Genomic DNA, 72,089 nt, shown 5'->3' with positions numbered 1-72,089 from the left:
AATCCATAACTTATTGGGCATCCTTTCAGATATTTTCTTGCCAGATTCGTCAATGCTTTCAACAATAACAGAGCTTCTAATGCACTGTCTTCACTGGAGAGTTATATTCAGAGATGTATCTGCCTTTAAAATAGCACATGTTGAGCTATATAGCATAGTCAAACAACAGCACAGGAAATATTTTATGAGATTTTGTATTATGTTGTAAATTGTTTCATATGACATAATTTTTATGTCATAAAAATGTTTTATAAAATTTGACAAATTTCAGTTCCATTAGTCATCAATCCTGGATTTTGGGTGCATTCTGTAAGTTAGCCCATATGAAGTACCTTGATTTAAAAAAAAAAACCTTTGCCCTATAATGCACTGTTTCACCCAGTTAAAGGTTACAGTTATAATTTTAATAGTAAATTGATAATGCAATAATCCATTAATTCCACCAGTTTATATAAAGGGAAGGAAAAAATACACTGTTAAAACTGCATGTTGTAGTTCCTTTTAAGCTATAGTATAATAACAAAAAGTAAATGTCATTTATAAACATTATGATGAAGTTACTTTGTGTTTAAACATTTTAACTGAAAATGTTAATATGACTCAGTTGATCAGGCTATTTGTATCTCTAAGTTTTTAACGAGAAATGATTACTTATTTCTTTATGGCATGTCATTAAATATTCATTCAATATGCTAACTTAGCCAAAATGTATTCTTGTATTTATGAAGCCACTTATGCCAGAGAGAGGCAGAATAGGAATTCGACTAAAGCATTTTTCAAGTTTAAGATAAGGCAGTAAGATATTCACAAAAATAAAGTCCCTCAGCCACAAAAGAAAAAAAAACTTACTTTCCATGTAACAGTGGATCAAAAGGAGGATGCTGAGCTCCATACACATGTTGAATACTAAAAAGAAAAATAAAGAAATAACATTCAATTCAATTACAGCAAGCTTCTAATACTTGGAAGTAAGTCCACAAAATGTGAATGGGGCATATTCAATAATTACTTTCTATAGAAGGTTTCATAATACAGAGTTCATAATTATATCCATCACAGCATACATGAAAGGATCCTAACAACTTACAAAATATGGAGATGCTTAAAGGTCATTACTGGAGCTTTACAGTAATCTCAATCTCATTCCCAACTCCAAGATGAAAACAAAGAGTTGGAAACATGACACAACTGCTTCCTTCCTTACAGACTGACAAAGCAGCAACTTTGGAATTTTGAGCCTGACTACTATGAGTGCAGAAATTGGGACAATACTAAATGGCAACAAAGAATTCAGGCATCCAATAACCCTATGCTGCTACTGTATCTAATGAACAGTTTTCTGCATTCCAGATCTGGTAGAAGTAGCAATAACACTTAGACTTGTGTACCACTTCACAGTGCTTTACAGCTCTAAGTGGTTTACAGAATCAGCATATTGCCCACAACAATCTAGATCCTCATTTTACTGACCTCAGAAGGATGGAAGGCTGAGTCAACCTTGAGGCGGTGAGAATCGAACTCCTGGATACTTACTGAAAAGACGAGGAGGAGAGGAACAAAAACTACTTGACTATCTCACCTTCCATGGAAGCACTTATCACCATCCAGTTCTTAATGGAGGAACAAAATCTACTGGCGAAATTGTTGACTTGGTTAAAAAGACCATCTAAAAGCGATACAGGCTGATTTTTATAACTACACTACAGGATACTAATACACACAAAAGGCTAACATTAGGCTGGCCACAACCTTTGGAAAGCCTTAAAAATCTAGTTGTATTACTTGTCATGGGAGTCAGAAAGTTAATCTAAGCCCATGAAATGTCATTCTTTAATATCATTCTTGTATTATTTGCAGTAGCCCGTAGGTAAATGTATATAATTTATTGACACAGATATTGTTTTCTCATGCATATTTTGTTATTGTTTTTATGAACCGTTAGCTGCCCAGAGTCACAATGGCAAGATTTAATAGAAGGGGCTCTTCTTGCTTTTGAAAATACATTGTTTGGAATTCTTAAGAATTATGTGAAAATGGAAAGTGAACACAGATGAAAAGGAAATTTGAAGGAAAACAATCATTTCCATATGTGAATAAATACTTTACAATCCACTCCATTGGCTAGAATCAATGGCCTGTATACATTACAGGAAGGGATATGCTGTACTCGTTAATGGAACAATAATCTATTTACTTTTTTGATGTCAGAAATAGTTAACAAAGCTTTTATTTATAGTATACTAAAGTAGGCAAAAGAGGTTTTGTTGTTACAGATGAACCTCATATTTATTAAAATGTTTTCAGGCACAATAAAGTTGCTGAAGTTATTCTGGCAGATATTATCATCATTTAATGGAGGACATTTAATGAAGGACATTCAACTAGTCTGGAAAATATCACACTAAAATCAAGGTTCAACTTTTATCTTCCACATCCAAATCCATTCTTCATCCTGTCAATCAATTTGTCATAATAAAATTTATATTCTACCTGACATAACATTCTTCCTATCCAAAATAAAGAACCATGTGAAGCAAATCATCCAGATTTATAGTAATCCAATGAACTGCTACTATTCCAAATTTATATTTTGAACAAAGCTTATGCCTCTCAAAATATTAACTGTAATTAATATGAAAAAATACTTTATTCAACCAAAATCTCTTTCCATCAAAGATTTAACTCCTAGAATGTTTTCCTGAGAGCAATTGGTTATGCAATACCAACTACTGTGACAAGGTTGAATATATATGTATTAGATTGTATGATTATTTTATTGAGATATGTGCATAATTATGAAACACTTGTGCATACACATTAATTTCTTAACAGCAACCTATGTTTACAGGTTTGAAAACTGTAAGACGTAGGTCTATACAATCACCACCAGTGATTTGAAAAAGCTCTTTGATGGATTTAATATTTCATCCATTAATACTGGCCTAGATCTCCTTCCAATAATGGCATGATGATGATGATGATGGCATGGGTGAAGAAACTATCTTTGTGTCTAGTTGTTTTAGCATGCAATTGTATAGGGTTTCCTGCCTGATCAGGGGGTTGGACTAGTAGACCTCCAAGGTCCCTTCCAACTCTATTATTATTATTATTATTATTATTATTATTATTATTATTATTATTATTATTATTATTATTATTATTATTATCATCATTATTATTATTATTATAATAACAGCTTCTTGAGAGGAGAAGTTGAAACAGTTTATGTCCAGGATGCGAGGGGTCTGTAGATATTTTTTCAGCCCTCTTTCTGGCCCGTGCAGTATACAGGTCCTCAATGGAAGGCAGGATGGTAGCAATTGTTTTTTCTGCAGTCCTAACCATCCATTGAAGTCTGTTTACTTGCGTTGCCAAACCAGACCACTATTGAGCTACAAATTACAGACTCAGTAATTCCTCTGTAGAACCGTTATCAGCAGATCCTTGAACAATCTGAGCTTCCTGAGTTGACGCAGGAAGAACATTCTTTGTTGTGCCTTTTTAATGATGGTTCTAATGTTAGCTGTCCATTTCAAGTCCTGAGAGTTTATAGAACCCAGAAACTTGAAAGGCTGTGTTGTTAGTAACACAACTGTTAAGTGATTCTGGCTTCCCATTGACCCTGCTTGTCAGAAGGACACAAAAGGGACCACATCCCCAGGACACTACAACTGTCATATCTATCAGCAGAAAAGGATAACAACTCCAAGCACTGAGACTGAGAGATGCCTTGCCTCCGAATGGGTGCGTTAAACGTTATTTAAGTGATACTTTACTCTGACTTAAAGGCGGCGGTTCAGCCCAGGAAGATCATAAAGTGTCACCTCTGCTAGCGGCTGCTTCTATCGCCCTCCCAGGTCCTAGTTTCTCGCGGCGAAACATCGGCAAAGTACTTCGAGCAAACTCAGCACCATAGTAGGGGCCAGGGCCAGAAGAACAGCCGCCGCCGCCCTCGCCCCGACTTCTGCCAACCCCCACAACCATCCGTTTCCAAAGCCATCGCTTCGTATCCTGCGGAACCGAACGCCTCGTGAAACGGGAAGGCAGAAAAGGTAGAGGCGACACCATCGCGCTTCTGCTCCAAATGAAACGTACTTTTTCAGCCCGTAGAGCCCGGCCACTTTACACGCGCCGCTTAGCCACCCCGCAACTTTTCGCCTGCTTACCTGCCCGGCACCCGAGACACATTCCGCTTCCAAAACTGCTTCTTCCCCCCGTCGCTCGCCATCTTCCCGTCACCTCATAGCGCTTCTTCTCCACAGCGGGAGCGGCGAATGGGCGCAGGATACAATGCCCGACCTCGACCGGCGGGTCCCGATCTCTTCTCCAACCGAGGCCAAAAGGTCCGGGGCTCACTCCATCCCAGCCCCTTTTCCTTTCCTCAGAGACCTGCGCGCTGCCATCTTGATACCCCAGAGCAATCCCTCTCGCTATTGGCTCCAAGCATCACCTGTCCCTTTCGCCCTATCACAAGTGAACATACTTCCGTGTGGGCTCAAGGCAGCCCAATTAATATCAGCGAATCCTATTGGAGGACAGTTGGAATTTCAATCAATGGGAGTTTCCCTTGGAGGCTTGGGACATAAGGGAGGGTTTTCTCGGTCGCCGATTGGCTGTTTTGGCATTCTTTTCCCGCCCCCACGTCGACCGCTTGTCACAAGTGCTGGCTTTGGAGTAGAACAGCCACACAAGCACAACAATAAGAATTATCATCACCGCCCGGTTATTAGTGGCATCGTAAACTGGCCTGACGTCAAAACATTAAACACAGAAGCCTATATTTAAATAGGGTTGGTCTCACATCGCCTTGATTCATTAAATTTCTGAGCCTGAGCTGCATAAATAACTTATCTTTATTTTGGGCATATCAATAAAAAGTAACAATATAAGAACTACAATAAAAAGTAACAATATAAGAACTACAATAATTTCGATTGTGGCAATAAAACCTATGAGGTATTAAAAGAATATCTAAAGGCAAGCATCAATAACATGATGCAATAATATTAAAACACTGTGATGCTTATGCAAGGAGTCATAATATTAAAATGAGATTCTTAACCAGGAGGTGAAAATAAAGTAGGACATGCAATGTATAGCATTTCTTTAAAGCAGGGGTAGTCAACCTTGGCTCTTTTATGACTCGTGGACTTCAACTCCCAGAATTCCTGAGCCAGCTTAGCTGGCTCAGGAATTCTGGGAATTGAAGTCCACGAGTCATAAAAGAGCCAAGGTTGACTACCCCTGCTTTAAAACAAGCATGTCAAACTGCCTGTCTATGGGCCGGATGCGTCACGCCAAAACCGCGCCCACCCCACTGCTGGCAATGGGGAAAATGTCACGATATCTCGTGCGACATCACGTGACATCGTGAGTTTGACATGCCTGCAGTTTAAAGTATGGTCCTAGGCACCCCAAGAGTCCCCCAAGATGATCTCTGGATCCTCCAAATGAAGGCAGTCTATGTAGAAAAATAATACAATATTAAAATCCCATCAAGTAATCTTGAGAAATGGTAGTACAGGTAGTCCTTAAATTACAACCATTCTTTTGGCAACCTTTTGAAGTCACAGAGGCTCTGAAAAAAAGTGACAACAATCCTAGTGCTTAAGACCATCACGGCATCCTCATGGTCATGTAATCAATGCTTGGTAATTGACATGTACAGTATTTATGACAGTTACAGTGCGGGGGTCATGTGATTGCCATTTGCAACTTTCCCAATTGGCTTCTGACAGGCAAAATCTGGGGGAAGCCAGATTTGCTTAACGACCACATGATTCACTTAAGAACTGCAGTGATTCACTTAACATTTCTGACAAAAAAAAAAGCAATAAATTTGAGTGTGATTAACTTAACCGCCTTGCTTAGCAATGGAAATTTTGGTTCCAGTTGTAGTCAAGAGCTACCTGTAGTGTATGCATCAATTTTAATTTTTAATATAAATTATCTTTCTATATAAATAAAAATGTAAATGTTCATTTGTTCAAAATCTTAAATCTCCAAAAGTTCTTCACTGATTGCTTTGAAATTTTGACACAACGTTGCATTCGAATATGCGCGTGTTTTTATATACCTATATTATATAGATGTCACACCTGTGACAGGTAAAAACATGCTTTTTAAAAAAACAGCGCCATCTGTTGAACGTAAAAGCAACACACGCTAGATAATGGAACAACAAAAAATATTGTATACCCACAAGCATTGTGAAATTAAACATATTAGAAACGTGCACTTTCTCTTTTCTTTCTTTTCCATTTAACCAGACTGAGCTACAGCAACGCGTGGCCGGGTACAGCTAGTTTATAAATATAACCCAACAAAAGGTCCTTTGGAATCCGCAAGAAGCACTGGAATAGTATAATTCAACTTTATTCAAATTTAATTCCAATTTAACGCAAAGATGTAAAAGTACAGGAAAAGTTGTTTTTTTTTAATCTATTAGATTATAATCAGAGATAAGATACAACTGAAAGATACACTGTAAAATGTACAATTAACAATCTTGGTTCATTTGGGTTAACAGTAGGCTAACAAAGTAGCCGCACAGAACTTTGTGACTGCATCAGAAGCATGCTGGTTTGTACGTAGTTAATCATCCATAGATGCCCTGATACTGGGTCAAGGTTGTGTGTGTAGAAGAATGACACTTTGGCTCCCTCAGAGAGGGTACGCAATCTGGGTGTCCTCCTGGATCCACGGCTGACACTGGAAGACCAGTTGACGGCTGTGGCCAGGGGGGCGTTTTACCGGGTACGCCTGGTACACCAGTTGCGGCCTTTTCTGGACCGGGATGCCTTGCGCACAGTTACCCATGCTCTTGTCACCTCCCGCCTGGACTACTGTANGCCGCGCCCTCAAGACATGGCTGTTTCAGCAGGCAGGACTGGCCTAGGGATATTTTATTATTGGATTTTTAATCAACTTTTAAAAATAAGAAAGGCCTATTTAAATATATTTTTTAATTTGTTTTAATTTTGTATATTGTATCAATTGTTCTGTTTTTTAATTGGCTGTAAGCCGCCCTGAGTCCACCAGGAGAAGGGCAGGATATAAATGCAATAAACTTAAACTTAAACTTAAACTTAATAGATAGATAATTTTTTACAGTTAATGACTATTTCATAAAACACATCGCATGAACTAATATTAATAGATTGATTAAGTAGGTGTATCAAACTGCTACATATCTTGCATATAACTTGACAAAGTTTAGACACACTTAAACAGAATGCTTTTGAGTCTGAAAATAAAGTTGATTAAAATGATTGGGGAATTTGATTAGATTCAGGGTTAATAGCTCATAGCAGGTATCAGCATAAAATGAATCAGAATAAGATAGATCTGATTATTTAAATTACTCCCTCTCTGCATGGACATAATCCAGATTCAAAATTCTCTCAACTCAAATGTATTGGTTTGTATCAGAGAGGATAGGTTCAGCATGCAGCTCATCAAATCTCCCTAGATATTTCTTTTTTATAGGTGTAACATCCTCCTGAACGCAGATACAAAGAGTAAAATTGTTCAGTTGTCATGACAACAGTATAGAAACGCTGCTGCCTTCTTCCAGGACGTTTTGTTTTTCCTTCCCACTCTTCAGCTTGCCGATTACCTGATGGTCTCCCATCCAAGTACTAATCAGACCTGACCCAGCTTAGCTTCTTGAACATAGACAAGGTCAGCTAATTTAATATTTGTACAAAAATACGAAGATTTATAAAGAAAAAGCAGGAAATTCTTATTCTTTGTTCTTAGCTGGCTTTTACAAAAGAGAAAATGCAGATTGATTTTCCTCCCTCCCCCCAACACATACTTGTCTGGATTTCACTGGAAAAAAGTAGAAATTTGTCCTAAGCAGAGCTCCACAATGTTTACTTGGAATCCATCTAAAGCCACTGACAAATCAGAAATTACATCCAAATATTTGGCACTGCAACAGCACAAGAGCATGGCCTGAAAAAGGATACTCAAATGGGGACAGAAACCAAGATGGAACAATTAAGGAGGCAGAAACAGATATACTCTAGTCCTAATAATAGTTGCCAAATGCATTTAGCACACACAGGACTACTAGATAGCAACTGATCACTTACCTGCCTCCCAGCTTTCCATGGCATAGCCACTGCAGTTATTAGACTGGATGGCTAAGCATCTAATTCAAGGTCTGTCATAAAGAGAATAGTGAATCCTCCTAATAGGGCTCATCACTGGGATTGGACAAGTAAATATCTGGTTGGAGGCAACCTAAAACTTCTAAAAAATTAGATCTCATCTATTTGCACATAAAAAAAATCTCAGATGCAGTTATTTGGAGGAACCACTATGATACAAAAATTGATTCAGGTTATATGTCCTCACTGTGGATTCTGCCTGAAACCACAATCAAAAAGCATCGCACCTGTCAAGGGCTATAATAATCACAGATCTAATTGTTTCTACTTCCCCTATGACACAAAAATCTGGATCTAAGGTGCAGATAATTTTTCACAGGATTCATTTGAACCTACTGTAAAAGCTACATGGAATTAGCTGTAATAGACATGAATCTTCCAGTGAACAGTTTGTGAGCCACGTGATTTTGAACTTCACTGGGTCAATGCTTTCAAGGATTTTGAGAAATGGAAAATGCAACTCATTGTCATACATTGAAGACTGTACTACACTGTTGTCCGCTGCCCAAAACCTACTGCATTACTCAGTGCTTTTTTTGTCATAGAACACACGGAACGGCATTATGGCAGCTTTTTTTGAACGGAAGAACCGGTTCCTTCTAAGCTGCCAGCACGAATACAGGTAATCCCCTGCAGGCTCCATTACACTCGTAACTCGAGGACTACCTGTAAAGCTCTGGCTCGGTGAAAGGAAGCTGCCTGGGGAAATTGGGGGCGTCGAAGGTCAACCCGGAAACACTTCTATGGCCCTGAAAGCAGACCCTCTTCTCTGCCTTGGTTCATGGGGCTCCGCCCTCCACCACTGTCTGTCCTCACCCCTGTGTTGGCCACCAGGGACCAGGACTGACTCCTGGAGCGAATCTCTTCGAGGGACAGGCGCACTCCCAAAGCAGCAGCACTACCGCTACCTTGGTCACTCTGGTCCAGAGGAAGCCTTTGTGTCATCAGTGGCGGAGGAGGACGAGGTGGCAGAAGACATGCCAGCTCCAAACAAGTGCCCTCTCAAAAGCCGAAACAATGGTGTCCGTCAGCTGATGCTGCTCACGTGATCTGCGCCTCAGAAGCTCCTTAAAGTGGTTTCCTCTCTCCCCCCCCCCCCGCTCCGTAAAGACTGGAGCCGGAGCTGTGCGTGAATTCCGGCACCTTCTTTTTTTTTTCTTTTTTTTTTACAAAAAAAGCCCTGGCGTTACTTGTTTATATCAGGGAATCATCACAGTATTTGCCAGAAGTCATCAATTTGACATTAGCTCTTTGATACATTTCTAAAGAGCCAGGGACAATATATCTGAATTTTGCACAACTTATGTTAATTGTAACATCTTATTCCTCCGTCCTTCAGACAGGATGTTCAGTTATAAGCTCAGCATGTTGTTTACTGATCCTTCATGTTAGCAGATTTGCATAGATTATACATGAGAAGAATTGCCTCTAGTAACTGAAGCTGGCACCTAAATCCGTGTGAGTGACAAGATCATGAAAATATTGTTGCAGAGTCCTATTCAGATAAATTGAAACTTAATTCAGGGAGTGTCACTGTTTGTAAAAAAAAAAGAAAAGAAAAAGAAAATCGTACCTTATTTGACAGTCCACAGAGATGATAAAAGAATAATACATAAAATATTCATTTAGTTTTCACAAGTTTGATCAAATACAGCATGCTTTGATTTATAATATCATGGATATAAGCAGGCTGTCATTTTATACTATTAACATGTAAACTCCAAGGTGGGTGGAGTATGTTGCTCTCCTGTTGAAGCTCTCTAATCATAAGTCATGACACACTAATTATAAGAACAAATGTATTTGGAATAGTTGGCAGGCATAATTTAGACAGAGAGGCACAGTGGTATTTCCCTTCTCTGTACAAAATACGTTTTGATTTTCCCACACCTTGTATTTGTTAAATTGCCTAAGAACATTCCAGTTTTTGTTTCAAAGCCACATTACATTGCAATATAAAATCAGGATCTTTTATTTGAATAAATCTGTAAATCCTTGTTTAGGGCTATATCCCTTGATGGATTTATGAGATAGGGTCCACAGTTTTGATTGGTCTTTCACATCAATCTTTGATTGGAGAGGGATATGTTTAGGAACATTCAAAGGTGCAACTTCCCAATAATTTTACAGAGGTACTCTGATAAAATTATGCTTAATACATATGTAGAAGGCAGGGTTCTGCTCTAAAATTCCTGTTGTTTTCCTGTCACCGTCATTTCTCCATTGTCCCTAAATAGCTTTTCAGGTAAAGCAAAAGTGATACAGCTAAGATTCAGTACACCTTCGCATGGGTCTAAATTTTACCCTAAAATATAAAAGACATCCATAGATAATAAGTTATTCACAATAATGCAGTATTTTTCAGGCACAGATATATTAATGTATGTGGTATATTATAATTATTGACTGTTCATGGAACAAATATAAAAGTCTTTAGACTGGGTATTTTGTAATGATTTGTGACTCAGGATTAAACTGTGCAGTTTTTGGTGCTCTCTGAGCTTGGTTGTTTTCTTACAGACATTTCATTACCAAACTAGGTAACTTCATCAATGCATCATCAGAGTGAACAGGGGCCCTATTGTAAAATTCCATTTGTGTCTGATAAATTATACCAGCAGTATGTTGAATACTTTGAAGAGTTCAAGAGTTTATGGATAATTATTACCATTATTTCTTCAAAGATCAAACTGCCAACTCCATAGAGACTCAGGACAGGTTGCAAGATTTAAAATGCACATGTTGTAACATATGCATATAATCAATAAAATATCTATACCTGTATTAGAAATGTAAAATTTCTATCAACTGATATTAATGGAGGGCAGGAATTATACAACTTTTCCCCACAATTGCAGAGGGCCTATATCAAGATGGTTCAATACAACACAACCCTGTGAAGTGGTGGTCACATTATGCAGTGTTTCTCCAATCTAACAAGCTCCAGAGTGTTGCTCTATAACCCAACCTGCATAGTCATATTTTTCTTACTGGAGGAAAATGAGATTTATAATAATCTCATTATTTATAATCTCATTTTCAATTCATTTCAATTTGAATTTCAATTGATAAATCAATTGTCAATTGTAGTCATTTGAAGGTATATAGAGTGTAGATGAAGAATATGCTGTGTGCAGTTTTCCAGATGTTGCTAAACCATAGCTCCAAGCAGCTGTTAGCATATCCACTGGTGAAAGAGGAAGGCAGATTAGTTCAGCAGTGTTAAGGCCATTGTGCACCCATCAGTAAAATAAACTGTACTTTCATTTCACAGAGGACAACAATAAGTCCCCCAAATTGTCTTTTTTACCCTACCAGAGAGGAATAGGCATTCACCATGAGTTTATTGAAATATTTTCAATAAGGTTGGCTTATGTGGCAGATGTATAGACATTTCTCCATAGAAAACATGATATGAAAAAGTTCTGCAAAGTTAATTGAAAAAATTATTATTATTATTATTATTATTATTATTATTATTATTATTATTATTGTTGTTGGTGGTGTTATTATTGATCATCGCACAGTCAGCCAGATGTTCAGACTGGATTTGGCATTTTTGTCTACCTATCGAGTCCTTACCAAGGACCTGGGATAGGCAGATGTGGATGTTTGATGGAATTACAGATATTGTCGCAGGATGATATTATTATTATTATTATTATTATTATTATTATTATTATTATTATTATTATTATTATTATTATTATTATTATTATTATTATTATTATTATTATATGTAGCCAGGGCCACCCATGCTTAGTTCCAAAAGTAAACCAAAAGTAAATAGATGCTGCCATCAGCTGACAAAACTTGCACTTATGCTAAGTGTCCTTAACTGGGAGACAACTGAACATACCAGAACTGAGGACTACACTTGAGAGTTGTAAAATAGTCTCAGAAGCAGCCAGTGGTAAACTACATCACTGTCAAGAAATTTCTTTTTAGTTAGAATTTAGATCCCTCCAGTGATGGGATTCAAATATGTGAACAACTGGTTCTCTGTGTGGATGCCGCTTCCAGAAGTCCATTCTGGGCCTGGACAACAAAAAATTAGCTACTGGTTCTGCCGAACTGGTGCAAACTGGCTGAATCCCACCACTGGATCCCTCTTTAATGATCTTCTATCATTTGCTTCTTGTTCTGCCCTCAGGTATTTTGGAGAATAAGTCAATCCTAACCCTCTATGACAGCCCTTCAAGTACTGGAAGACTGCTATCATGTCATCCCTAAACATTCTCTTCATTAGGCTAAACATTCTCTTCATTAGGCTAAACATACCTGGTAGCCCTAGACATTCATCCTTTAATATTTGCTAAATTTGCTATTTGCTATTACTGTTCTGCCATTGGGGCAGAAATCTAACATGCCCCTCTATAGGAGACCTTAATCTCTGCAGATACATTATCAAATCTAGAAATTAAATAGTGTGCATTATCATCTGTATCATACACATTAAAAATAGAATGGGTCACCTGGTTGCAGTCCAAATTTAATCCCCCCACTTTTTATCCCTATTTTTATTTTCTGTGAGTGAAAATATAAATATAAATAAGCATAGCTAGAACAACAGGAAGCAAAATCAGTTAATGCTGGAGGAGTTAGAGGAAGAGATCCTGTATGCTACTATTTTTTTTCACGTGACAAAACAGTCTGAGATTCCTTCAAACGCTGAACAGTCTTTCAGTTGTACAATGTAGAATAATGTCCAAATTGTAGGCAGACAATGGAAAACAAGAAGCAAGTGTTTCCAATCATGTATAGTTATTAAAAACACAAAAAGTAACAATCAGATTGTGTTGTAGGATTCATTAGTAATCATCGTTTTAAACAATTTAGCAAGTGTTTTAATATACTAGGAAGATGTGAGAGGAGTTTAAAAGGCATTGTCATGGTATACCCCTTTTTTAAAAACAGTAATCTTGCAATCTAAAGGCTATACAGAAGCTGTTCTGTAATCTAGGGAGTAAGTTTTCCTGGTAAGGGAAATGAAATAACACCCATAAAATTCTGATTATGTCAGGTTTTCATGCCATGCAACATGCTAAGAGATTTCTTTTAAAATGGCAACAAGGCCACCATCTATTTAAAAAGCTTGCCAAGGGACAAAATTAGCCTTCTGTTCTACCGAAACATCCAAACAGATTAAAGCCTCAGAAAAGATCTGCAGATATCCTCTCCACATATTAAGGAAGAACTGGATTGATTATTAAGGTTTTTTTTTAAACTAGAGTTACATGAAGTTAGGTAAAGGACCATGACCTAATCCTGATAGCATAAAGATTGTAAGATATAAAACTGGAATACAAAAACCTATTCAGTAATATTAGGCCACAAAATAGAGAAAAACTCAAGAAACAGAAGAGCAAAATGTTAAACTTACCATATCATGGGTATTCATCACGGATTCTTTCATTGGTCATTTAACCTAATCAGGCTAATTCCTTTTGGACGGCTTCTGTATGTTATTCTTATATGCTGTAATAAAGATAAAATCAAAAAGAAGATGGGGAGCAACCAAAGAGCTTATGTTATCTAATGGTGCTGAAGTCTATCATCACTGGGAGAAATGTCAAATCTTTGGGAGAACATTAGAACAGGATAGTGATCCGTATGGAATTACCATAAATTCATCTACATAGACTCTTGGTCTGAGTACCATTGTTGTTTCTCTCTCTCCAACAGCTATCAACTCCAGCACAAAAGTATTTCTGTTCTGTATTATCTGCACTGGCACTGCAGCTCTTCATGTTTATTTCTATGCATCCACAACTGGCAAACTGATCAAGAAGGAAGGGTGCAAATTAATCCTGACGTTTTAAACGATCCCGATTTAAGCCTTTCTTCCGATTTTAGCAAAGTGTTACTTCAGGCAAACTAGCTAAGGTGATAAAATGAATCTATAACAGCAATTTATCCAGTCCCCCCACTGAAGTCTTACTGCAGGATACTTCTCTTATTCTCTTATTCTCTTCTCTTTAGCTGCAGGAACAGTGAGGATGGGAAGACACACAAGAAAACCTCATTATTCTCAAAAGAGAATGCTTAGCACATTTCTTTCTTACTTGGAATAGCTGTGAAGATGATTCATTATTTGTGCTTTTGCTAAGCATGGGTGCTGGGTTTCCCAGCAGGACAATATAAGTTGCCTTCTTTAAGCTTGCTGTCTTTATTACCTCTTCAAGGGAAAATAACATGTGGCTTCCCCAGAGGCCCCAGTTATTACTTCATTATGAGATCCTAATGAGAGATATGCCCCTGGAGACTCCTAGCAAGATTACAGATCAAACAGAGCAGCTGGGACTGCCAAACAGTGTTGTTGTCATCTGCACCTGAGATCAAGAGGCCTTATTGATGCCATAGAGCAATCAGTCTGCAAGAGAGAAAATTGGTTATTGTAATTACTCATAAAATTGGGTGAGGAAGCAATGGAAATAGCTATTGTACAATAAGGATTCCCAACTCTTTTTTTTTCTAGGATATTTCTTCAGATCAGATCAGTAATATTCTCTTCTTCAGATCGGTAATACTGTCTGGAACAATTATCAGGCAGAATACTTAGCTGAAAGCTTCCATCCAGGGGCAAGATGAGGACCAGTATCTATGATACTGGATTTGGGATACCATTAATTTGGTATCATTAATTAATAAATTAATTAATTAATTTGATACCATTATTTTCTGCGGCAAATTTGGGCTGCAGAAATCTGGACCATTACCAGATGGCAGCAAAGAAACATAAGGAAATCTCTTAAGTGCCCAAGTTTATGCAGGCCACATCTAGTAGTAACCCTACATTAATGGGATAATAGTTTAACCAAGTTGTTTAGGTCATATTTGTAAAACCATTATAGCTTTCACTAGTCTTACACTTTCCAAACTTGTTGGACAAACTAAACCAAGCACTATCCACAGTAAAATGTTTAACATATATTCACAATTTTCATAAAAAACATCAGACTCTGACTCTCACTGATAAAGAACCAGAAGAGCTGTGGAATGAAAAGCACAAAGTTAAGAGGACTATGAAAACAGACTATCAAAGACCAAGAAAGAAACTGGATATCAGAACAGAAATTTCCAAGGACAGAACCAAAGCCCAGAAAGACAAAGATCTTAGGAAAGAGCTTAATGAAGAATTTCAAAAAACAGAAGAGATAAGAAGTAGAATTACACTGTTGATTGAAATAAGGAACGTTTTCCATAACAACTCTGAATTAAGAAGGAGGTTCCGATTTCAAATTGACATCCTAAAAGATATCAATTTTTGATTTTTGATTTTGATGACAGATATTGATTCAAAAAAGAATAAACAGAGATAGAACATCCAAGAAAATTCAGAAGTTATTCTCAGATTACAAGAATCTGTCAGAGCATGCACAGTCTTATTGCGCTGAGATAACCCAGGAGTAATCACAGTAAACAGTAGTCTATATTATATAGTGGTTTATCTTACACTATCTACAATATCATACACCAGGAATAATATACATACACGTATTAATACAGCAGTCTCCAACACACAGCAGTTACAGCAGGAAAATGAAAGAGAGCACACATCTTCAGAGCCTTCCCTTTTATACAAGGGAAGACCCAGCTGGCTCTTAAAGGGACATAGACCCTGCTGAGTCATTCCCAACATTATATCATACAGCTTACATTACATCAGCTAGTTAGCTTTTAAATCATTACCTTGACAGAATCACTAGTATTAAAAGATAAAGTTAAATCAGAACTTCAGTCATTACAAGTAGTCCTCAACATAAATGCAATTGAATCTGGATTCTGGATTGTAAGACATTATGATTGTAAATTGAGGCACCCATCTGACAGGATCTGATTTTACAAAATTTTTGCAGTGGTTATTACAACAATCAATGCTGTGATGGTTGAATGAAACTATGGTTGTTAACTGACTACTGGAATCATAAATCTAAACTCTTTCTTCCAAATGGGTATATTTTGGCAAAAACTGGCAAAAAATGTCACAACTCACAGTCATATGTCTGTAGGACACTACAACCAGAAGTAAAGGTGATCTGATTTTCAAGCACCCAAAATGTGCTCACATGGCTGCAGTGGGAACACAACATTTTACAATGGCCAGAAGTGCATTACAGGCCATAAAGCACCTGAAATTTTGACCAGGGTCTGTCGTAATTTCAAATAGTTGTTAAACAACCTATCATAATTTGAGGTCTCCACCAGAAAGCTAAAAGAATTGGAATATCTACAGAAATATGGTTGAACAGAAGAATTATTAAACATTCTAACATTCTGGAAACTGGAAGAGATCGGTTTACATACCAACGGCAAAGGAAGGAAACTAAATTGATTGCATCAACTATCACATAATAGCCTTATTTTCATATACTAGTAAAACAATCCAGTCAAAGAAATTACGATCTGCCTTTCCCCAACTTGACAATCTGTCCAAATGGGTAAAAGTTAGGAAACCAAAGTCTATCACATTTATAGTTTCCAGAAGGCAATTGCAAATTGACCTGAAATAGGTTGTAATCAAAGATCTCGCTGTACCTATCTTGTTAAGTAATAACCTGATTGTCCAATAACTATGTCAGAAAAGTATTTTAGCTGAATGGAAGCTGATATATTAAACTCAGTTACTCCTTGCTGGGCTGGCACAACTGATAGTACAATGTTTTATTGCTGAAGTCATCAATGGTCTTTTAATTGCTTATTACATCAATTCAGAAAGAAGGTTGCAAATAGAAATTTCTGTTACTTTTAGCTGAATAGGCTTGGCAACAGAAATTTCAAGAGTGTGAAGAAGACTCAAGGAAAGGATTATCAAAAAGAAGGAAGGGGATTATTAATAGATGGGTGAGGAAAGTTGAGATTGCAACTTTCAGAGGCAGGGCTAATAGACAGAAAGGACTAAAATATTTAGCTCAGTGGTTCTCAACCTGTGGGTCGGGACCCCATTTGGGGTCGATCGACCATTTCACGGGGGTCGCCAAGCAAGGCTGTCTGCCATTTTTTTTGTCCGCCATTTTTTCCCCCTTTTCCGGTGGGTGCCTTACCTCCCTTGGGCTGGGCCAGCTGGTGGTCGGCCTGCTCCGTCTCTGCAGCTTGCCAGCTACGCCTCTGCCGGTGCAGGGGGCAGAACCACGCATGTGCGGTGCTCCCGGGCAGGGAAAGTCCTCGACTTACAACCGGTTGGGTAGTCCTCGACTTACGACCGGTTTAGTCCTCGACTTATGACCGGTTTAGTCCTCGACTTACGACCGGTTGGGGTCGCGGCATTAAAAAGGTTGAGAACCACTGATTTAGCTGTAAGAGTGACAAGGCTCCAAAGTTTCTCAGCTATATCTTTACTTGCCAAAATGTTGTTATTATTATGAAACTTTTCGTGTCTTCCCCAAAGAAATATTTCCTGAAATTCTAGTGGCTTTATTAAGTTAGTTCTCCTCTTACAGAAAAGCAAGATACATGGTCCTTTAGCTTTTGGCGATTGGATCAGAATTTATTCACTATACAATTACATTATTTGTTCATTTCTCCGAGATTTCAGATTAGGAAACTTTTGTTATATTTTTCTGAGAGCCAATAACTGACCAGCTCCTGCACAGAGCTCCTCAAATCACTTTTTCTGACACAAACATTGTTTGCTAAATCATTCTTTAAGACACAGGGGGAGATGAAAATAGAGAAGAAAAGTATTGCAGTAATAAAAGTATTGCAGGAGATATCCAAACTGTATACTTGAAATTCTTTCTAGTGTTTCCATGAGATACAAATTATATTTATCTACTAGCTGTACTCGGCCACGCGTTGCTGTGGCTCAGTCTCAATGCGCCATTGTGCATTCATCCCAAACAATAAGTTTGCATTTCTGCAGTACTTTTCTCATGCCGGATGCTGTGGAAATGTTGCATGTGGGAGTTTCAATGAATTGCATGTTCAATGGCAATTTCAAAGTGTCCATCAGATGGCGTTTTTTTTTTTAAAAAAAGTTTTACCTGTCACAGGTGTGACATCTATATAATATAGGTATATAAAAACATGTGTGTATTTGAATGCAACATTGTGTCAAAATTTCAAAGCAATTGGTGAAGAACTTTCGGAGATTTAAGATTTTGAACAAACGAACATTTACATTTTTATTTATATAGATGATTTCTCTCTCTCTCTCTCTCTCTCTCTCTCTCTCTCTCTCTCTCTCCCTTCCCGTGTGTGTGTGTGTGTGTGTGCGAGAGAGAGAGAGAGAGAGAGAGAGAGAGAGAGAGAGAGAGAGAGAGAGAGAGAGAGAGAGAGAGAGAGAGAGAGAGAGAGAGAGAGAGAGAATACATACTATAGTCCAGGGGTAGGCAACCTTGGCTCTTTTATGACTCGTGGACTTCAACTCCCAGAATTCCTGAGCCAGCATGGCTCAGCTTGGAAACCTCTCCCTTTCCCCTCAGCGTGGCTGGCTCAGGAATTCTGGGAGTTGAAGTCCACAAGTCATAAAAGAGCCAAGGTTGCCTACCCCTCCTATAGTCAAACACATACACATACACACACACACACACACACACACACACGGCTCTTTCATTACTTTTTAAACAAGTGATTAATCATTAATATTCCGGTTTGGTAGTGTACCTGTATACCGACAGCAATTAGCAATATAATTTATTGTATGTTGAAGGTCCATTTTGTCTGAATTTTAAAAAGTGGCTTACATATAACCACACAGAGTTGCCTCTGGCAAGATGGGTGGCATACATGTTTAATAAATAAATAATGTGACCTCTCACAAATAGGGCCAACTCTATCAATGGGTAAAGTAAGATGGTCACTTGAGACAGCACATGCAGGAGGTTAGCACCAGAGTGTCAGGTGAAAGAACTGCATGTCAGTTCAGTTAACTGTTCAACAGTAAATAGGAAAGGATCTGTCTCTAACCTAGCCCTTCAGTTCTTCCAACAGTCTACCTGTTGCCGCTATAATTGAGTCCATCCACATTGCTATTGATCATCCTTTTTTTCTTTCCTTCCTTAGCATTATAGACTTCTTAAAGGGAGCTAATATTGTCATAATATCATAATAGAAAAGGGCAATAAAAATAAGAATTCACAATGCAAGTAATATAAAAAAGTGGCAGCTAAGGATAACTATCTACAATAATTAATAAAATTCATCTAACTTCCTAACCCCCATGCTTGGAAAAACATTCCCTTTTTATTTTATTCTTGTTGTGTAACCTTATTTTTTAATTTTCCTTTTGCATTATTATATTTGTTTTTAATTGTGTTCACCACTCAGAGTCACTTATACAAGATAGGTGACTATACAAATTTAAATAAATAAATCATCTAAAACAGGGCTTTTCAACCAGTGGTATGGGTACCACCTGTGGTACATTGGCACCTGGCAGGTGGTACGCGACCATCCTAGAAATGTGGTAGCAGGGGAGGGGAATGAGCTGAACCGGTGGCAGCACCGCACAAGCCTGAGCGAGAGACGGCTGGAGCTGCAGGGCTGTCAGGGCTCAGCGGAAGCGCCAGGATCAGTGCCAGGCTCCAGCTGGAGCTCGGCGCTGATCCTGGCGCTTCTGCTGAGCCCAGAAGAAGCGCCGATCAGCTGGAATGTTGCAGCATCTCCAGGGTCTTGTGATTTACATTCAGATGCTTGGCAACTGATTCATATTTATGACGGTCACAGTGACCCAGTGTCATGTGAAGTGACCAAAACCTGCTGCAACCACCCAGCAGACGGGGGGTAATAAAAACCAAACACCCCCACCCCACCCCCCGCTGCCAATCCTCAACAGAAATGCTCACAATGAAAACCTCGGACAGGAGGAAGAGCGTGGCCGGGTGGGCAGGCAGGTATCTTGCTCGGCTGTGCCTTGGGGGGCACTTTTTTCAGCACCATTGTAACTTCGAACAGTCACTAAGCGAACTGTTGTAAGTCGAGGACTACCTGTGCTTTATCACTTTTTTCCTTTTCCTTTTTTTTTTTGGTCATCAAGTTTTTGACACTTTGCTATGCGACTGGTAGTACTCGGATGTTGCCATATCCTAAAAGTGGTACAATGAGTGAAAAGGTTGAAAAGCCCTGATCTAAAACATATTCAGCTGAATTATTTCTGCATGTTTTCTGAATTATACATCTCTATATGGTGATTCTACATTTGTTGTCGTGTTATGGCACACAGCATTTGAAATTGTTTCCTCATTCCAATCCTCCATGGCCAGATTTTCACAATGGACTAGACACATTTAAAGTAAGCTTGGATATTTTGTGGATCAATTACAATAGGGATGTCAAACTGCCGGCCCGCAGGCCGAAGCATCATCCGGAAGCCGCTCCCACCCCATTGCCGGCAATGGAAAAATCAGCTCGATACGTTGTGCAACGTCACGTAATGTCACGAGTTTGACACCCCTGAACTACAAGAACCCAGCCATTGTCTTAGAATATAGTATGGAGGACACCATTGTGTTAAGCTGCAATAAGGTTTTGTTGTTTGGTAATAATATATTACAAGAACACAACAATTTCATTTTCTTAATATATGTCCGGTCTGCCCCAGTCCAGATGTTTAGAAAAGAAAGACCCTCAATTCCATGTGGTTGAAGTGATAGATTCATTTACTAAACTCTAGTAGTTGCAGAGAAAGGCTAGATCTGAATATTCCCATGCAAAGATTACACTTTTTCCCATTCTCCTGGCCCTCCCCCCTTGACCAAGCCATCATTGTCCAATGGCATGCTGTTTAGCTGTTTTGGGAATGGCTGGATGTTTGGCACCACTTGTTGGAGTTTCACATTCTGTTCCCAGACCAAGTGTCCTTGAAGGCTAGTGCATTCCAGTCCTGGCACCTCTGGTTTCCATCAAGGGTTGTATTCCTCCCCCCTCCCCCCATTTATCTTTACTTTCCTATTCCCACCTTCACTACTCTACATTCCACTGCCCTCTCCTCCCCTCTTGCACTTTATGGCAGCATGCCAGAAAAGCGGAAAAGCTGAAAATGGCAGATCTGACATTATAATTTATATATTGTGTGAATTCATATTTGCAAATGTGGAAAAAAACACAGCCATATTTCAAAACATTGATTTTATTTTTTATAAAGCAAACAATAACCTTTCGGAAATTAGTACCAAAGGATATGGTAATAGCCATAAGCTCAGATGGTTTAAAGGTATAAAGATACTGAAGATATTTAGAAAGGGAAGATCAATCAACAAGTATTAGAATAGCTAAATGAGGAAGGCCCCAAAATAGATAAAAAACAAACAAAGTATACTGGTTTGCATGACCTTCCTGAAATTTACCCATCTACCTGAAAGAATTACTGTTTTGGAGCAAAATACGGTCTTTTTCTAGCAGAGAAAATTGTTCCCCGTGACTCATCTCAGCCTGCTTTGACTGCTGATTAGAGGCTGGTGGTCTCCTATATGATAGCTCTAACAGAAGACCAGGTGAAGAGATGCCCTCTGATATTTTTGAACTACAACTTGTTCCGTATGCAGGTTATGCTAATGAAGGTTGCAATCTGACACAACTAGAGGATACCAGGCTGTCTAAACCTGAGAGAGATAATACCTTCAAAAATATGTGTCTTCTTAAAGTAGGACACATAACTACACTAAACACACTTGGACCATTTCAGGTTGGAAGAAGACTCTGTTAGCAAAATGACAGTGTTTTATCTTCAAGTGCCAAAAATACTCCTTTTTCTGTAGATCAGCTCTAGTAAAAAAATAAATAAAAAAGAGCCACGCAGGACAACATTTTTCTTCTAATCAGCATGTAAATAGATTTTTTTATATAAAAATTACAAATTAGAATTTATGGAAATAGTTTCTTCCCTATTTTTTTCTGAGGCACATTTAATTGACTGTGGCTAATTAAATATGCCATTGCTGCTGCCCTTAGACACTGATCTGATGTTATAAAGAAAATTAGAAAGAGTACCAAACTGCTCAGTCCAACCTGTGTGCCACAAGGTCAAAAGGCAGAGGGTAAAAATCACTTGGCTCTGCAGATTTCATACGAAGGAGTGGTCTCTGATCTTTGACTGTAATAAACTTACTTGACTTGACTAAGTAATGAAGCTTACTTGCATTTCTGGGTCGGCCATTCAGAGAATTTCACACACCCAAGTATCATTTTCTTTGCTCTAACATTCAGCTGAGCAAGTATATATAAAAAAGGACCATTTCATTCAAGCAGAAGACTTCAGGGCCCACCTGGACTCATGACTCTTCCTACACAGGAAGGTAAAGGCTGTGGCCAAGAGATCTTTGCTATGTTTTCCTGCCTTGTTCCTTGCAGTTCTTATCACAAAATTGGATTACTGCAATCTGCTCTACAAAAGGGCCAGGTTTGAAGACCCCTGGTCTACATGGTCTGCTTTTGAAAATGACCTGAAAGCTGCAATTGGCCCAAAATGTTGGTAGAGTGGGCCTGCACCAGTTGCATATAGGATTCCAAGTGCAAATCAATATGTTGGTTTTAATCTATCAAGATCTGTATGACCTGGCTCCTAATTTCTTCAGGAGCACTTTGTCCTTATAGAATAGACTTATCTGGTGCATGTTCCCCACACAATCTATTAATGGTCCCCATTAGCAAAAGGCTAAGAGAACAGAGCCTTGCAGACATGGGTCCCATTCCACCCAGGTTGGATTAGCTCTCCTGTGGAAGTTTGCAAAAACTGGGCCTTTTCAGAAGCATTTGAATGCTAAAGATAATGCTCCTCCTGGATCATCATATTATTGTTGTTGTCTTGGGTTTAATACAGAAAGAAGATGTTTACTGGGCTAATAAGGAGGCTAAAAGTAGGCCAGTGAGGACATTTGAAAGTCTGAGTTCTTGTCGTAGGCAACCTCACAGTACTTGTTGACAAAACCAGCTATAATTAACTATGATTATTGAATTCCTAAGAAACAAGTAAAGGACAAAGAGCAGTAAGGCCAAGATTAAGAGAGAATTTGCCCAATTATATAATACTGTACTGCAAAGTACATAACTTATTACAGCTTATCGCTTGGCTTTGAGAAGACATTACAGTCTGGTAGGTATATTTCCACTCCATGTTATTCAAAAGGCCATCTTAAAGCCTAATCAAGTTACACTGCAAAGGAAACAGTTTTCAGGCTTCAAATGGACTACGCAGGATTCCGGATTAAACACGGACAAAGTAAATGGATTATATTATATGGAATGCCAAAAGATAATAGCATTAGCATCATCTGTACCTTTATCACTCCTCTCTAATGCAGTTTCTAATTTACACGGAAAAACTAAATCCAGCTAAAATCAATTGATTAGCTTTTTAATTCTGTGAAGAGCTTTGGCTAAGCAGCTAAATTTCATTTCTAGCCTAAGCAACACAAGTTCAACTCATTTAGGTTAATTCAAACCATAATTCAATTCTGACTATTAGCATATTTGTTCTCTTTCTTGCATGTTTCTCAAACAAGGAAGAAATCACCAGGTCTTTTTGAACTGAACAAGGAGAAGGAGGAAAGACAAAACATTTCACAGTTAACTGTAATATGAAAATGAAAAGAAAGTGAAAATTAGGGGTTTTTAATTACTCTTCCATTACTCATGATCCTGTATTTTTCTAGTTCCATAGCAAATCCGGTAGCACATTTTTTGACTGTATTAAAAATTTATTAAAAGGCAGTAGCTCACAAAAGCTTGTGCACTTTAATACAATTTGTTAGTCAGAAGCTGCTAAGAGTTCTGCTTTTTTGCCTGAATTATCCCAACTTCCCTCCTACAACAGTTAATCTAATGCACAGCAAACTGAAAACACTAAATTCTTTTTATGTTCTTAGAAAAAAAAAACAGGGGAAAAATCAGGGCAAACACCCAGACTGCCTATGACTTTTTTTTTTTTAAAAAAATAATAATCTCCAAATAAGAACATTTGTCAGTAAATTAACATGGCTATCCTAACCATGATTTACATCAAGGGTCTCCAATCCCCAGTCCGTGGACAGAATACCGGTCCGTGGCATGCCAGTAACCGGTCCTCACAAACAAGCAAAGCCCCATCTGTGGCATGCAGGCAGCACATAAAACCATGCACTCTCCAGTCCATGGAAAAACCTTTCTCCACAGAACCAGTCCCTGGTGTCCAAAAGGTTGGGGACCTCTGATTTATTTATTTATTATTTATTTTATTAATTACATTTATATCCCGCCCTTCTCCTTGCGGACTCAGGGCGGCTGACAATTGGATAAAAATACTAACATATTGTACACCTATTTACATCAAAAGACAGTATAAGTCAGAAGCATTATTTTCACTGATAAATCCTTTTACTTCTACAGAAAGGTGGAACCATACGTGTTGCATGTATCATTAATCTTAAATTATGCATGTCTTCTTTTTCTAATTATTTTTATAGCAAACAATGCAAAGGTAGAGAAAAAGAAAAAATATGACATTCATTTAAAAAAGTTTTGGAAAGATACTAATGCAGCATATATAATTAAAGTGTAACACAGAAACTTGAAAGCTGTTTCTTCTGATAGAAACAGCAACTGATACTGGAAGTCTATTTGTGAGAAGGAGTAGTTAGGAATAATTATAAAAACTATTCAACAGCTGGTTTTGAGTAAGCAGCACTCAACAGAAAAGACGTAAAAGAGAGAGGATTTCAAACAAGAAACCTATCAGATAACAGAATAACAAAGTTGTAATTAACAATGGAAAGGACCCTTTCTACCTACATCTTCCTAGGATACTATATAAATTCCAGGAAAGGAGTCCCACTGGTTGTAATAGCCCTCGGTATTGTAATGTAACTTCCATAATGGTAACTGAAGAAATAAGATGCTTTAGAGAGATATAAAATCCAGAGAATGGATGACACTGACTTCAAAGGATTTATTTTAGACATATGAGTACAATGTTCAGGTATATATTGCCTACAACAGGTAATCAATCTTAACTGAATTTTGATTATTCAAAAAGGTTACTGGTTATTATCTGGATGGGAGACTACCTGGAAATCCCCAAGCTACAGATTAGTCCAGAGTATTTTTTTTAAAGGTATAGAAGGAAATGACAAACCATATTGATGCCAAGAAAACAAGATCTCCATTGTTTCCATGTCAATGAGTCTTTAAGATTTTTAAATAAGCATTTTACTATTCAATGTATGCTAGACCTTATCACTTTTAATTCCACAAATATAGGTTGGTCTAATAGGTAGGTTCCAATTTATGTGAGGTCTCTGAAATTGCAAATCTAAAATATTACACCATCTTGCAGAACCCATAGAGTCTCTTTATATTCAATAATAAATTCTATTAAACTTTTAAATAGCCAGCTACTTTTCAGTATTCTAAGCTAAGGGAACCTATCTTAGAAAAGGATGTTTCTAAAACTCATTAGTTGAATGGTGTTTACATTCATGCAAGGGGAAAATATTTTCTGGATAATTATGTCACTCTGAGGCAGTTTTCCTCAACAATATAAGAGTGACATGAATCACCCAAGAAGAAAATAAGGAAAGGTTCTTCAGATTCTAGTTCAAACTTTATTTCAATCAAAGAGCATAGAGAACAAAACAACTAACAAGCTGTTTAGAAGTAAAAAAAGGAAGGCCAGGTATAAAACACAAGCTAAAAGGATAGAACAGAATATTAATACTGCTATTATTACCACTATAAACTGTATCTCTAAAGCTAAAAAAACTAAAACATAATTTAAAACATAAAACATTCCAAGACAATGTTTTTTTTAAAAAATTGTCTGTCTGTCTGTCTGTCTATCTATCTATCATCAACATGTGAGAGAATTAGTCAGTGTTAGTGTTGGATTTTTGAGATAGTCAAGACACACAACATTATTAACTCTATCTTCATTGTAAGGTTATATTAACAGAAGCTTGCAAGTCTGAAGTATTTTCCCCTTCCATTCCTTTGACTCTCCAGAAAACTAGAGAGAGCCTCTTATGAAACACTTCGCATGCTCCTTTTTCTGCGGGCTGACATGCCTTTTACATAACATTTGCCTAGTCTACAGCTCTTTCTCCTACTTCCCAAAGTCATTCCCCCATTCCATTATTGTTAGCATGTTGTGGGAACCCAACCTTTATGGTCTATAAACAATTTAAAGCTATGAAACATTAATCCAGAAAATTAGTTAACTTGTTGAAATCACCTATTATCCTCATTGCTTTATAGTTCTCCTATGGCAGTGATTGCGAACCTTTTAGAGTTTGAGTGCCCAAACTGCAACCCAAAACCCACTTATGCATCGTCGAGTGCCGGGTGGGTGTGGCCCATTGGGTGGGCTTGGCCCATTGGGTGGGGGTGGTAACGGGTGGGACTAAAAAGTTCAATCAATCAATTCCAACTATGCAAGATCTTTTTTTTTCCTGCGAGAAATTGAAATTGACTGATTGAACCTTTTTTTTTTTTTTTTGCACACAGTGGCAGAGGCCTAAAGCGAAAAGGTTTTATAAAACCCAGCTGAAGGCCTGGGACTGGGGTGACAGCACGCGTGCCCACAAAGAGGGCTGAGTGCCGCCTCTGGCACCCATGCCATAGGTTGGCCACCACTGTCCTATGGTTTCCTATCACTTGGGGGGGGGGTTCTGTTCCACATATATTAAAGGACAAGAAAGATGGAATTGCTGCAACATTACTTTGGGACGCCAAGAACTGAAGTCATCCAGAAGTACATTTGCTTTCTGGTTTTATTAGATCAAGTTGGTAGAATTATTCACCAATTCTCCAAAGTTTAGCTTCATTCTTAAGAGCATCAGAAAATGTCATAGTTTCATTTTGCTTTTAATCGACGTGAATGCATATTTCTTTTTAAAAACAATTATAATTTGAGATTGGTATGACCTGAAGCTTGCCCATCTCCCCAAATTTTCATCCTATCTATCATTCTATCATTCTTCAGTTTAACATTTGAAAATGCCTCTAGTTAGCAAAACTGAGTATTAGTTCTCCAGCACTTTCCCCAATTCAGGCCTTTTCCAAAGATGGAGTTTAAATAAACACAGCTCCCTAAAAAAAGCATGAATTGTTCTTTTGAAGGCATTCTGCAAGGAACATCTTCAGGTTCACACCCATATTCTCCATTCTTCTCCTAGAACAAAAACTTCTGCTACTGCATATTCAGAAGCTTAAGTATAGATAGGCCTGGACTTATGACCACAATCGAGCCCAAAATTTCTGTTGCTAAGCAAAACAGTTAAGTGAGTTTTGCTCCATTTGGTTGTTAAGCAATCGCTGCATTTGTTAAGTTAGTAACATGTTTAAGAGAATCTGGCTAACCAACTGACTTTGCTTGCCAGAAGATTGCAAAAGGTAAATTACATGTTGGTTGCCAATTGCCCAATTTTGATCACGCGACCATGGGGAACAACACTGTGATGGTCATAAATGTGAGGACCAGTCATAAGTCACTTTTTTCAGTGCTGTCATAACTTGAATGCTCATTAAACGAATGGTCATTGGCTACCTGTACCTCTATTTTCACTCAGTGGAATATTGATAAACCTGGAGCAAGAATTGCCCCGTTTTCCAAAATATTTCAGATCCCACTGTTCTCCTTTCAGGAGGGAGATTTCTGATAAGATTTGAAAACATTATAGGACCTATTGCAGAGTGTCCCAAACCTTTGAGGTCACTAAACATATTTGGAATTTGGAAAGCATATTATGGCCATTCTTACAAAATGGCCAGTTATAAAAAAGAGTTTACTAGAAGGCAACCAAATATCTGGGCTGCATCCAGCCAACATCTACTTTTCTAAAAACATCCCTGGGGATTATATGGTGCCCTGACTCCATGTTGGAAATACAGCATCTACATTGTGCCGGACATTAGCTTTGCATGCCTTAAAAATAAAAGATTCAGGAACAAGTATGGCTCCTTTATTTTTCCACCATTTTTTTTAACTGAATAGGAAAATATGCACAAAAATAGCACAGCATCCAAAGTTTAGCAATACTCAGCTGCTAATTATGATAAACTAATTATTTTCTAGTTTGCTACAAACCCACCCTCATATTGTGTCCTTCCATTTTGCAAAATAAGGCTTCGGGATGGCTATTTTTAACATCTTGTCTGCCGAACAGTTTCTCTTGCCCAGCGTTAAGGATATGGACATGGGCCATATCCTTACACTGCCAGCTTCCTTTAAGAGCGAAAGGAAGCAAATCTGGAGCAACCTTGAAAAACTGCCCATTTTGCCATTTTCGATGTGTTTTTGAAAAACAACATCCTCCGGGTCAGAAGAACGCGAAAGACTTGTCAAAACAAAACAAAAAAAGTTAAGATCATCTTTCAACTTTGTTTCTCCGGACGTCGGATGAGAGAAGAGGTTGCGGGTTGATTTGTGATTTAAATTAAAAAAAACCAAGCCGACGTAGAAGCCTGTTTTAAGGGAAGGTTAGAGGGCTCGATTCTCGACGCTCGGACAAAGAAGCCGGCAACTGCGAGGTCGCATAACAAGTTTATTTATTTATTTATTAAATTTATATACCGCCCTATCTCCCTTACGGGACTCAGGGCGGTGAACAGGCGATACTAAAAACCACAATAATAACAATAGTTAAGTGCAAGGAAGCTAAAACTCGTCTCGCCAGCTCGAGGGCGCTTCAAGGGGATACTAGCGTGGCACCTCAGTGCCAAGGGCCAACTTGGCTCGGCGTCTTGCAACCGCCCACTTGGCATGAGGGCGGCGGCTAAGACGACGGTAGCAGCCCGGTTTTCCTACTCTAGCTGGGCTTGGCAGGTTTGCACACAGAGCAAGGTCAGCTCCAGCAGGAGGAACGGGAGAAGGCTGGGCCGATCCATCCGCTCTGCAGTATCTCACCACCACCCCCCCACCGCCCGAGTTTTGGCCTTCTTCTGGAGGCTCCCCCCCCAACAGACCACCGTGCTAAGCCGGTATTAGAGAACCGCGCCGTGGCCGCTGCTGCTGCAGCTGCTGCTGCTGCTGTTGAGCGTGCGCAAATCCTCCTCGCGCATGCTCCCTACGCGCGGGCTTGCAAATTCTGAAGGATAACAGATTCTAAAACATCCGACGGGCAGACTCACCCGGCCCGCCCGGTGGCGGCGGCGGCGGCGGCGGCGGCGCTTGCCCAGCTCTGGACCGAGCGCCCCAATCATGTCGCCGAAGCCAAGGACGCCGGGTCACTGAAGAGCCATGGGCGAACGGTCCATTCCGGCTGGCCGGCGGACCCAGCTCATCTCCTTGCTGGTGCTGGAGCAGCGCGCCCAGGAGGTCACCTTAGACCGGGAGCTGGGGCTCTTGGCGTGGCGGAGCTTGGAGCCGCAGCCGCGCAGGGGCCGAGGTGAGTGACCGCCGGTGACCTCGCCGGCTTCCCTCCAAAGGGGAGCACGCCAGCCGGCTTCCCTCCGAAGGGGAGCACGCCAGCCTGGTGGGTCCGATCTGGAGATGTGCTCCCGGGTCCTTGGGCATGTGCAAAGTGCTGAGCCACGGAACAGTCACCTTCTTAACTTGCAAGGTCCAGAAGATGCCAAAGGGGCTTAGGCCTTTTTTCTGTGCCTTCTTCTTTTGAAGTGAAGCAGACCTACTAAGGCAGGGGTAGTCAACCTTGGCTCTTTTATGACTCGTGGACTTCAATTCCCAGAATTCCTGAGCCAGCTGTGCTGGCTCAGGAATTCTGGGAGTTGAAGTCCACGAGTCATAAAAGAGCCAAGGTTGACTACCCCTGTACTAAGGCAACACTTTAATGTCTTTTTTAGGGATTAGAAGAAAACTGCAGGGACGTGTTCAGCAATTGCCAGGAGTCAACACTGACATGAAGGCACCCATGTACAAAACACACAAGAACTCTAGTATACTAAAGCAGCTTAAGAGAGTTTTGGAACCAGATGCACTCATATGCTGGTCTCTTAATTTTAGGAAGTTGCCTTTTGGTATCTCAGTAAAAATAATGTCTGTACCTTTGAAAAGTTATTGAAATCCTTAAGCCGTTTGGGACACTTCTGGCCCGTAAATGAAGGCCCTACTTCCATTTTTTTTAATGGGGCCTAAATAAAAACCTCACACCCGTTTCAGTATTGGTTTCATTGTTTGTCAGATTATGATCCTGTATTGTGAAAAGAAGGAAAATTAACTGACTCAGTTGGTTCAGTTCTGAAACATCTTTTACAAATGTAGCTTGTTGTCAAGATCCTCCACATCTTAGGAAATGTTTGGGCTTGCCTGTCCCTTACCCAGCCACCAATGTTTTTTAAAATCACTATGAGTTGTGTAAGTAGTATACAATATTTGGCAGCTATATCCTTCCCTCATTATAGTGGTAAATGCAGGTATTTAAACAACTGCTGTGAAAAGTTTTATAATAGTTTTATCAATCTTCGGTGGTGAATCATTCCTATCTGACAACAAATTGTGGATTTGTTTAGTTTTACTTCTGTGCACTGTACATAAATAATAACATGAAACATTTGCTTTCTCAGTCAATGTCTGTTGAGCCTACTGAAACAATCTGTAGAACTTTTATTGATAATCCCCCAATGTATGTCAAGGAAGCATATATACTTGAATCCAATTTGAAAAGTGTCAACAATAGTTTGCCTGCTCTCAGTGTCAGTAACCACTTTCTGCCATTCTATGATTGCATGTATAATATGTATGGATTAGCTTCCTCTGCCAAAGCCATCATAGACTTTTTAATGGCCAGAGAAGCCACAACTTCTGGATTTGCTGCAGCTTCAATGACAACTACAACAAAAATGCAATTTGGAGAACGTTTGATATAATTAACTTTTCAGACAACAGATTTATTGTATGGTTATACTCTCATCTCTTCTCTGGGAGATTTTATACTAAATGTTGAGGTACAACATAATCTAAAAGGCCGTCTTGTTATGTGAGACTCACCCATCACTTGTGGTGACTAATCAGACATAAAGCCAGCTGACCTATCTGGTTATTCCAGAACATGCTTCCACTCCAGCCTTTTTTGATTGCTCATAGGTTTATCATTGTTCTTCAAAGTTTATGAATGCTTTTTGGCTATCTGCAAAGTCTCTTAAGCAAAGGGACCTCCTCTTGTCCATCTCTACTGCATTCTCCACATATATTTGCTTTCCTCAACCTGGACACTTTCCACATAAGTGGACATCAACTTCCTAGCCAACAGATCCCTTGCTGAGAAATCGGTGAGTTGAAATCCACATATCCAGAAGACCCAATCATCCAGCTATCTTATCTGAACTACAGTCAGAGGAAGCTGTAATTAAATGTGCTTTTAGAAAGACTTCCCTTATGTAAATCACCTTGCCTCAAGTATTGCATTTTTCAGGGATGGGGCGAAAAAAATCTACATACGATTTACCATTGGCAACAATTCTACATCTTCTCCACACCTTTTTTTTGGGGGGGGGGGGTGTCCATTGATTAAGGAAAGATGTTATAAGCTTTTAACCAATAACCCAAGGAGCTGTCCATTTGAAAGAATCCTTCTTTCAATACAGGCAGATAATTGCTAGCTTTCATTTCAGAATACCTCAGGATGTTTATTTCATCAGCAGTACTTGCTGCATAAAAGCTAAAGCGGTAGTCTTTCTCAATTCTTGACTCCACAGTGCCTTCCTCCCTGTAGCTGCTTCTTCCTTTACAATGATCTCTTCTCCCTATATATTTTAGTTTCCATATGTTGGGAAACCTCTTTTTTTTTTTTTGCAGGAAATTATCCTTGTTCCTGCATTTTTTTCAGCTAAGCAAACATATTTTGCTTCAGTTGACCTTTGGAAATCAAATGTCATTGTATTATTTCCCATGTATATTATGTAACATGAACTTCATTACATTCTATTCTGTTGAAGAGCAATATATTAATATATTGCAAAGCATTTAAAAGGGTGCTTTTCTGACTAGTGGTTAGTATTATGACACAAGGAATTTCCAAGCATAGTAATCTGAATGATTAAAGGTCTCTTCTTCATCTTTGATTACTTTATGACTTAATTGATAAACAGAAAACTCCTCAGATGAACATGAAAAAACAACTTCTACTACACTTATTTCTGAATAAGAGAAAGTAGCAAATTAAAAAAATATGCAAAGTTGCATATTACTTTAAATGCTTTCCCTCAGGATTTATATTCTTTTAAAATGAATTTACACAGTTAAAAACTGCACTAGATGGAATGAAACTGAAATTTTTGGAGATAAAGCAGAAATTTTACATCAAAGTTAAAAAAAAAACCCTCTTAGTATTCTTCACATGGAAAACGAACCATTCACCTTCAAAATCCTGATAAACAGCATGCCATGAATGGTAAAACAGTTTCGAGAATAAAGAAAAATAAAGTGAACTGTTTAAACACATAGATAATTTATTATTTTTAATCATGCATTGTGACATTGAGCATCTATAGTTTACAAATGAATTTATACTTTTAAAAAAAACTACAAATTGAAATTGCTTATAGTATTGCTTCTGTTTCTATTCAGGATAAAAGTTACCAGGCCTATTGTTGTGAGATTTTTAAGATACACAATTCAGATTCATAACCTACCTTTATATTGATAAGTGGGAGCTTTAGAATGGAATGCAAAGGTCCTATGGATCCGATACATAGATAACACCGTTGTCATAATAAAAAAGGACCAATCAGAGAATATACACAAAACTATTAACAACTTCTTCAAAGGAATAAAGTTCACAAGGGAAGAAGAAAACAATATCTCATTGCCCTTCCTGGCTATTTTGTCAACAAATTAAAAACACAAGTCTATCGTAAAACCAGCCACATCAACCAAGTGTTCCACTACCAAAGTAACAATCCCTCAAAAGAAGCTATGTAAGAAAGCAATTTCTATCTAAGATTTACCCATTATCCCAATCCCAGTTCTTTGAAGGAAATGTACCTAGCTTTAACAGAACTCAATTTTAAGAAGTTTCAGTATTTTGAATTTACAGATTATGCTTTTCTTTAGATGGGCTGAATTCTTTACCAAAAAAAATCTGCTACTAATATTTTCTAAGATATGTTCCGTTACTGTATTTTCAGTATTGCTTATGGCATACTCAGTAATTTCAGTGTGCAGCATTCAGTGTTTTTGGAATTACTGTATTTATCGTATTTTCTGTTACTGACATCCGGTAAACTGGCAGATCTAATAGAAAATCTTAGCTTTCTTTCTGACCATTAGTTTTGCATGACTTGACAGTCAGCCAAAAATCTTTACTACAAGTGGTTTTTACCAGATTGCCAGCCTGCAATATACAGTATATTAGTCCAGTCCTAAAGCAGGGTGGATACATCCCATTTTTTTTATGTTTCTTAGAGAAGTTTCTCATTCATCATAGGGGGCACGGTCCACTATGTGTATAGTCACTTGGTCAAAGAATACAATAAGATTTGTCTGGCATGATCTGTTTTTGACAAACCTGTGTTGGCTTTTAGTAATGACTTTGTTTGCCTGTAGGTGTTCGCTGATTTGTTGTTTGATTAGCTATTCCAGAATCTTCCCAGGTATTGAGGTCAGGCTGATAGGTCTGTAATTTCCTGGATCCGTTTTTTTCCCTTTTTTGAAGATGGGAACTACATCAGCTCTTTTCCAGTCCTCTGGTAGTTCCCCAGTGCTCCAGGATCTTTGAAAAATATAGTTCAGTGGTTCTGAGATCACATCTGCCAGTTCCTTGAGAACCTTGGGGTGTAATCCATCTGGTCCTGGTGATTTGAACTCGTCTAGGCTGGACAGATGCTCACTTACCATTTTCTTGCCTATCTTAATTTGTGTTTCTATTCTGTTTTTTATTGCACTGTTTTTGATAGGTTGGTCTGTTTTTTCCGTTTGTGTAAAGACAGATGCGAAAAACGAGTTAAATAGTTCCGCTTTCTCCCTGTTGCTTGTCACCTTCTTGTCACTTTCACCCACTAATGGGCTAATCATTTCCTTCACTTTTTTTTGTTTTTTATATGTTGAAAGAAGCTTTTTTTTGTTATTTTTGATTTTGGTCGCAAGCCTTAGTTCATTTTGAGCCTTAGCTTTCCTCACTTCATCTTTGCAGGCTCGGGCTATTTGCTGATATTCTGACTTAGTTATGTGTCCCTCTTTCCACTTTCTATACTTGTCCTTTTTATCTTTCAATTTATCTGAGAGTTCTTTATGCAGCCATGCTGGTTTCTTTTGAGAGCGGTTATTTTTCCTCTTTGTTGGTATACTGAAACAGCAGAGATAAAGCTCTCTCCTTGGAGTCTTGAGAAAGAAGCAGAAAAGCTGCAGTTGTCCAGCAAGAAACTACTTTTTCCTCTGGGTGGTTCAGTCAGAGAATGGAAGGGCTGGGAGAAATGTTGGCTAATGTGATTTGTAAGTAAGGAAGTCAAACTCAGCTGCTGATAACTTCTTGTAATTATTTTGACAATAATATGGAATTAGGTTGCTATTGCTTCTTTCAGGGACTTTTTAAAAATCTATCTACAGTGAGGGAAACAATTATTTGATCCCTTGCTGATTTTGTACATTTGCCCACTGACAAAGAAATGATCAGTCTATAATTTTAATGGTAGGTTTATTTTAACAGTGAGAGACAGAATATCAACAAAAAAAAGCGCATTTCAAAAAAGTTATAAATTGATTTGCATTTTAATGAGTGAAATAAGTATTTGATCCCCTATCAATCAGCAAGATTTCTGGCTCCCAGGTGTCATTTATACAGGTAACGAGCGGAGATTAGGAGCACTCTGTTAAAGGGAGTGTTCCTACTCTCAGCTTGTTACCTATATAAAAGACACCTGTCCACCGAAGCAATCAATCAGATTCCAAACTCTCCACCATGGCCAAGACCAAACAGCTGTCCAAGGATCTCAGGGACAAAATTGTAGATCTACAGAAGGCTGGAATGGGCTACAAGACTATCGCCAAGGAGCTTGGTGAGAAGGTGACAACAGTTGGTGCAATTATTCGCAAATGGAAGAAACACAAAATAACTGTCAATCTCCCTCGATGCAAGATCTCACCTCGTGGAGTTTCAGTGATCATGAGAATGGTAAGGAATCAGCCCAGAACTACACGGGAGGATCTTGTCAACGATCTCAAGGCAGCTGGGACCATAGTCACCAAGAAAACAATTGGTAACACACTACACTGTGAAGGACTGAAATCCTGCAGCGCCCGCAAGGTCCCTCTGCTCAAGAAAGCACATGTACAGGCCCGTATGAAGTTTGCCAATGAACATCTGAATGATTCAGAGAAGAACTGGGTGAAAGTGTTGTGGTCAGATGAGACCAAAATCGAGTTTTTTGGCATCAATTCAACTCGCTGTGTTTGGAGGAGGAGGAATGCTGCCTATGACCCCAAGGACACCATCCCCACCGTCAAACATGGAGGTGGAAACATTATGCTTTGGGAATGTTTTTCTGCTAAGGGGACAGGACAACTTCACTGCATCAAAGAGATGATGGATAGGGGCATGTACTGTCAAATCTTAGATAAGAACCTCCTTCCCTCAGCCAAGGCATTGGAAATGGGTTGTGGATGGGTATTCTAGCATGGCACTGACCCAAAACGCATGGCCAAGGCAACAAAGGAGTGGCTCAAGAAGAAGCACATTAAGATCCTGGCGTGGCCTAGCCAGTCTCCAAACTTTAATCCCATAGAAAATCTGTGGAGGTAGCTCAAGGTTCGAGCTGGCAAACGTCAGCCCTGAAACTTTAATGACTTGGAGAGGATCTGCAAAATAGGAGTGGGACAAAATCCCTCCTGAGATGTGTGCAAACCTGGTGGCCAACTACAAGAAACATCTGACCTCTATGATTGCCAACAAGGGTTTTGCCACCAAATACTAAGTCATGTTTTCACTCATTAAAATGCAAATCAATTTATAACTTTTTTGAAATGCATTTTTCTGGATTTTTTTGTTATTATTCTGTCTCTCACTGTTAAAATAAACGTACTATTAAAATTATAGATTAATCATTTCTTTGTCAGTGGGCAAATGTACAAAATCAGCAGGGGATCAAATAGTTTTTTCCCTCACTGTACTTGGGATTTTCCCGGTGCTGGGATCTGCATGTATTGCAATAAAATAGTTTCTTTGGGTTTGGAGTGAGCACCCAGAACTTACTGGTTATGGCTTAACAAGCAGTTCTAATTAATAAACTATGGTTTTAAAGAGTGATATAAATATTTGCGTCCATTCAAATATTTTGATGAGACATATGTTTACCAGCAAAGAGGCAATCCAGGAATAGCACATCAACTTCTCTGAACAGTTCCAAGCCATGCACTCATTGTTGAGTTCTAATGCAAGACTTGGAAGCTAAATCTGCATAGCATTCAAACCCAGATAAAGCTAGCCAGGGATTGGTACCTACAGAGGCTCTGGAGTAAAAGGGGTATGTGATGTTCTCTTTAATGACAAAAAGACTTGGGAAACTATCCCTCTGGTCTCATAGTCACAAATGCTAGAATACATTTTGTTCCTAGTTATTTCTCTTGCTTTTTTAAATTTCAGTTAAGATGAATCACTTCCTCTCTCATGTCTTGTCTGCCCTTTAATATCCTTAGCATTTCCTTCTTTCTTGATCTTCTACAGATTATAGGCATCAGCTTTCTCTTACTGATTAGCCAATCCTAATATGGTATATTTTAAATTTAAATTTAACTCTTAAGATGAGTGGACTTCAGCCAACAGAATTTCCCAGCCAAATGTTAAAGTCCATTCATTTTAAAATTGCCAGGTCTAATAAATACTACTTTAATCATTTAGGACTCAGAGATAAAGCTTTGTATCAGGCTTAACACACTGGTTGCTATGCATGGATTCAGAGGTAAAGTAAGCTCTGTGTTTGCAATTCATTGTTGTTTTTGAAATAAATAGCTAAATACAGGTTTTCCAGAACCATGCAACTATCTCAATATGAACAGAAAAAGATTCAGCATAAATAAATGAATGCATGTAGCACTTACTGACATATTTTTAAAGCAAGGGGTCTTTTGGAGAAGATCATCTGACATTTTTTTCCCCCATGCTATTTTTTCACCTCCTACCGTGTTTCCCCGAAAATAAGACCCATCCCGAAAATAAACCCTAGCTTGATTTTTACGTGTGCACCTAATATAAGCCCTACCCCCAAAATAAGCTCTAGTTAAGACCCTGCCCACTTCGTCCCACCATCTGGTTGTACGAGGTGGGGCGAGGCACATGCATATAAACCAAGCTGGGATGGGGGATGGAGCTATCCCATGTGCCCCGCATCTGCTTACCTGAGGGCCCCCGCAGCCTCCCACACCCCGACACCTGCCTCACCTTGCAGTAGTGGCAGCAGCAGCGCCGTCCAGCAGAAGCCTGTGTGGCCACTGGCTCACTTCTTCTGGTTGCCGGTGGCCGCTTGCGGCAGGAGGCCATGTGGTGCGTCATGCCGGTGCTGCTATTCGTGGCAGGATGCCAAGTGGTGCATTGCACCGTTGCCACTGCTCACGTGCGCCACAACACAACATGCCACATGGTGTCCTGTCGCTGGTGGTGGCACTGGTGCGATGTGCCACATGGCCTGCCGCAAGTGAGGCACCAGCGCAATGCGCCACATGACATCCTGCTGTGAGTGGCCACAAGAATTCAGACGGCGGCGCAACAGGTGTCGGGGTGTGGGAGGCCTGGCTGCGGCTGTCCTGAGATAAGCAAGTAAGATATCCCCCGAAAATAAGTACTAGTGCCTCTTTTGGAGGCAAAAAAATATATAAGACCGGGTCTTATTTTAAGGGAAACACAGTATATAAGTCCCATTTTTGACAGCCATGGTGTACATTTGTGCTACTTTGTTTGTTTGTATTTCCTGTGTCTAAACTGTCCATTTCCATCAAGGAGGGACTTGGGGCAGTTACACTTAGCCATAAGATACAGATCTATATTCTAAATTTTACTCAAAGATTTAGATTTTATTCATAAACATTGGCTGCTTGCAACTTTTCTTTTATGAAGTTGATATCCTCATAAACTCCTAAATCAGTGAAGGTGAACCTTTTAGAGACCAAGTGCCCCAAAACCGCCCTGTCCCCGCTCCGCCTCCCGCCCCAGCCACGCACCGCCTCCATGGCCCACCGCAGATCACCCAGGCAGCCCTGTAGTGCCATGGCAGCCACGCCCTCCACCCTCACCCCGCAGCATCATCTGCACGCTATGGGGCACGAGGGTGGAGTCTTGTCCCTGCTGCCTGGTTATGTCCTTGGCTGCGCTGCTCCGTGCGGGCTGCGCCCAGGGGTGTCTCTCCTCCAGGGGGGCTGCTGGTGAGGGGGCTGCGGGGAGAGGCGGGGCTGGGGCGATGGCATGCACACCCACAGAGAGGGCTCCAAGTGCTGCCTCTGGCACGCGTGCCATAGGTTCGCCACTACTGTCCTAAATCATAGTACTAAGAACCTACCTTGTGGTTTTCATTTCAGTCCAAATCTCATTATTCTCTTGGCATAATTACTTAGGGCTGTGCTTGCTTTGAAAATGATTTGAGGGGAAAAATTGCTTCGGGCCTTACAATTTTCACTCAGACCATGAAAGCAGTGTGCCTTTAGTGTAACTCTTAAAACTCCTGCAGAGCCTGGAAAAAAGAGAGATATGTTGTCTTCATCTAATGTTTGAAACAAGTTTATAGAATAATTTTTGCATAGATCTAATAGTCACTAATTTGATATACTAAGCACCCAAAGTCCTGGATAGTATTTGGATGAGTACTAGGAATTCCCAGAGTTGTAGGCTAGGTTGAAAAGGTGGCAGTGACAAACCACTTCCGTCCAGTGGTCCAGACACCGACGGGACCATGGTGGCATGAAGGCACCAGGAACCAAGTTCAACCTGGGGAAGATATTACTTTAGTTCTTTCTTCTATAATAATAAACATTTTCCCAATTACAGTATATTATCCTATAAAGATTGCTATCCTCTTATCTGGGGCAAAAGAATCTAGGACAGAAAACTCTAAAATAATATTGAATTACTAGACCAGTGTTTCTCAACCTTGGCAGCTCAGTCAACGGCTGGCGGAGGGGGGGTGGATTTCTGGAAGTTGATGTCCACACATCTTAAAATAGTCAAGGTTGAGGAGAACTGTACTGTATCCCATCACTGATCTCTTTCCCCATTTAAAAATAAGAGTAGAATCAATATACATGTCACTTGGATTCCTTCCTCCATCCAAGTTTCCCGCAGTAGAATCTTTTCATTTTTGGCTCTACTAAAAAAGATACTGTGTGGTACATATGTTGGAGACCATCCCTAGTACCTTGGATCAACCTTGTTATTTCAACCTGTCAAAATACATTCATGAAATGTATTTTGAGAATGAAGGCGAATATACGTGTCCCGGGATAATGTTGCAGGATCCAATCTGGATCGGTTACCGGGACCAGAGATTTTGTCTTCAGAGTATTTTGAGAGTTTATTTTTCTGCTTTTCTTCAGCAACATGCTTAATTTAAATGTCCTCTGAAGTGAATGCCTAAAGAATGTTTCTGCTTTTGTTACAAAGATAGTGTTCTGGTTTTGGCCTTCCCATAGACTTTTCTGCGCAAGAGATTCCTTTGGTTCTGGTCCAGCCAGGCTGTTTGTTTACTTTACAACTTTTCCTTTTTTTTTTGCAGAGAGCTATGCTGTGCCCATTTCTGAGATCATTGCTGTTGAGGAGAAAGAAAGAGAGGGGAAACAATCTCATGCTGGAAGATGGCAAAAAATGGCAAAGCCTCAAGCATTCACTGGTAAGACAATAAGCCACGTTTTAGTGCAAATAGGTTTTAAGTAATTGACATGCTGGGTTTGCATAATATATGGAATCAAAGAAGCTGGATTCACATACCTTCCTGAGAGAGAGAGAGAGAGAGAGAGAGAGAGAGAGAGAGAGAGAGAGAGAGAGAGAGAGAGAGAGAGAGAGAGAGAGAGGGAGGGGGGAGGAAGGGAGGAAGGAAGGAAGGAATCCTGATGAAACTTAATGTTCCTCTTTTGCAGTAGCTACAATTGTGACTGCCTTATCAAGAGGTTGCATGCCAATTGAAATAAGTTATTACTTGACAGAAGATCTGAATTAATTCAACCTTTCTCCCACATTTGCTACAGTGAAGCATCAAAAATTATTTCTATGCAGAAATCCTTCTTTGCAGAAAGCGGATTGTCAAGATGTCTTTTAACGACAAGTCATTCTTTTTTTTTTTTCATTTTCATAGTTCATCTCTTGCTATTTGGCTCCTTGAACTCAGAATTTCTGTCATGCCATGTGTTCAGTTTTTTAAACTTTTGTAAATGCTGCAGAGTAACATCTGCCTAACTTATATAGTTTTTACATGACCAACGTAGAGTTGGGGCGACTGGTTGGAGCTGAGCGTTTACTGGCTGAATGCCCTTTCTGATGCTTATGTGAGTTCGCACTAGATTTTTTTTTTCCTGTGCCCTAGAAGAGAAACATCTGCCACTACCTATGATTGAACTTTCAACCTTTCAAGCGGGAGGTGAGGGTCTTCACCACTAGGTCACCACATCGCTCATTTGCATGGTATCCAATGATAATCAAATATTCTGCATTGATGAAATAAACTATCTAACATCAAGAACTAAATGAATGAATAAACCTAGGTGTCCAAATTATTACAGTTTCCTTTTTTCTCTCTGCACATTGAAAACTCATATGCATGACTATCTGTGACAAATGGTTTTCTTAAGCAGGGAAAGATTCTTTTTACACAAGATCTTTGAAAGGAGCTTTTTTACATATTTAAAATATTATCTCCTTGATTCTTGCAATGAATTTTTAATTGGGAAACTTCAACCAATTTCTCTGATTTTCCTCATCACAAAAACCTTCTGTAGATTAATAAGTGGGGGGGGGGGCCTGGAACCACAAATAAATTTATATTGTTGTTGGTATAATATAATGATTGAGTATTAGATTTGGGCTATAGACACCAGGTTTAATCCCCACTTAATTACAGAAAGCTTGTTTGGATTCAGTCTGTTGTCTTTACAGGGTGGTTGTTATGGGGATAAAATAAGGGGAGTCCCCCACCTTGAAATTCTCAGAGAAACAAGTGGATTAGAAATACAATCAATCAGTCAACTGTCCATAGCCAACACATTCTGCTTTTCTTTTAATCCATACATAATATGCAGAAAACAAGACTGAATCACTAATTTATTCATTTAGCTGAAGACAGTGTACTTAGCATGCCCTCATCTTATTTTTTTCACAACAACAACCTTGTAAGGTAGGTGGGGCTAAAGGACCAATGCATAGTTACCCAGGAACATCTGTGGATGAAGGTGGCTTAAAACCTGGGTCTACTCTTAATCCAACACTTCAGCCATAAACCTGACCCTCAGTTATTTTCTAAGATTGTTGGTAAGTTGCTGTGGACTGTATGCATTGCCCTAGAAACCTTAGAAATATAACCCTCTCCAATAGTGGCTGCTGAAATGTGATTTTGAATAGAATGAAAAGGGGAAACTCTTTAATGTGTGGAATAAGTTAAACCTTATTTAACTTAGCCGAATCAATTTAAATCACTGTTTTTCAGTCTTGACAACTTTAAGGTATGTGGACTTCAGCTCCCAGAATTCTCTATCCAGCACGTGGGCTGGGAAATTCTGAAAGCTGACGTTTACACATCTAAAAAGTCACAAAATTTGAAAAAAAAGACTAATTTGGCCTTAAATCAAATTTCACAGCTCTCTCACAGCTTTGCTCAGCACCATTACTTTTTGGTACGTACTGTAGTTCTAGCCCAGGGGTAGGCAATCTCGGCTCTTTTATGACTCATGGACTTCAACTCCCAGAACTGAGGTTGCCTACCTATACTGATCCTGAGTTAAAACGCCTTATAAATCAGATTAGATAGATAAACTCAATAGGAATAATTTCATAACAAAAACATATTTAATCAGAGAGATTACTTGCATTTATGCTGTGGTTGTTACTTCTGGAAAATACATCTTTGTTCATTCCCATAGGTGAAAGAATGATGCTCTTTCTCCATAGCATCTTTATAGCGTTAAAGCATGGTCATCTGGTGACATCTGATGGCCCATGCTTCTATCAGACAAAGGCATTCCAATCTGGCTTGTGTCCAGGAAGTCTCCCAACACCCTTTAGAACTCCTCCCACTGTCCCATTAACATGGGATGACTAACTAGCTAAAACTACATTTCCCATAAGCCATCTCTTAAGGAGACAGCACTTAACTCAATAATGCCAGATATTCTAACATACAGATACATGCTCTCTAGTTAGGGTTACATAGAGTTATACGATTCAGAACACTTCCCCTGTTCTAGCCACTCATAAATTCAGTGGTAATTGGTACGACGGGGCAGAGAAGGAGCAGAACTCCTTATCTTTTGTTCTAAGATGGGCAAATATTTTATACCAGTGCAGATAAATGTAGTCCAGCTAAGTTTTCCTGACTTGGAAACGACACTATCTCAAAGATTGACAAGGGGTCACCTGATGATGAATTGCCTGCCCACCCTGCCCAGATTTGCAGCCTGTTCTTTTTCTCAGCGTCCATGGCCTCAACCAACTATCAGACATGAATTTCTTTCAAAATTCTCAAGTATTATGTAAATGCTACATGTTATTATATATGAGAGCAACATTGCTTGTATGGAACTGTGATTCTCTTTTTATTTGTGTATGTATATGTTTTGCAGTGTATTACATAAAGAGGGCACAGCATCACCGCTGGCGGTGCAGCGAAGTGACTTTCTGGTGCATTGATGAACATCTGTGTAATCAATGGATATGTACACTGAAAGAACTACTTGATTTACAGAGTATGTTGCAGATAATGAATACCAGTCCTTTGTGGGTTTTTTTCCTCAGGGCCTAACCAATTTCTGAGAAGGAGAAAAAAAAAATGAAGCCAGTAATGATGGGGGGCTTTTACACTGTTATTGCCTACATTTTGAATAAGATGGGAAATTGTATGAGTGCAAGCAGATCCTTATATTTCAAGCAGCATAAGGGCCTCCTCGCCTTTACACTTGCTGAGGTGTATTTAGTTGGAATATATGAAGAAACACAATACATTCTCCAGCTATTGACATCATGGAGAATACAATTCTTAACAAGGGTTTATCTATTTTCTCGGCAGACTAATGAGCTTAAATAACATTTGAATGCTGGAAGAAACGTCTTTAGAATGAGAAAACTTCAATAATGGAACTCAATTATTGGCCAGCTCTCCCTCTGGAAATCTTTCAGTAATGGCTGAGAAATCCTGAGTTGCAATGGACTTAGCTTTAGATTCCCTTTCCTGAGCAGAAAAAGAGATTTGAGAATTTGTAGTTCAGCAACTTCTAGAGAAGACATGTCAAACACAAGGCCCGGGGGCCGGATGCGGCCCGCGAAGTGGTTTCATGTGGCCTGCGAAGCCATCCTGGAAACAGTGAGGGAACGGCCCCTGCTGCCTTGGCCCTGGCCCAGGCCGGCTCGGAGCCAGTGTACAATTTTGTGGTGGCCATCTATGCTGAAAGGCATTCAGTCTTAGCTCCACAAGGCCGTCTAGAAACAGCGAGGAACCAGCCCCTGCCGCGTCAGCCCCGTCCCCTGGGTGCATGCTGGGGAGGTGTCACCCTTTGTGAGGAATGAAGAAATGGACCATGCCTTGGCGCTTGCCCCGGTCCCACCCCCTTCTGCCAGAGACCCTCAGATCTGTCCCACTCCTGCCCAGGCCCCCACAGGCACCCTTGATGCGAATGATGTAGAGCTGGCCATGCCCACCCAGTAGGCCACACCCACTCCATCCACACCCACCCAGTAGGCTGCACCCACCCTGGCCACACACACCCCTGCCCCCCCGAGGGCAACCGCAATGCTAATGCGGCCCTCAATGAAATTGAGTTTGACACCCCTGTTCTAGAGTAACTAAAGGGCAAATAATCTCATGGCCTCCTTTGTCTCTTTCATGTTGGCAGCCTCCAGACCAAAGCGCTTGCTTGTATATATTAATCCACATAGTGGAAAATCACAAGGAGAAAGAATATATGAACAAAAAGTGGCTCCGTTGTTTAGTCTGGCTTCCATCGCGACTGATGTTATAGGTGAGTTATTCATTTGAGTTTACTGACTCCTCTAAATAACTGCCTTGAATTACAGCATTATAGTTTCCTCATACAGCAGATTTCCCCAATTCGATGCCCTCCCGAAATATTGAAGAAATTGAGGAGTCATAATCCAAAAGCACTTGTAATACACTAAGTTTGAGAAAGTTACTTTTAGAAATAGTCTGGCAAGTGGTTTCTGGGATTATTAATCTCCAAGGTGCTTGTTTACATAAAGAGATGTTTCAGCTTTTCATCTTGAACTTGAAGAGCACATGCAGAGCTTGGCACAATTAAGCCAATTGATTGGTTACCTTGTTTAATTATATTTAACTGTGGGCCATAATTTTGAACTTGTGAGGAAAACCATTTTACCCAGTGAAAAAGAAGTATCTACTCTCTAAATAATCCTCATTTTGACCAACTCTCCATTCCAGCATACCTATTAGATAGATACTGTTCATAGAATCATAGGCTGGAAGGGACCTTGGAGGTCTTCTAGTCCAACATCCTCCCCAAGGCAGGGTGTTGCATCCTGGACAAATGGCTATCCAATCTTTTCCTTTCTTAAAGATTTCCATTGATGGAACACCCACAACTCTGAAAGACATGCTGTTCCATTTTTAGTTGTTCTTACTGTCAGGATATTTCTCCCTAGTTCCATGTTGGATCTCTCTTTAACAAGCTTCCAGTCATTGGTTCTTGTCTTGGCCGCAGGTGCTTTGGAGAATAACTGAAACCCTCCTCCCTGTGACAGCTCCTCAAGTATCAGAAGATGGCGATTATGTCACCCCAATCCTTCTCTTTGTTAGGCTAGCCCAGGAGTGGGGAACCTTGGTTCTTTTATGATTTGTGGACTTCAACTCGCGGAAATCCTGAGCCAGCATGACTGGCTCAGGAATTCTGGGAGCTGAAGTCCACAAGTCATAAAAGAGCCAAGATTCCCCATCCCTGGGCTAGACAGACCTAATTCCCTTAACCATTCATCATATGGATCATTAGCTTCCAGACCCCTTATCATTTTTCTTGCTTTTCTTTGCACTCTTTCTAGGGTCTCGGCATCCTTTTTGTATTGTGACATCCAGAACTGGACACAATATTCCAAGTATGGCCAAACTAATGCATTATAGAGCTGTACTATTGTGATTGTGATTCTGTACTTCTGTTGATGCAGCTTAGGACTGCATTAGCTCTTTTGGCTGCTGCAGCAAATTGCTGGCTCATACCTAGCTTATGGTCCTGTAGGACACAAATCCCTCTTGCAGTTACTTTTGTTGTATCACCTGTTCTATACTCGTGCGTTTGTTTTTTTTCCTGCCTAAGTGTAGGACTTTAACTTTTCTCACCACTGAATCTTGTTGGATAGGGCCCAATGCTCAAGTCTGTCAAGATTCTTCTGAATCTTGAGTCTATCTTCCAAAGTGCTGACAATTCCCCCAGTTTGATGTTGCCTGCAAATTTGATAAGTTCCCCTTCCATCCCCTCATCTAGATCATTTATGAAGTTGAGCACTGGGCCCAAGGCAGAACTTGAAGTACCCCACTGCATGCTTCCCTCCATTTAGATATAGTTCCATTGAGACTACTTGCTGTGTGTGGTTGGTCAGCTTACTGAGAATCCATCTGGTTTTTCTATCTTATGAAAGGGTAGGCATCATCTATTTTGTCAAATGCCTTACTGTAGTCTAAGAAAACTATGTCCACAGCATTTCCCTAATCCACAAATTTAGCCACTGTATCAAAGAAGGTAATAGGATTTGTCTGGCATGATCTGTTTTTAACAAACCCAGGCTGGCTTCCAGTCATCCCTTTGTTCATTTCTAGGTGCTCCCAAATCTGCTAGTAGATTACCTTTTCTAGGATTTTCGCAGGTATTGATGTCAAGCTGATTGGTCTGTACTGCTTTTAACAGCAGCTGCCATTTCCTGCCTGAAATTCTGTTCCCCTCCCACGTTTCCCTTTGGAAATGGTCTTAAAGTCTGATCAAAAGTACATTTAAATGGACTTAATGTGCAAGCAAAGGCCCCTCCGTAGAGATAATCTGAGTCTGTCTTTAATCAGTCGGTACCATCTAATGGTGAGCAGGGCTTTTCAAACACTGTTAGCATGCTTTTACCCATTTCTCTGTTTGAATAAAGCTTTTGATAAAACTTCTTTAGGAATAATCTTGAAATAACATTGATGCTGTATGTGTGCATATGCGTGTGTACACACACACAGTATCAATGTTGTTTTAAGAATATATAGATAGATAAGAAAAAGAAAAAAATAGTTGAAACTAGTTTACTTCAACACTATTTGCCCTACAGAATATGAAATTACAAATTATGAGAATTGAGTCCATGGGGATTCAGGATGTTAAGGTCATCCTGTTCTGGCCTTTGGTCATTCTGTTCTCCCATGAGCACATCCTCCTTCTTGCATAAATCTATGCAACATTTACTCATCCTTGCTGAGTGACAGTTGATCTTGCTGGCTCAACCCATTTACAAAATTCCACTTCCTCCATTGGAGGGCTCCTTGTTTAGCTCTTTCCAAAAGAACGTTTCAAAATCGCTCTGCATTTTCTCTGAATCTTCATGATTTCTTACTTTGGCTACATTTGTTAAGAGTTATCTTTGTTCAAAAACAGCAGCTTTTGAAAGAAAATTACAGGGAGTCTGTCATGGTAGGTAGGAATGGGAGACCTTGGGGAGACAGAAGAAAAGTACTTTCAAACTTGTAAAGTTGATGTCAGCCTTATCAGGTAGTCAAGCCCATCCAGGAATAATAGCTCTGTCTTTATTATAAGGTTACATTAACATAATCTTGCAAGTCTGAAAGTAAATTTTTTCTCCTTACCTTTACAGTCCAAGAAACTAAGGTTGTTCTTTTTCAGTTGTTTGCCACACCCCCCATTCTTTCTACTGACTCAGCTGCCTCTTACCTGACTGTTACTTAGTCTGAGGCTCTTCTTCCTGTCTCCCAAGGTTATTCCCACATACTATTACAGAATTCCATTCAAAGTTGGATTGTTAATCTGATGACCCCCCCTGCAACATCCCACCAACTAGGACAGGCATGTCAAACTGCCGGCCCGCAGGCCGAATGCGTCACGCCCGCCCCATTGCCGGCAATGGGGAAAAAGTCGCAATATGTTGCGAGTTTGACATGCCTGAACTAGGAGGTAACAGTGTCCTGATACACATTCAGATTGCAAGATAGTCCATTTTGAGAAGCAATATTGCGAAGTAGAAATTTAGCAACTTTCTTTTTTGCTGAGCCACTTTTTATTAAAACCCAATGATTATTATAATGCTGAGAAATGCTTCTAAATGACTGAGCAAAAAGCATCTGCCAGAATTGCTAAAGCTGCGAAAGTACTTCCCACAAATTATCAATCTATATAAAATAATTATTTTTTTCTGAGGACCTGCTTGTTTAAGATTCTGCTCATTACTGGCTAAACAAACGCTGCATTTTCATTCCAGAGGTTTTACTTTATTCATTTAAAGAACTTGATTGCCACTTAGCTGTTGATTTTTTTAGTGCTTTCTTTTATACAACTGCTTAATACTAACTTTGCTATATTTCTGTAATGGCTCATTTTCCCCTCTGAAACAATGGGTTTGCCTCAGGAAATTACAATTGCTAAGTTGACTACTACAGAGCAGATTGTTTTGTACAGCTCACTTATTTGACAGGTTAGTGTTGTGTCAATATGGTTTACACAGGCATTATCTAGTTAGTATTTGCTGGTGGAGAGGCCTTTACTCCATTATTTTATTTGATAAATTTATATCTCTTCATATATTTCTTCATATTATCTGCACAAAAACAATAAGAAGTAGGTTGAGCTGAGGAAATGTAACTAGTATTAGTCAAATTGTGAGTTTCCAGGGCTGTGGATAGATTTGAACCCCATTCTGGTCCCAAATCTTCACTTCTAAAACAGATTTGACTATGTGCTCTAAGACTGGCCACAGAGATAAGTGAGCTGTTATTTATCAAAGGCCATATATTTGAATGGCCAGCTACCTAAATCTATGAACTAAATAAAATAAAATTAGCTGGGTGTCTCCATCCATTTTGCTGAATTAAACTCCAGTCATGAAGATCTCACCCCTTCAGAAATGAACTGTCATGGTGGATATGGACACTTTACAAAAGCGAAAACTGGTGATGCTAAAAGAAATGTTGCCAAAGAAGATAAATATGCACCTCAAAAGTTTTATTTTTGAATTACAAGAATCATTTAGAAAATACAAAGTCATATGAAGCAAGGGCTTCTGCCATAAATTCATCAGACTTGGGTTACTCAATGCCTTTGGCAGAAGTGAATTTTCCATTAGCTGAAAAAAATGAACCTCAACCAAAACTGTTCTAAGTGATCATCAATATTAGTTATATATTTTCAAATTATATACTTTCAAAAATTGTTTCATGAGTTTAGCTGATTTTATCCATATCATTGTAAATATGTCTTAAAGTATCGATTCACTTTTTTCTCATATAGTCACCGAACATGCCAATCATGCTAAGGATAACTTACTTGAAATTCATCTAGAAAAATACGATGGGTAAGTTCTCTTTTTCTCACATTTTTTTTTCTTTGACTTAGAAGAATCGTACAGATGATCTATTTGCTATTTGTTACCAAGGGATGAACTGGGAGCTTCTGGATGGGGGAAGGGGGTGTGTCAAAACAGTAAAGATGGTGGCTACAACCACATGATTGAAGCCTCATCCTTTTTTTAACATGCAGGGCTTTGATCATGCAGTTATGTTTACCATTTTGACTTCTTTGACTCCCCCTCCCATAATGCTCCCAGATAAACTGTTTTGTAAGTCAATTGTTCTTTTCAATTTGCAGACTGCTTTTCTTGGGGGGGTGTCTGTTTCTGAATTTGTCTGTTTTTCCAAGCTTATGTTTAGCCTACCTTCCCTGTCTGCATTCATAAAAATAAACCAAAAAAAATCAGCTTTGCATTATCTGCTCAGTGTAACACGCACTACATTTTGTGCTCTGTGGAACGGAGGTGGGTTTGTAGCCTGCTGAAAGTTGTGGGGCATGTAAGTGGAGTTCACATGTGTCTGCTCAGTGTCTTCAAAGGGTACAGGAGAGCCAAGCAACTTCCCAGTTTGTTAAAATACTGTAAAGGCAAAACCGTCAGGCAGGGTCATGCAAATTAAATAAAAACCAATGTTAGGAAAGTTAAGGACATATTGACAAATTCTAAAACCTGCTTGTACCCATAGATGTACACATACAGTATGCACATGCAGGCACATGACATACACATATACACACATACAGGCTCACACATGCACTCATACATATCCATAAATATACTCACACTTTCAAATAAAGCCAAGCCTCTTTAAAACTGCAAATATCTCAAAATATGGCAACATATAAATTTCATAAATAAATACATATTGAGCTGAACTTCCAACAGCCACTTACATGTTGTTTGCATTTACATAAATGCCTAGCCTTTTCTGGGATAGTTTCTCGAATTTGCAATGTAGATCTACAATGGGGCCTTGTCAAAGAAAACTCCTTGGATGTGTTCTTACAGACATCTGACATGGAGCTTCTTATTTGGAATGTTATCTCAGAGGCAAACTGGGGAAGTTGAAAACAAGTCAGTTCCCGAATAAAAGTAATACATGCAAGGCAAAAGTAGACTTTGAATCCCATTATTTTGTGTGTTTCCATGAGAAACAGCATTTATATTTCCTATCGGACAAACTGATGCTTAGAAACATACGCATAGGCAAAAGATACAAATTCACACTAAAGCACAAACCTACATGACATATCCAGACTAAGCCATCCATTTGTTAACTCACGCCACGTGCATATTAACGTGCAAAATGCATAAGCAACTTCCTTCTGATTCGAGAACGTGGCCCCCGCCCCTGGCCCAACTCCTCTATTCTTTATTCCATGCCACTTAGTTTGAAAGCAGCTCTTCACTATTTATTTCTAAAAATGGCTACTAGGCCTGTATGAGGGCAAAAGCATTCTTGGTGACAAAGAAGGGGGCCAACGCACCACCAGACGTTCAGACTGAAGTTAGCATTTTTAACCACCACGAGTTCTTCTCAAGGACTGGGATTAGGCAAATGTGGATGTTTGATGGTATTAAAGGTATTGTCACAGGATATAAGCTTTTCCAAGTAAAGCTGCCAAATTTCCAACTGGAAAATGTATATTTATATCTTTATAGAGGTGACAAGCACCTCCCATAGATGTTAAGGCAAAAAATGTAGAGCTGATAGAAAATTTGGATTTTCTTCCAGCTAAACTTGACCTGCATAACTTTCTGCCTCTTGTTGCAATAGGCTAAGAGAAATTACTGAATTTTTGGAGGACTAAGCAGGCTGTAGTTAAATCATACATTAGTTTTGTTTTGAAGGAGAGCAGTCTGTGCTAACTTCATACAGTTTCAGCTCAATCTGTCAGCATAGCATTCCTCTAGCCTAGCAGTTTTGCAAATGATATCTGCTCCACTGTTGAGTTTTGTTTTTTTCTAAAAAAACAAATTTTTCTAAAATGAAATTTTTCTTTGCCTGCCAAGCATGCATCCCTATCATTTTTTTTAAAAAAAAAGCTTTGAAGACATTTTATGCTGTAAGACCATTTTAATAGTTTTGACTTCCATTTACCTGTAACAAGGTCAACGCTTTGCCACAATTGGATTAAAACAGCAGAGCCTATGCATTGCTTTCACAGACAAATACAGAACAAATTCCATAATGAATCACCTCAAGTCATTAAATACGCTAACTGGATTTGCTTGTAAAAAAAAATGACACTGACACATAAACACTTGTGCTGTAGCCAAAGCTGATATTTATTCCTGTGCAAGTCTCCTTTGAATGAATGGGAGAGCTCCTCTCATTTATTCCAGCTCATTTTGCATAGCCAAGCATCAAACAAGATTGTACTGTGTTTAAGTACCTGTCCTTTACTCCATTTGTTCACCTGAGTAAAAAATGACTCAGGAAAGCAAATGCAGTTTTCCATAGATTCATGGTTCAGCTCCACTTTTCACTGAAGCCCACTGACAAAATATGTTTTACACTCCATGGAGCAACATTATTCCTATGTGTCCAAATTAAGGGATATACCCAATGCTAGCAAATCACTGGAAACAGATTTTTTTTAAAATTACCATTAACGTGAGATTCATTAAAGAGCAGTAGCATGAGGGAAAGCCTGACAGATCTTGGGAATATAGAAGAGAGAGCAAGACAGTTCAGGGAGGGAATAGACCTATTACAGAAGGGAATATTGAGGCCAGGGAGTGGAAAGCACAAAAGGATACTCAGAGTAACTCCCCCTTAAGTGTGTGTGTGTGTGTGTGTGTGTGTGCATCTTTGAGTTGTGTTGACTCCTGGCAACTGCCCAAACAGGTTTTCCAAAGGTTTTTGGAAGTGGTTTGCCACTTAGGGCTGAAGAAGATGAACTGGCCCACAGCCACCACATACCAAGCTGGCTGTTAAGCACACTTGGTATAAGTTATGTGGGAGAATTACTTTGGTAATTCTTGCAATTATACGTACTACTACTACTACCGTGTTGGAAACACTGTGGTGAAAGAATCAGCAGGTGACATTACCGTTGCTGAGGAGATGCCCAGTTTGGGGTTCTTTTCATGTTCCCATTAATGAGCCCACCAAAGTGGTACTTAATTATCTACTTGCGTTCGCATGCCTTCAAACGGCTAAGTGAGCAGGTGGAGCGAATGACAGGAGCTCACTCTGACACAGAGCAGTCCTTGGGCTTTGAACACAGGCTTGCAAATTGTCAACCCAGCATCCTAACCATGTGAGCCACTGTGCTCCTTTTTGCAAGATACATTACCCTACCAGAAATAAAGATTTTTCATGAAATCCAAGTGATTCTGAGTTGGTCAGTCTTATAGGGCTCCACAAACTGTTCAGATGTTGAACTAGAAGTAGGAAGATCCAGATCGGAATGGGACAACTCTTCAGCTGTCTCCCTCTCACCATAGGACAATTCTCCATGGTTACCTCGCCACAGGACAACTTGCCATGGGACAATTCAACATGGGATAAGACAAGTGAATTGCAGTGGGCCTTGTCTTGCTTTAGGTTTGAACCTTCTCAGGTTAGAAGTTCTCAAGGCTGGGATGAGCCAGAGCATGGAGTTCCAGCGGCCCAGCAGCCAAGCTGTGGAGCAGGTGTGGCATGCTGGGGAATCCCTGTGCAGATCCAGGCCAAGGGCAGAGTGTATCTGAGAGGAGGCCTGCTGCCACTGCCTATTCCTGGAGTGCTGTCTACGAGGGCCAGTGCTCTGCTGACATTCAGGCACTGGTCCTGCCCCACGGGATACACTGTGGCCTGGATTCACACAAGGACTGCTTGCTCCATGGGTTGGCTGACAGGCCGCTGGAACTCCTCAGCCCAGCCTCGAGGATTTCTAACTTGAGAAGGTTCAAACCTAAAGCAAAACAAGGCCTGCTGCAATTCACTTGTCTTGAGTTGTCCCACGTTGCATTGTCCCTCAGCAAGTTGTCCTGTGGTGAGTTAGCCATGGCGAGTTGGCCAGAGTGAGACAGCCAGGGAGAGTTGTCCCATTCCAAGAGTTCAAACCTAAAGTAAAACAAGGCCCATTGCAATTCACTTGTCCCTGTCTTGAGTTATCCCATGTTGAATTGTCCTGTGGTGAGTTGACCAAGGCAAGTCAGCTGCAGCAAAACAGCTAAAGGGAGTTGTCCTGGACCTGATCCATATACAAATCTGCCCTCAGCCATGGAAGCTTATTGGGTGACTTTTGGGCTCCCCACCCAGAAAGCTGCCCAGACTTGTTGAGAGTTGGGCGGCATATAACTTTAATTTATTATTATTACTTCACAGGGGTTGGTATTCTTGTTGTTACGGGAAAAGGTAGGAGAGTGGAATGCTACATACGGCATCTTGTCCTGATTAAAAGGCAGATGTAAATCTAATAAAATACATAATGAATCTGACTTTATTTACTTTTAGTTACAGGTAGATCTGAGTTAACAATTGCCATTTAGCGATCATCCAAAGTTACAGTGGTACTGTAAAAATAACTTCATGACTGGCCCTCGCATGACTGTCGCAGCATCCCACGTTCATGTGATTGCCATTTGCATGCTTCACAGCTGGCATCCACTAAACAGTCAATGGAAAAGCCAGCAGTAAACTCACAAGTCACGGTTGCATGATGTTGCACTTGGTGATTGTGGATGATTCACTTAACTAGCACAGGAGAAGTGAGGTTCCATCGCAGTAATGTGAAGTCTCACTTAATGATCATGTCACTTAGTGATGGAGCTGCCAGTCCCTGCTTGTTAAATGAGGACTACCTGTATTTGTTTATTTTGCATTAGTTATATCTCATCTTTCGGCACCCCCTGTTCTATCCCAGCCTATTGCCGTCCTTGTTAGAGGCACAAGGACCAAACCCCTGCTGATACAATAGGCTGGAGACTTTAAAACAAAACAAAATCCCTTTTATTTGGGTGACAAACCTGTCAATAAGTCCAAAACACAAACAGCAAAACTCAAGTCCAAAGGAAGGAAATAGTCCACAGGAACACGTTACAAACAAGACGAACAGACCAGGATTCCAAGAAGCACTTTGCAAACGGTTGCCTTCAGCAACCAGCACCGCCCACACCTCCCCTTTTTATACAGCAGTCCCAGGGCGTTGCCTCTCATTGCCTTCTCCTTTTACTTTGGAGTTGTCGCATTGACTGCTGTTGTTTTTCTCGTGCTAATTGACGATGTCTGCGAGCATCAATTAGCAAGTCCAGGTGTGAGCCTTCCGAATCTGACTCATGCTCCTCACACAGCTGAGCTTCATCAGAAACACGACTGGAGGGGCCAGGCTCTTCATCAAGCCGTGAGTCCTGTAATTAATCAGAGCCTCCCTCTGACCCTGACGGCCCCTCAAAGGCCTCCTCCACCTCCTCCTCAGATTCCTCAGACTCAGCTGTTGGGAACACAGGCTGGCACGGAATCACAACAATCCCAGAACTTCCATAGCAACTCACAATCACAAATTAAAATAGGTAGCAAGCAAAATGAATGTTGGGTGATCTGGTGCCTTTCAACTGTGTTGAACTTGAACTCTCATGATCCTCCACTTGGTTGGGCAATTATCATCTAATCTGTGCAGTATATCAGTAGGAGGTAAACTGGTCTCTCTAGAAACTTTGGGCTATATAATTAATAATTCCAAATAATTAAAATAGTTACTTACAATTCCTAGTCCTAAGGAAGTTATAATTAAAATTTTGGGAGAGCACAAGGTTGATATTTCCAGTCATACATTATAATTAGCCAAGCATTAGAATTTAAGAGCCATGGCAGCTACTCAGACCAATTGTAACATAAAGAAGCATGTTACTGAATGAGAAAGGGATGCATGCCTTGGATCTATTGATGCTGGTGATCACAATTCACAAATCACAAATTGAACACTTTTTAAATATTTTTATATATGCTCTTATCGTACCATTACATTTCTCAGTGGACCTCCATCCATGGAATCAATATAATCCTTAAAGTATCCCTATATAAATAGATGGTTCTAATCATACTTACTATAGATACAGCGGTATCTGTCCATGTGAGATGGCCCCTTGGGGAGGATATCTTGTAAGTACCCTTGCCAAGGAAAGAAGTTTTTCTACGGGTAGGCATATCCAGCTGGGGTAGTAATTGATATATGAACCAATCATGGGGAAATTGGGGTCTAGCCACAATATCCAATCATAAGAGGTACAAAGTATCAGATATATGGGAAAGATCTGCCCACTGAGCTACTCTCTTCACAAGGCTCCCATCTTGCCCATGGGAATAGACAGTTGACAAGCTTTCCCATCTGCACGTACATCCTGAGTAGCTTTTGCTATTAGAGACAAACCATAGAGTTGGAGAGAAGAGCAATGGGCTCTAGTGATTATGAAAGATAAGTATTTATGAATGACAAGAATGTGGATGAAATTTACCATTGACAGAACAATAACCCCTTTCCATAACGAGATGTTAATGCAGGAGCAGGAGAAACAAGAAATTATTACTTTTAAATATCCAAAATAGTAATAAAAATGCCTGTCACGGCCTCATTAAATTATTTTAAATATGCATTAAATAATTGTTTCAAGTAATAATATGCATTTCCTCGTGGGGAGGGACTAAATAGTGTAGCGTAAAGATAACTTTTAATAAAATTGTATTATTTTCATATTGGGTCCTTTGACACATTTATGTATTGACTGTCTGTGTGAGTTTTAATTTGTGTGTTTTCCGGCAGTGTTGTTTGTGTTGGTGGGGACGGAATGTTCAGTGAAGTGATACATGGTCTAATTGGAAGATCTCAGAAGGATTCGGGCATAGATCAAAATAATCCCAAAGCAAAATTAGTCCAATGCAGTCTCAGGATTGGCATAATTCCTGCTGGTAAGAACTGCAACATAGTGAACTTCTACCGTACATTATTATCATGTATTTACCACCTTGGACCAAAATGAAAAAGTAGTATTATATATGTGGAACAGCATAATGGTTAACTAGGAGCCTCAACAGATACTAGATCTTGCCTAGAACTATAGGCTTTGCTTAGATTGCCTAATATTTATTGAAACTTGTTCACATATGCATATGTGAAGGTCAAATTTGGAAGTGAAAATGAATGGAAAGGCAGTGTTCTCCTCAGCTTCTATAAATTCAATCCAAGCTTATTGATTGGATGAATCCAACGAGAAACATCATATGATTTATGATTTGTCAGCATCCATAAAATCCTTTCATGGAATTGTCCAATTTTACAACGAATTTTAGCCTCTAACTCACATGAGATCTTGGTAGCATATCTAAACTATGCTAATTAGCAGTATAGTGCAGTATAAAAAGGTCTAAGAAAGAAAAGTATACAGTATAGAGCAGTGGTGGCGAACCTATGGCACGCGTGCCAGAGGCGGCACTTGGAGCCCTCTCTGTGGGCACATGTGCCCTTACCCCAGCCTCACCTCCCCCCACGACCTCCTCACCAGCCGCCCCCCTGGAGGAGAGTCCCCCCAAGCATGGCCCACACGGAGCAGTGCAGCCAAGGACATGGCAGCCAGGCAGCGTAGACAAGACTCTGCCCTCATGTCCTACCACGCGCAGTTGATGCTGCGGGGCGCGGGCAGAGGGTGTGGCCACCATGGCGCTGCTGGGCTGCCTGGGCAATCTGCGGCAGGCCCTGGAGGCAGTGAGTGGCCCTGCGGGCAGGCGGGGTGGGGGACCAGGTGGGGGCGGGGCAGGGGCAGGTGGAGCAGGGGTGGGGCCAGTTTTGGGGCACTCGGTCTCTAAAAGGTTCACTGTCACTGGTATAGAGCATGGTTTTGTTATAAATTGGCCTTCTGAGCTTTTGCTTTAGTTACATTCAGTTCAGATAACTACAAACATTGTTAATATATAATTGAAAGAAATATGCTTATCCTTTGACTAACCTGAGTAACTCATCCAATGCAAACCATTGGCAGGTCAGTATGAGAAATCACCTTATAAATGTATACTTATTTAGTCAACAAGCATATGACTATTTGCCTGTGTCCTAAACCTCTTTGCATAGTGAGCACAGAATTACTCAGTTATTCATAGATGGAATCAATAGGAAATTCCTAGGGCAACTCTCAACAAAATTAAACTTACGATAAAAACAAATTAAAAGACCACAATATAGAGAGGAAACAGCAGGAAGAAATACATATCCACCACAATTTAAAACTATTTAAGGAGGATTAAAAAGCTTGGAAACACTGACTCTTTAGTATAAATGTTAGATGTGTATTCTTTCATAGTTAGAGCATTCCCAATTTCCCATTGCATTCCCAACAGCCATCTGCTGTATTTCAGACTGTGTTATGGAGGCTTGTCATTATTATGTGTGAAGGCACAGGTGAAGAAAAAACTTTAAATTTTGAAGAACTTTAAATCTTGAAAAGAGCATTTGCATGGAAGGGGAAAGCAAACCAGGGCCTAATGCTAGGGCAGTCGATCTGGGCTGCAAAAAACCCCACTCTCCTGGCCAGCAAAGAGAGAGAGTCTTCTGTATCTTTTGCTGCCAACTAGCCATCAGCTGAATTTTTGCAGCCAAATATGGTACTCCAACCCAGCACTGTCTTGGCTTAATTGTAGTTTCTACATCATTTTCAAGGGAGTTTATTTTTTAATCTCTGGCTGCTCTTATTTTACAATTGAGCACTAGATTTCAATCTGGTTTCAAGAATATACCTTTCTAAAGGATTGGAAGAAAGACGCTTTCCCCAGAAAATTGATTTCCCCTGCTCTTTATTTTCTGCCTGAAAATATACCTCTGTTGCTTATAATCCATTGTGAATTATAGTTTCTGTTAGAAGGGGGTCAGTGTTCAAATCAACAGTCAATCCAATTAAACCTGTGCTTTCTGGAGGTCTGGCAGCCTGTGCTGTTGATGTATTCCACTGGAATCAGTTGACTCTGCCTTGATGTTAATTCTCTTGCAGAGGATCTATTGGCAGTCACTGTTGTGTAAAAAGTAACCAAAAATATAGTTGGCTTAGTCCAGGGGTAGGCAACCTTGGCTCTTTTATGACTTGTGGACTTCAACTCCCAGAATTCCTGAGCCAGCCATGCTGGCTCAAGAATTCTGGGAGTTGAAGTCCACAAGTCATAAAAGAGCCAAGGTTGCCTACCCCTGGCTTAGTCTATCTTTTTACTTTTTTTAACACTTTTATTATTCACTTTTTATTTACATTTTTATTTGTCTATCTGACAAATCGATTTTTTTGTTTAAAGTACATATTAAATATAGTTATTTTGCTCCAGTCTTGGCAAAGAGTACCAGTTTGTTAGCCTTCCCAGTTAAACCAGCCTGGAAACACAACCAGATGAGCTAGTTCTACTTTATTGTAAAGCTACATTAATAGAATCTTGCAAACCTGAAAGTATAAATCTCCCACATTCTCCTTAATATCCTGAGAAGCAAGGGAGTGCTCTTCCTGAGCCTCTTTTTCTGCTCATTATGCAGCTGAGGACCATGCACTCCAGGGGTGTCAAACTGCCGGCCCGCGGGCCGGTTGCATCATGCTGAGGCCGCCACCCCAGCTTCGGCAATCCAAAAAAAGTCACGATACGTCATGTCACATGACGCAGCGAGTTTGACACCTGTGATGTACTCCATTGGATGACCATTCCCTTCATAGCATTTCTTGTTCGGTCTCCCAAGGTCTCTACCAGCATAATCTGGTAGTTCCCAGAAGCCACACAACTGACCAAACAAGTGAAATCTGCAGCTCTCTTTGGCAACTTAATCCTCAGTTAAGGTGATCTTTGTCTTCATAATGTTTTGATTTACAGACAATGTAAAGTTCACTTACTTTCCAGGTTCGACCGATTGCATATGCTATGCAACAGTCGGCATCAATGATCCAGTAACATCTGCATTACATATCATTGTGGGTAAGTATTAGTTTGCTTTCGGGCTCATGGACACAATTTTAAACACTCTAAGAAGTTTTCCTGTATCGTTACTACTATTGGCAAATGAAAAAAAAAATCAAATGCAAAACCAAAACAGAGTTGCTGACTATTAAGATGCCACTAATGCCAGCTGAGGATTTTGCAGGAGCCTTGCTATTCCACTAAAATTTATGATACAGTGGTGGCATAGAAGATGTGGCAGTTGGACCTGACCATGAAAGCATTCTGCTGGCAGAAAGTTATACTGAGGAACCACTTCAGTTTATAGCCACCTATGACTCAAAAGCACAGATGACAGACACCACAATGTTAGTATCATTTGTTCTATAGAAGCATTGTGTTATGCATTCCTTATTGAGGTTATTTTTTGCCCTTGTAGGTGAGCAACTTCTAGCTGATTAATAGTTGGTTGCACACAACTATCACTTCTGCACAATCACTATTCCAGGTATCCTGGTTTGCCAGGATATATTTTCAGGCTGTGTGTATTTTCCTCCTTCATTCCATTTTAGTCATAAATAGGATAGAGTGGTCATTATCCTAGTACAGGAGCATTGTAATGCTTCTCACTATAACTAGAACATAGAATAAAAGGATTGGAAGGAACTTTGGAGGTCTTCTAGTCCACTCTCCTGCTCAAGCAGGAAACCTTATACCATTCTGGGCAAATGCTTATCCAATATCTTCTTGAAAGTCTCCAGTGATGGAGTACCTACAACTTCTGGAAGCAAGTCATTCCACTGATCAGTTGTTCTCACTGTCATGACATTTCTCCTTAATTCTAGCTTAGATCTCTTTGATAATTTTTATAGACATAAAGAAAATAGGAGTTTTTTGCCGACTGTCTTATTTTAAAAATAAGACATTTTTTTATATTTTACAATATTTTATATATGAATATATCTTATATGTTATAATATAAGACAATTTTACAGTGACTCAGTAATGAAATACCTCTTGTTAATAGGAGATAATCAACCTCTGGATGTTTGTTCAGTACATCGCAATAATACATTTCTGAAATACTGTGTATCACTATTGGGATATGGTTTTTATGGAGATGTATTGAAAGACAGTGAACAGAAACGCTGGATGGGCCCTGCCAGATATGACTTCTCAGGTAACATCTTGTATCTCTTCAGCATCTATCTTTTATGTCAAGTAGCCAACAGATTTCCCCTCCCCCACCATTTTTTAAATCTTTTCTATTAAAATTGCAATACATTTAATTAAATCATTGTTCCCATGTTATCTTGTGGTTAGTGATTTGGACTAGAACTGTAGAGACCTCGGTCCAAGCCCTCTTGTAGTATAGAATCACTAGTTGACATTGAATAAGCCACCCTCTTAACATAGCAATAGCATTTAGACTTATATAGTACACTGCCCCATAGTGCTTTACAGCACTCTATGGGTGTTTTACAATGTCAGCATATTGCCCCAAACAACCTGGGTCCTCAATTTACCAACTTGAGAAGGATAGAAGGCTGAGTCCATCTTGAGCCACTCAGGATCGAACTCCTGGCAGTGGGCAGAGTTACCCTGCAATACAGCATTCTAACCACTGTGCCATTATGGTTCCTTCATAACCTACTTCTTCCCTTCTATTGATAATCTATCTCCCACTGTGATCTTATTGTGGAGAAAAATGAAGGCAATTCATCATGTATACCACCTGGGAGAAAAAAATAAGATATAAATCTAACAATTTTCAACTTTTTGAACTTTTTTCTTTATCCCACTTTTTCTTCAGGAGCTCTGAGTATTAACTCTAGCACAATTTTTTTCCCCATCAACAACCTGGTGAGATAGGATGGGCCAACTTTCCCTAATGGAAGGTTGACTTGACCCTGGATTTAACTTTAAAGTTTTCTGTCCTAAACCCAGCCATTTGTGGCTTAAGCAGTGAATGTTAGTTTGATGCAGATCATCTATAGCTCTAGGCTACACAATGCTAGTTTTGTTTTTAGCTTACCATATTTTGTAAATTTAGCCAATGCTGTTAACAAGCCATAGTTTATTTCTTAGAATGATGCCTGCACTCAACAGTCTAGTTAAGGAAATCATATGTTCCTATGATTGGTACTGGTTGATCAGGTCACTCCTCTGTTGTACTTGATATCCGTTCTGTGTCTGAATAATCAGGGTGTGGAAGACATGGCAGGCATTTCTTTCCGAATCATTGAGTCTCCAAGTCAGGAAAGTCTACAGAGCACATTTAGATGGTACCTAAAGGAGATTTACTAAGAAAAAAAAGTGATAGATACGGCTCTAGAGCAGGGATCGCAACCCCTGGTCCGTGGACCAGTACCGGGCCGCGGCATGCCAGCAACTGGTCTGCACAAGCAAAGCCCCATCCGCGGGATGCAGGTAGCACACAAAATCACATACCCTCTGGCCCGCAGAAAAACCTCTCTCCACGGAACCGGTCCCTGGTGCCCAAAAGGTTGGGGACCTCTGCTCTAGAGAATGACTCTCCAGGGAAAAGAGACCAGTGGATAACCACACTAATACTGAGTGCAGAGGTGGAAATTTAACCCACAAACAGTGGCCTTTATGTAAAGGGAACATGTAGACCATGGGTGTCAAACCTGATTGCGTCACATGACGTATCGTGACATTTTTGCCTTTGTGGAGCCAGGGTGAACATGGCTTACACGTGACGCATCCGACCTGTGGGCCGCCAGTTTGATACCCCTGATGTAGACAATACCAAGAGGTTGCATTAAAAAGTGCTTATTTGGGGCACTGGGAGAGCAAGTAGTAGGAAACATCCACAGAATAGTGAGCAGATGTAAAATATTTGTTCTCTTCCAGCTCTGTGGGAGAATAGGTAGAAGACAAAGCAAGAATTAATGCTTTCTTCCATTTTTTTTTCTCCCAAGGTTTCAAGACTTTCCTCTCCCATCATTACTACGAGGGAACAGTATCTCTTTTACCAGCAGCACATGCCATGGGCTCTCCAAGAGATAAGAAACCCTGCAGAACTGGGTAGGCTAAATCATTCAGTTCACTTCGAGCGCCTGTCGAGTAGAAAGACAGGAATACATTTGCTAATTTGGCTAAATTTTAAGAATGTAAAAAAAGAAGTTGAGTTAATCATGCCAAGGATTCACAAAGACGATTCTAAATCATCAGGCATGAAATTTTCTGCTTATGTAAATTAAAACATTTGAAATGCTACTTATGACACGGTATCATGCAGCAAAATGAATGGTGTCCTGTTAAATCCATTTTGTCTGCAGAGAAGTCATTCATTTATATACACAGACACATGTGTGTGAATATATATGTGTGTGTTTAGGTATATGTACGTATGTATTACTAAAATTCTCATGCTTGCCTGTGTGTAAACGTTAATTGGACCGTAGAGAAAGATATTTTGAACCAAGGTAACTCACATGGAGTAACTTACAGAATACATTCTATAAATTCAGAACCCATGACTCCTGTGGAATTGAAATTTGGAAAATTTTACAAAACATTTAATGACATAATACAAAACATTGCCTCTGACTCCTAACTGATTGTGCTGTACAGTTCAACATGGGCTTTTTTCAAGACAAATACATCTCTGAATATCTCCCTAAATTTTTAAGAGCTTTTTCAATGAAGGCAGTACGTTAGAAGCTCTGCCATTATTGAAGGCATTGAGGAATTTGGTAAGGAAATAGCTCTGAAACAAAGACTCAGTGAGTCATAGGCTGTCATGTTGATTAATTAAATTAAATTAAATTAAATTAAAATTTAATTAATTAAAAATTAAATTAATTTTTTAATACCTCTGATATATTTTCAATACTGAAGTTGTTATTTTTGTTGTCCAGGTGCCGGATTTGCAAGCAAAGTAAACTACAGCTGGAGAAACAACAGAAGAAAACGGAAAAGGAGATTAAAAGTAACTTTGTAGTTTGTAGAACCTTGTTTGTTAATGGTTAGATTTGCTCAGTTAGTTTCGAATACCTCTTTTATTTGGATGACAAGTATAAAGACAGATTCCAAATCAGAACAAGAAAAGAATTAATTTAACTGCTGTAGAAGCCCAAGGAAAATTCAGAGGAGTTTATGATCAGACAGGTTTTTTTCAGATTTATTATCATTCAGTATAAATGCTGATTTATAGCAGATGCTTCAATTTGGTACAGTTTGTGAAACTATGGTAAATGCAGTGTATTCAATTACCAACTTTGGAGTTAAAGTAATGCTGAAATCTGTTTGTATTTTTCTTGGTGTAAAAGCCACTTTCTGTCCTACTTCTTCGAAGTCCAACTTTTGGTTCCTTAGAACCAGAGGTCCCCAACCTTTTGGGCACCAGGGACCAGTTACGTGGAGAGAGTTTTTTCCGCGGACCGGAGGGGGCGTGGTTTCATGTGCTGCCTGCATCCCGCAGATGGGACTTTGTTCGTGCGGACCAGTTGTTAGCATGCCGCAGCCTGGTACCGGTCCATGGACCAGGGGTTGGGGACCCCTGCCTTAGACTGTCGCAATAGAAAACCATTGCTTGCACTATTCCGATCTTTGTAAGTGTAGACACATGACAGCATCGGAATAACTCTTCTGAGGTCTTCATGGCTATTCTACCAAGTACTAGCCCATGGCATATTTCTTGACTGCTTGTTCCTTTACTGTTGATATTATCAAGTAGATTTCCAGTTTTCAGCTGGGTTCTCAGCTCATCAAGAAACAGCATGATTGTGCTTCACTCCATGCCATTAAAGATTTCTGATTTCAGTTGAAGTACAAGAACTGGCCAGACTGAGTATTCTCCTTGGTTTAAATTCTATTTCAAGTCCATGCCAATATTGAAAAAAAAGCGTAATGGAAATGTTTGGGATATGGGAAGCATAAAACGTTAAATATCCCTGAACTAGGGATAGCAAGTAGCCTTTGAAAAACTTCAAGTCTTGTCTCCTCTGTACATTACCACAATTGGTTGGGCATGATAAGAAAAACAGTCCAGCCATCTGGACTATACTAGAAGAAAAAGGACAATGTAGGCTGCCTTGAACTCTTGGAAGACAGATTATAGATATAAAAAGCAGTAAAGAAATACAGATAATCCGCAACGTACAACCAGTCATTTACCAGCCGTTTCCAGCCTGATGGGCTACAAACGGTTGAGTACTTTATGGCCTGTAAAATCACATCCAGGCATTGTAAAATGTTGGACTGGACCTTCTGGTCACATGACCACAAACCCGTTTGCATTTACAATCTGCAGCATAGGATCACCATTTGCAACATTCTCTGCTGGCTTCCCCAAAATGTCAATGAGGGAATCAACAGGGAAGTTTGCCAGGGGAGGGGATATTGGATTTGAGGTCTGTTCCCCCAGCACACCAAGGGATTTCCACTCTTTTCAATGCAGAGGGAAGAAATTCCTTCCACAAGTTGGCGGAACGACCTCAAATCTGGCAAAAAATGCTAGTGAAGGCCAGCATTTTGAGCCTTTCAGAAAGCTGCGGTTTGCTTGCACTTTCACTTCCAAAGTTCTGTTCTTACAGCATGCCAAGGCATTTTCCCTCCAAAATCTCCCAGTGCACTTGAGGAAGGGACCTCAAATCTGGCCAAACACTAGCAAACACTGTCATTCTTGTGATTGTTCTCCAGGTTGGTCAGGAAGAGGGTTGAGGCCTCTCAGATGTGGTAGAACACCCAGGTCCTCTCTCCAGCCCCTATGTGGTCACTTAACAACTACAACTGGGAGAGCTGGGATTGTGATTGTTGAGAGCAGTGATCATGTGGTGTCTGACGTAATGACTGCTTCACTCAACCGAGATTCTGGGCCCAATTATGGTTGTAAGTGGAGGACGACCTATATGAGACTTAGGGATTTATCAGTAATTTTAGAGCTTTTGAGAAGAAATCAGCACAAATATCCAAATTTGGATTCTAGTTAACAGTGCAGGTGAGTCTCTGCAGTCCTGTTTTGCCAAGGACCTTGGGTTGAGTTATGCATTATATTAACGCTTATATTATATTATATTTAAAAATTTTTTTTAAAAAATTGCAAAAATCACTCAATTTATTTTGAAAGAAAAGCAGTCATAAAACTCAGTTTGATTAGAACCTCAGTTACCGTTCCTGATACATCTGGGAGATGTAAGGTTGGGAAAATGGCCACCCATTACTTCACCCTTTATGGAGTCAAGCATGTCTTAAAACATAGCTCAGAATCCAGATAATAGCAAGAGCAACATGCAAATATATCTCTTTCAGGGGATGAGGAAGGAGAATGGAAAGTTATTAGAGGGAAGTTTCTAGCCATCAATGCTGTAAATATTAGCTGTGCCTGTCCACGGAGTCCTAAAGGCCTTTCACCAGCTGCTCACCTGGCGGATGGCTCTGCAGACCTCATTCTAGTTCGTAAATGTTCCCGATTAAATTTTCTAAGATACCTCTTAAGGCATACAAACCAGCATGATCAGGTGCGTATTTTGCTCTGTAACAGTATATCTTCACAATTGGAACGGTGGCACAATCGGATGTAGATTAATAGTCTTGTGGTGAAGCACAAAACAGAACAATTGCATAACTTATAAGAAGTGTGGATAAAATCTAGACTTTCTAGAACTTACAGCTCAGAGAATGCTTCATCCCATCACCCTCTAGCTAAGTGTCCTTTTCAGAAGGAGGGAGACTAATTGATTGGTTATTTTCACTAATGCTGCTTAGTCCTTACCACTCCATGGATGGGGCTGTATTTTATTTATTTATTCATTCAATTTTTTTATAGCCAACCAACTGAACCAAGTGACTCTGGGCAGCTTACAATTCTAAAATTATAAAACAAAACAATTACAAATCATTGAAACAGTAAAAACATCCACAAAATAAATAAGTACAAACATCAGCCAGGGATGATTAATCAGCTAATAGTAAAACCAACAGGGTCCTTAATATATTCCGAGTTTGCATGAAACATGCAAAGTGATGAATCATGCATTGTAATGCCATGATACAAGTTACACCCTTTCATACTTGTGTTGTAATGCTGCCCGCAAATATGTAAGGGGTAGTATTTCAACATTTAATTCTTTGCCCTCCCTGCAGCTAGGCCTAATAACCTAGTTATTTTAGTTTTACAATTGTATCCCTCTTTACATAATGTTCTCTGGATAGCATTAGACCAGGCATGTCAAACTGTCGACTCACGGGCCAGATGCGTCACGCCGAAACCGCACCCACCCCATTGCCAGCAATGGGGGAAAAGTCCCAATATGTTGTGCGACATCACATGACGTCGCAAGTTTGACATGCCTGTGTTAGACAGTATTTCACAGCTTTTCATCTGTAAATGGGACATAATGTTCATAGAATTGAAGGAGAAGATCTAAAAGTTACCTTTATGTAACATATATGTTCTACAGATAGTCTGCAGAGAACAAACACTTCCATTCCTTAATTCTGCCTGTAACCCAAATTTGTATTTAAGTTGGAACAGGTTACTGTACTTGTACTTCTTCATATCAGGAAGGAGCAACAACAATGTTTACAAAGCTTTTTGTAAAATTTTAAACTTACAACTTTAGGTTTTATGCCTTAAAACTGAGTTATATGAGAAACAGACTTTCAGCAAGGAGAAAACACTGGAATTTCATTTCTCACCATCTGCTAGAATTCAATCCCTCACTTTTCCTGCAGGCAAAGTGATCCGATTCAAAATGGCGGATGGCATTCTCCTTCCTGGAGCCGACGGACTACTGAAGCCACGTAGTACTTTTGTGAACTGTTGAAAACAACTTGTATACTGCACTAAAAGCACATGCACTTTTTCAATGATGCTGATGAAAGTATTGCGCAGCTTCAGCAGTTCATCAGCGCAAGAGAGGAGAATGCCATCTGCCATTTTGTGTTGTAACACATTGTTGGTCAGATGTCCAACATTTAAAATACTGTAACAGGTGAACTATCTACAATTTTGTAACAGGTTGCTCTTTCGTATCTAGGGATTTCTTCAAGTCATTCCTTAACATGGGAATTACTTGTACTACTCTAGTGGCATTCAATCAGTTTAATGTAGCTCAGATGAAAATTATAGCAAATGCAAATATTTCACCTACTTCATTTATAGAAATAGTTTTGTGTGCAGTGTATAGTTTATTCTACTGGTAAAGAAAAGGTTGTTCAGAAAATTGAATTTTATAGCACAATTATCAGAATCTAGACTTAGATATGCTTAAACCTATTGTATGTCTGAGTACACCTAACTGTATTTTACATTGTAGTGCTAAGTGTCATTTAAACAAAATTTAGTTAAGTGCTATTTAGACAAAAAAAGTCTCAGAAAACTGACATGTCTTTTGACAATTTTTAAGGCAACAAATGCTGTAATTTGCTTCCTACAATTTCTCTGCAGTTTGACTTCAGCTTTGTAGAGGTTTATCGGATTAAAAAGTTTCGTTTTACATCAAAGCATTTTGATAATGGTGACAATGACGACCAGGGTATGCGGAAAAAACACTTTGGTCAGTTCTGTAGAGACCACCCAGCTTGCTGCTGCCTTCCCCCCAGCAGTACCTGGAACTGTGATGGGGAGACCCTGGATTGTTCAACTATTGAAGTCAAGTGAGTAACTTTCTTTTAAAAAAAAAGAATCTACAAATAAGAGATTAAGAGTGCAATTCACCTAAGAGGGGTTTTAAAATTGACAGTGTACTTCCACTGTAGATAGAGATCTGGTACCTTTTTTACATATGCATCGTTCTGCACTCCTAATGAAAAAAAAAGTTTTAATCCTCTCACCTAAAAAAATGTCAAGAGGTTTTATTAAGCAGAACTTTAGACTATTTATTGCCTCCAGTAGCAGTTCTCAGGAAGGGAGAATTTTTTTTCATGAATTATTTTGAAAAATCATCTTCCCAGCCACAGTTCTAAGTAGATGATAAAAAGAGTATATGATGGTTTGTTCAACCAAACATGGTTAAACAATACCTAATTACCGTAGTCCTGTGGAATTCATTACTACAGAATCTGGTGACCATTACTCATGTAAATAATTTTGAAAAGGGATTAGATAAATTCACAGAATACTAGTAAGAGTTACTGATCTTAAAATTAGGGTTGGGAGCAACCTGCATCCATTGGTTTGGTTCAAATAATATACTAAGATATATATTATTATTTACAAATTCTAGGCCAAATCCCAAATAATTCTATATCTGACTTATACCTGAATCCAATATATGTTACTTGGACTTGAGATGCTGGAAACAATCCAGACAGTCTAAAAGCTAATAAGAGATACACAGGTATATGTGAAGAGATCTTAATTTGGGCTAGATGATTCCATTTATTTATTATGGCATTTCTCCAAATAAAAAATATAGTAGGAAAAACACAAAACATAGCTGTATTTGCTATCTCAAATTGCCATTGTGAATAGCTTCGTACACTGAATAATTGAGAGGATTTTGTTCTTATTAGTGATTGGCAGATTGATAGAATTGATAGAATTTTATCATGTGAAGATTTTACCATTTCTTACATTTTCAGAGTTCACTGCCAATTAATTAAACTCTTTGCAAGAGGAATAGAAAAGAATCACAAACCTGAATCACCTTACAAGCAACTTACCTGAGCAGTTAATTTAAGTCAACACTGCAAGAACATGAAGGAAAAAAGGCAACATACAGACAAGCATTTCTGGCATGTTAATAAATGTTTTTAAACTTTATTTTTCTGGTCAAATTTTAATTTTGGATAGATTTCTTTTCAGTTAATGTATTTATTTTAAATTATTTCATCCTAGGACAGTGAAGAAGATTTTTGGCTAATATTTGCTTTCTTTTGTTGTGAATGGATTCTGTGGATATCGTATAGTAATAATTAGACAATGCAGTTTGATGACATTAATTTGGCCTTGAAAATAAGCCCACAAAAGATAAGTAGATTAACTTGCTAAAGGTTTTCTCTGCTATGTTTCTAAGCTAGATGCTCCTTCTCTTAGGCCAGGATTAAAAAAGCTGGTTGTTATTATTATTATGGTCTGTCACACAGTCAGCCAGATGTTCAGACTGGATTTATATTTTTGTCCACCTGTCAACTCCTTCCCAAGGACCTGGGAAAGGCAGATGTGGATGTTTGATGGTGTTAGATGTATTGTCGCAAGATATAAGGTGTTCTGAGGAAAGCTGCCTTTTGCAATTGACTGATTATTATCTGTTCACAACAATGTGAAATCACAGTTGCCAGTTCTTCAGTTGATGCTGGCCTTCATTCATATTGAGTTCTGCTGCTTATTATTATTATTATTTTGATTTAATATAGGCAGTAGCTAATGAGCAGATTCTTTTATTTTTTTTAAATACTTTCTGCCAAGCAAGAGGCCTAGAAATGTAGAGCTAGAGGCACAGTTCTCTTCATTTCCTTCCAATATAGTATCAAGAATGGATTTGTGAAAAAGAAATGGAAAAATGTACAATCCACTTGTGTATAGAATTCTTTGTTACTTATGGCTACTAGATGAATGGCAAGTTGTTAAAGCCTGCAGATTTGGTAGAATTTTTCCCACTGATGTCAGGACAAAGGTTTATTATGTATGTTTGCCACCTTGAGTTATTTATAAAGTAAAAAGGTGGATTTTTTTTTAAAAAAAACTAATAAATATGGTTTGAATTTTTGGATTATAATGCAAGTAATGTGCATTCTGCTTGTAGCAGAGGCTGATGAAACTTCATTCTTTTAAGGAGATTTTTGAATCATGATTTTTTAATGGTGTATGATTTAAAGACATTTAAAATATGTTAGTATCTTATCATTAACCTTGTTTTCTCCTGAAATGACCATACTCTCATTCATTGTCCGAGCTAGTTTGCATTAGCAATCTCAGTGCAGTCCAAATGCACATTCTGGGTTGCAAGTAATAGCAAACATCTTATATATTTGTATGTCATGTTATGCATTTCAATGTAAAATATGCACATACTTCAAAGAATCCCTTTGTTTTTCTCCTAAAGCAGTATTTCTCAAACCTGTCAATTTTAAGACAATGTAGACTTCCCCTAGAATTCTCCCAAAAGCATGTTTTAAAATTGCCAAGGTTGAGAGACACTGTCTTAAAGGATTATGTACAAAAGCTTATCTGAAATTGTACATACAGCCAGAGTAACTACAAAGGATGAAGCCCCTCAGATGATGCAGGAAAGGCAGGATAGAAGTATATGCCGCTTCATAGAGAAGACTCACAGAATTTTAATTTTTCCATGCTCCCATAATTGGGACAGTTTCTGTATACAGTATATGGAATGTTTTATCCTACCTCTCCTTTCATCTTTTTTCATGGTTCCCTAAATCGCTTCTGCAGAATTGGTGACCACCAGGAATGTTGTGAGATGTAGTAAAAGAAAGCACCTGCCCAGTGGAGGGTGGGAGGGAGAGAAAATGTTGGCAAAAAAGCCTCTCCCCTTACATCAGGGGTAGTCAACCTTGGCTCTTTTATGACTCGTGGACTTCAACTACCAGAATTCCTGAGCCAGCTGTGCTGTGCTGGCTCAGGAATTCTGGGAGTTGAAGTCCACGAGTCATAAAAGAGCCAAGGTTGACTACCCCTGCCTTATATGAATGCAGTGGCGTAGCGTGGGTTGTCAGCACCCGGGGCAAGTAATTTGCGCTCCCCTCCACAGTGGGCGGCGTCGGCGACCCGGCGGCTCGGATCGGATTCGCACAGCCAGCACTGCAGAGAGAGTGAGTGAGCCAGGCAGGGGCAGAGAGCTGCGAGTGCGAGCGCGCCCCCCCCAGATGTTGCGCCCGGTGCGGCCGGCCCCCCCTGCACCCCCCACGCTACGCCTCTGCATGAATGGATACCAGCCAGTGTTTCTTTCCAAGGAAAGGTTGTCTGTGCAATCAATAGATCAGTGTTAGCACGTTAAGATATGCAGACTTCATCTCTCAAAATTCCCCAGCCAGCCGGCTGACTAGGGGATTCTGGGAAATGAAGTCCACACATCTTAAAGTAGCCAAGTTTGAGAAACACTGCAGTAGAATCAAGGAACAGCTGAAAAAGCAACCTGTTTCATGTAGACTACTATTGTAACTAGAGAGAACTGCCTTGTCATTTTTACCAATCGGCAGGCTATTTAATTTTTAATTTAATATTGTTAAATTTCTTTGGAACCCATTTAAATGAGAACAGCATTTATACTGTACAGGAGCTCACTTTTTCTATGAAAAGAAAAAAAAATAATCTGGATGTTACCAATTCAGATTATAGGTGTATAATCAATTGCATGTTTAAATTAATCCCTTCTGAAACAGTGCTTTTTATATCTAGAATATCAAAGAGAAATCTAGAGTAATTTCTGATATGCTAGGCTTCTACTTGCATGCAAAGCATCTGATTGTACATTTCTAGCCTGAAGGATATTGTCTGGTAAAACCTCTTGATTTTTCTGATAAACTGTCCAGAAGGTGCTAGTATCACCTTCTATATGATTTTGTAATGACCAAACAATATTTAAATGTTTAGACTGCGTCTAATAACTGATTAAAGAAATTACTTAATTCATATAGAATTTAACAAGTGAGTTGCTCTATTTTGATACTCTGGATTGGTACATGATATTGTGGAATTAAACTGCTATAATCATATGTTCTCTTTGTAAAGGACTTTGTGTTACAGAAGAAAAAAATATGACTTCTTCATAGAAGTTTGCAAAGATAATGAAAATCTATTCATATCCTTTGTAGAAATTTTGTATATTATTTGGACCAAACTTTTGCTTTGTTCTGCTATCTTTGAACTTGTATAAATATATCTTTTTTATTTTTTTCTGTCTCTGCTTTTCTTGAGAATGTTCCATTCCACCGTTTCCCCTTCAGTCCATTTATAAGGAAGTAACTCCTGTTGAATTCAGTGGGAGCTGATTTCCATTTAAATGTATAAAATTCATTGTAAGAATTGTAGGATTCTTTGTATTTTCTTAGATGTCTATAATATCTAGTTGACATAAATATAATGTTTGATAATAAGTCATTATTCATCACTGTACGCATCAATAATGATAAGCTACTGTTCAGTGAAGATATTTCTACAATTCTCCATAGGTTATTTCAGTAATTTGGGGCACAGCACTAAAGTTATTTAAATGAAATGTTTCTCATGAGCTCTATGCATTGGTTACTCTCCCAGAGTCCCCAACCTCAAAATTAATTGCTTGGAAAGTGGTCCTGCTGATATTATATTTAGTTGCTAGACAACTAAGACAACTAAGTTATTGCCACCAAAAACATTTGTATAACTCATATCTAAATTGTGTCATAGCTAAAGTATTATTTATTTTGCCAACTTTGGTTCTGCTGTAAAGCTCCAAAGCTTATTTTCCACCCAGTTAAATGAATAAAATATCTCTGTTGGATATGTCTTTGTACCCAATGTACCTTGACTGGAATTCTACTGAAATGGAAGCCTGGTTTTTGAAA

General features: G+C 39.4%; 2 protein-coding genes across 2 annotated transcripts in view; one reads left to right on the top strand and one right to left on the bottom strand.

The window, feature by feature from the left end:
* TBC1D22A (TBC1 domain family member 22A) overlaps window positions 1-4,421 on the bottom strand; it is a 105,718-nt gene extending 101,297 nt beyond the window's left edge. The window contains exons 1-2 of the mRNA XM_015823499.1: window positions 4,167-4,421; window positions 850-906 (exon numbers count right to left, since the gene is read on the bottom strand). Coding sequence (XP_015678985.1) covers window positions 850-906; window positions 4,167-4,228 — 119 coding nt within the window. The 5' untranslated portion in view covers window positions 4,229-4,421. The remainder of the gene's footprint in view (window positions 1-849; window positions 907-4,166) is intronic.
* A 33,182-nt stretch (window positions 4,422-37,603) lies between these two features.
* On the top strand, window positions 37,604-68,336 carry CERK (ceramide kinase). Its single transcript, XM_015823498.1, has 13 exons — window positions 37,604-37,667; window positions 39,735-39,848; window positions 42,787-42,909; window positions 44,053-44,178; window positions 48,673-48,736; window positions 55,480-55,625; window positions 58,575-58,649; window positions 59,638-59,790; window positions 61,556-61,661; window positions 62,498-62,568; window positions 64,890-65,098; window positions 67,030-67,238; window positions 68,166-68,336. The coding sequence occupies exons 1-13, from the start codon at window positions 37,604-37,606 to the stop codon at window positions 68,248-68,250; spliced, it is 1,545 nt and encodes a 514-aa protein (XP_015678984.1). The 3' UTR covers window positions 68,251-68,336.
* The last annotated feature ends 3,753 nt before the right edge of the window (window positions 68,337-72,089 follow it).

The sequence above is a fragment of the Protobothrops mucrosquamatus genome, unplaced genomic scaffold, assembly GCF_001527695.2.
Source record: "Protobothrops mucrosquamatus isolate PMUCROS unplaced genomic scaffold, P.Mucros_1.0 scaffold1888, whole genome shotgun sequence".
NCBI lineage: Eukaryota > Metazoa > Chordata > Lepidosauria > Squamata > Viperidae > Protobothrops > Protobothrops mucrosquamatus.
The sequence above is the reverse complement of the archived record's forward strand: the minus strand, read 5'-3'. Positions and strand labels throughout refer to the sequence as shown.

Excerpts from the sequence above, each read along its gene's own strand:
- CERK (XM_015823498.1), top strand. The coding sequence starts at position 37,604 with ATGCCACATGGTGTCCTGTCGCTGGTGGTGGCACTGGTGCGATGTGCC. Across the intron at positions 59,791-61,555 it reads TGCCAGATATGACTTCTCAG|GTTTCAAGACTTTCCTCTCC; the intron begins GTAACATCTTGT and ends TTTTCTCCCAAG. Across the intron at positions 61,662-62,497 it reads AAGAAACCCTGCAGAACTGG|GTGCCGGATTTGCAAGCAAA; the intron begins GTAGGCTAAATC and ends TTTGTTGTCCAG.